The 72,089-nt window shown below is 38.7% G+C and overlaps 1 protein-coding gene across 1 annotated transcript; it reads left to right on the top strand.

Annotated features, from left to right (window-relative positions):
• The first annotated feature begins 50,130 nt into the window (after positions 1-50,130).
• On the top strand, positions 50,131-56,973 carry stc1 (stanniocalcin 1). Its single transcript, XM_088907774.1, has 4 exons — positions 50,131-50,245; positions 55,041-55,183; positions 55,705-55,916; positions 56,685-56,973. The coding sequence occupies exons 1-4, from the start codon at positions 50,131-50,133 to the stop codon at positions 56,971-56,973; spliced, it is 759 nt and encodes a 252-aa protein (XP_088763900.1).
• Positions 56,974-72,089: the final 15,116 nt, after the last annotated feature.

Genomic DNA, 72,089 nt, shown 5'->3' with positions numbered 1-72,089 from the left:
TACCGTCCTTATATGAACAAGTGAAGATTGACCCACCTTTCAAACCATACAAGATTCAATTAAGTCAAGTAAGGGGAAAACCCAGTTTAATGAGATGAGTTAATAAAAGCATTTCAAAGAGCAATAAAATTAGAAGTTAATTAAAACAGCAGTAAGGCTTTCGAGCAAAAACAAAATGTGCGTGTGAACAAAAGATAAAAAAATGCAACAACAAGTTAAAAACACACAGTAATGAAACCAGGAAATGAGGTCAAACAAACAAGAAGTTTTCCATTTTCCTGTTGTACTTTAGTTAATTAGTCCACTAAAGTGTCAAAGCATTTCTGGGGGCAGGTGCTCAAATGTTTAATCTCAGCACAATTACTGTACCATCCGTTGCTAAATTCTAGCTATAATGTGTTTATTTACTGGCAGCAATATACCAAAACTAAAACACCAAAACAGTGTTGTCTTTTTAATTTGGACTTTAATCACAAGCTTTCTTGTAAATGATGCTTAAATGTCTATAAGAACAAAAGTGTTATAAAATATCTTCAGGGATATCGTCATATCTCAACATGAAAATATATAGTTTGCTTGAAGAACACAAGTCTTGAGTTCTACTGACCCTACCCAGTCAGAACATTTGCAGTAATGAACCATATTAAGTATGGTTAATTCCAGGGGAATATTAATGCAACATTTATTTTTATTCAATCAATTAATTTTATTCTAATATAGTACCTTTCAATAAAGATCTTTCTCAAGGCACTTTACATAAATGATACATATGAATAAAATGTACAGTAAGCAGAAAAATGGAATAATGAAATATAAAAAAGATAAATAAATATGAAATTCAAAGAATTGAAAGCCACTGTAAACCAGCAAGTTTTAAGGCGAGAGTTATGGTCGGGAAGAGTGTAACGGAGATAAGGGGCTGCAACTGTCAACGCTCTGTCCCCTAACGTACAGTATGAACATTGAGGAGCCTGGAGCTGAGTGTGGAATGTGTGGGGGTAGTAGGTCTTGAATGTATACAGGGGATGGACTGGGTAGATCCTGGTAACAAGACAATTTTAAAGTCTGTGCTTTGAGAGACGGATAGCAAGTGCAGTTTTTTTTAGGACAAGAGAAATATGTTTGGATTTTTTAGACTTGGTCAGTACTCAAGCAGCACAGTTCTGGACAAACAGTAATTTCTGAAGTCATTTCTTGAATGATCCAGCTGGCAAGGCATCGCAATAGTATAGTCCTGAGGACATGAAAATGTGAGCTCACTCCTGAGTAAGAGAAAGTATTGGTCTTAAATGAGATATGTTTCATAAATGGAAGAACGATCTGCTACAGACTTTTTGGACATTTAATTTGTCACTAAAGACAATGAGGAGTCAAAAATCGCCCCTAAGGTTTAAACAGAATTTGAGGGAACAAATTCTGTAGCACCAAAAGTGCGTTTCAGACAGTCTAACTTTGAGACTTGATAGGGAGAAGCAATTAAAATCTTCTTACTCTTATTCTTGTTTAATTGGAGATATATTTGAGACATCCTCAGCTGTATGTCTTCAAGACATTTGATTAGTGTTGCACAAGGAACTGGGGGATTTGGTGATGTGTGCGGGTAGATCTGGGTATCAGCATAAGAGTGGAAGTCGACTGTATTTTCTCCTAACGTGGCCTAATGGCAACATATGAATATTGAAAAGGCAGGGGCCGAGCACTGAGCCCTGAGGGACTCCAGAGAGGACAGGAGCAGGATCCAATTTAAATCCAAGGCTGACAAATCGCTGTCAGTAGGAAAGGTAAGATGTAAACCACAACAGTACATTGCCACTTTGACCTGTATAAAGCTCCGATTGACTGATCAAAACGTCATGATTTACAGTAGGCTGCTGAAAGGTCTAGTAGTACAAGATAATAGCATCTGAGATAAGATTTTTAACACCTTTACCAAGGTGGTTCTAGTAGTATTTACAGCACTATAATTGGATTGAAAGGTTTCAAACAAGGAGACTGTAAGGGAGTAACCAACTAGGATGGTACCACACTCGTTCCAGTAGTTTTAGTAAAAATGGTAGCTTTGAAATTGGAGTAAATTTGGAAAAATCCTTATTGATTAAGGCAAGAGTTTTTCAAGAGAGGGATAATTACAGCCACTTTCTGCTGCAGGGTAATTCATGAAATAGGTTTATTATTTTAAAAATGAAAATCTGAAAGCACTGACTTATTCCTTTTTAATGATTTGTAGAATTTGTTGTAACGTAAATCACAAATTTAAAATTTTACAAATTATGCTGAGTCACTTTTTGCAGTCATGAGGCTCTGAGAAGAAAAAAAAAGCCAATTCTAATTTTTTGTCAGTTTGTTTTTATCTACAGTGGTCCATCAACGTACCTGGAACAGACGTTTAGTTCTGGCAAATTGGTAACATCAAGTACATTTTGACATTCAAGATCCCTAATGCAACATTTAATTCTACAAGCATAATTGATGGGTTTGTCAGTGATTACTTCCAGCTCCATGTCACCTCATCTGAGAAAATTTTAAAAAATTGATCCTTATTTAAGAATAAAAAGAATAACAAATGTTTATTGGTCATAACATGAAGACAAAAAATAGCCATTTATCGGTGTGATTTCTTTCATCCTTCAACAGACAGACCGAATAAGAAATGGAAAATTGTCCAAAATAATCATTTCATTGAGGACAATGGCATCAATTTGCTCATCATCTGAGGCAATACTCTGGGCATTTCATTCAATACCATAACAATCCTAGAGTATTTGTTGATGCACGCAATGTTTCAGCACCTTTTATGATTTAAGAGAAGACACATGTTTTGTTTGTTGTGACCTTAAAGAACCTTGTAAAGACTCTCAACTGCAGAAAAACATGGTTAACACAGAGCTTTGCTGTGCCTTTCAAGTCATGTCTCAGAGCGGTTTTGTGAAAATCCAAAATGCCTTGTAAAATAACTCAAAAGGCTCTCTGTTCCTATCCAGGGATCATGGTTACAGTAAAACAAAGCCAGAAAAGTGAAGTCTGTTATGGTGGTGAGAGGTTTCCAGCGATGCCTAATTTAACATTGTTAGCACAGCTTAAGTGGTTGGTATCGTTGTGTACAAATGAAAGGAATTCATTACAGGACTGTAAATTTTAAATCATGCAAATCTGATTTAAATCAAGATGATGTTTGCTTGCTTTACTTTCAGTGACCTTGATTAGTCATGGAAAGTTAAAAAAAACATGACGAAAAAGCCTAGTACCTTTCTTGGAGGCGGATTTGAAATATTAGAAGATATTATTTAAGAAAAAGAGAAATATAAAATGGAAAAGAGCCCGTTACCTTGTCATTATAAAAGATTTGGAATTAAGTCAGGGTCAGGTCTCAACGGAAACATGTTGTTGCTCGTTAGTGCTCAGTAAGATTATATGTTACAAGATGCAGTTGATTGTAGTAGATGTACTATAAGGACATTTTACATTATAATAACACCCATCTAAAATTTCTAAAACTGTTGTGATACAGTACCATGATATAAACTGTAAAATTTAAGAAAGCAAAGTGAAATAAGAATGTGCTATAACAAGATGACACATTTCTGCTCCTAAAAGGTTAAAATTTATTATTTAGATATAAATTAAATATAAAAGAATTACAGAGATCTGCAATCTATGCCAACAAAACCAACCAGCAATTCTTCAAAAGAAAAGAGAAAGGAAACAAAAAACTGTCCAAACATATAAACAATGTCTTGTTTATATACATTGTAGATAGATATTAGATTGAACACCCTTCCAGGTTAAGGAAGGAGTTAAGACCATCAGATGAATTATGGGTGGATTATGGGTATGAATATTAATTAGCACACAATGCTAAAGGAGATAGAAGTGTTTTACTAGATCTCATTCCTTAGTTTTGTGTACGCATGTAAAGTCAAAGACAGCCAGCCAGCCTTTGATCAGCTACCTTGTTCTGATACTGGTTTTATTTTCTGTCAACACTGAACCTCCATTGCCTGACAGTGGAACCCTGGCATATGTCTGGTTTACCGTCATTACTGGGAGGTTGAAGCTTGTCCATTAATCGGAAGAAAATTCTTAGAGTGAGCTGGAAATTGGCTCACTTAATCCAGGACACAACGGACCGTGCAATGATCTGGAGCCTTTAGAATCAATAGTACCAGCCAGATCAGTCTAAAAATACAAACGTCTAAAGATGAGACATTTCTCCTGAGTTCCAAGTACTAGCAGTTCTTTCTGGTTTCCGTTCAGTGTCCCATTAAACAGTTTTATTTCATGAATTCAGACACAAGCAAACTTCTGACTATTAACTTGCAAGGTACTTTCCAGTTCAAAATGTAACAGAGCGCCCAAATACACTATGCTTCATTGCAAATGGAAAAAGAATTGGGATAATGTGCCTCCCAGACTTGCTCAGTTAAGAGAACCGTAGAACTCTCAAATATTTCTTATAGTTCAATCACATTAGGCACAGTTAGGGTAATCATTTTTGCTATTGTTTTCAAAAACATTTCCAATAAATGATATAAAGTATAAAGGTGTTATTGCAATAAGTACACAAAATTAATACGTTTTTAGGTTACAAATGTGCATAACCACATTTTATAAACAATTACGTTGTAGGTTTTATTAAACTATTGAAAATTCATTTTTTGTGCTGTGAAGTTATAATATATACATGTTTGAGGTCAGCCACTGAAATCTTGTCCAATGAATTAATTCCAGGTTTTCACACATAATAACCTCTTTTGGGACAATTAGAACCTGGGGAAACCACAAAAGAGGAAAATGGTTAGCCCACCACTGGTGAAGAAACTAAGTGGAATATTTACAAAATTCTGCACTACTAATATACCACTACTACATGCTAATTAATTTATTTTCTCAAACAAAAAAGATTATCCAGCACTTGGGACACATCACCAAAACCTGGAAATTAATCTCCAAAATAACACAAAAATACAGACTCCGGGTGTGAAAGCTCATGAACAAACTGGACTGCTTTTCTAAGCAGGGTTAACAGCAAAGTTGAGCAGCACCACAAAGCAATACAGCTGGTGAAACATGTATTTGGTACAAATAAAAAAAGAAAGTAAGTGAGCCCCAAGTTGAATAAGCACTTTTTTGTGACTCAAACCTCTTGGCATCATAAAACTCATTTGAAGCGATCTTTACAGACCCCCTGTTAATTTCTTGAAATATACTCTATAAAGTGCACAGCGGCTCAGTGACTGAGCATTGAGTCATAGCGATCAAATAGGTTTTTTTTCTCCCCTCTGTCTAGGCAGGCACAGGGACAGGAATAGCAAAGCAGTCATTCGTGGTTTGGGCTGTTTTAAATATGTCTCCACAGATCTCAGTTGATCATAAAAGATTTGTCACTCGCATCCAGTGCAAATCTTTAGTAGCAACAGCAGTTGACTGTAAAAACAGCCAAAAATGTTTGGCCTGACAAATATTTGTCCTACAGCAAAATTTCAAATAACACCTACAAAAACGTATATAAATACATACATAAATATATATGCAGTTATTTACTGCTCTGACTGAATATTACAGATATTACCTAATAGTATGTTGGTCCACCTCCAGTCTTGATTACAGAGGTAATACATCTATTCCATTTGAAATTCTCTACATCTTGTTGCTTGAATTCTTCTGCACATTTGTGTTTTCTGTTTTAGAGAACAATGGCTTGTAAAGGATTGAAACTGTCAGAGTTGACACATTAGCTGGGTTTGCCGTTGCCTACAGTAAAGCACCAAAAGCACACTCACCAACTGTCATGGTTCTTGTGAGTTCAAAAACCATGAGCAAAGTTTTCTTTGCTCCTATGGAACATATTGGACCATTTTTCTAATATTTTGGTAGAACAGTTTGTTTATTTACAGTACATGCGTGTTATATACAGTACCATATATCCTCTCTATTCCCTTCAATCTCTCTATTGTGCATATACTGTATACCACCTGTGTATACCCTCTTCTTAATACCCCTTCTTATATACTGTACCTTAAGAACATTTTTGTCAAATTGCTTTTGGAAATCAAACTAAACAGCTGCAATGCAGGGGCAAAATAGAAATCTTCTGCAAAGTGTCACTGAAAAACAAGACCATAAGAATGTAAATTAAAACAAAAATAGCAGCTTTTCCCATCACAGTGCTGCCTTCATTCTGCTTGAGTGGAAAAGCAGGTGGAAAGCTGACCTTTCCAAGCTAAACCCCTTAATGGAGGTCATTGCGGAAATTGATCTGCTTTTCCTCTTAGGTTATTGCTACTTAAACTTTGGGGCAGCAGATAACACTACTGGTTTTTCCAAATAAACCATGGAATTCTGGGGAGATAGCATAAGTGTGTTCTTGTCGTCCTCTCTAAAACGGAGCGGAAGGAGATCAGGACTTCCATAACAATAATCATTAAAAAATAAAGCAGGTTTAATTTTAGGCTGCTCCCATTCCATCACTGTCGGTCTGGGCTGGTGCCGCAAGTACACATGCCAACAAATTGTTTTTCAGAAGCAAACTTTTCTTCCTGTCATTCATACAATGTGATGCTTGAATCCCCTTTTTTCCATAAACCATGGTTCCGAGCCAGATCAGCTGTTCTGAATTATAGGCTCATTGCTGCAAATTGAAGAGTAAGCTCTAATTGACATAGGCTCCCTCAACTCTCTGTCAGGATGAAGGACAAGAATTCCACTAGCCAAAGGAGGACTTTGAAGAATTTCTGTTTCCACTGGCCCAGCTGTGCAGTGATTGAAAGAGGCTACTGCGCTCTTTTTAGGTTTTAAGAATGTTTGTACAGATAGATTTTCACACGAGTCAAAGGCCAATGGAGTTGATGACTGAAGATAGAAATAATTGCACAGAAACTGTTGTGAAATTGTTCAAGTTATTGTAATCCAGTGTTGAATTCTGTGATAGACTAAGGAATTTCCAAAATTACCTTGAAGTCACAGCAATTGTATCAGTTAAAAACTATGAGGAAGTGATCTGTGTTCTCAGTTTCTTTATTAAATTTGTTCCAGTGATCTCATAGACCTGAATCACTCTTCTAATCCCTGACGAGCTCATCATAATTAGGTAATCAAGTCTGGTACTATTGCAAATCTGAGGCTGTGTAAATATCACATCATTTCTTTAACCAGTTAAATGCAATAATCAGGGATTGCTATGGAAGCTGTAGATCTCAAAGACAGATTTGGAAAGACTGGTTATCACTGATGTAAACTCTAATTTTGCCAAATGATTTAAAAACATTCCGCCCAGACTTCTGTGTAAACCAAACCAAAAGTCCCTTTCTGAAGGATATACATAAGGTCATATATAGGATATATGATAAATCCTTCTGTCAAGAAATGTGTTATCAGAAATAAAGTAATGGAACTGAAAATAAAACACAAGAGAACAAATGTTTACTAATTCTTACTGTTATCGTGGTTTTTCAAATTGACGTGTAACTTAAAGTTTGTTTTCTGTTAGATGCTGTCCCACATCACTTAATCACACAACTCCCAGTGTATTATTAAAGTCAGATGCTTGTATTTTTTCTTTCCATCTTCATAACATGTAAAGCATTGATGTTGGCTTCAAATAAGAGCAAAACAACAAAAAAAAACATCAAATTTGATGACTGTAGTCACATATTGGCCATTTGGGAGAATTTCATTTGCTGGCCTTCTGCGCAGCACATGAATAAGCTAAAGTATCATATTTTTTTAACAAAACATAAGCCCAGTTTAAATTAAACCTTTAAGATATCCATCAATCACAAATCATACAGCAAGCAGATGATGGCAGTATCTCATTTGAGGGATGTGTCTTCCATCTATCCAGTACTTGTACTGGGTTTGTAATTTGTGTTTGGTGAGGTGGTTTAATTTCTGTATATTTTGTGTCTTAGTTAGAGTACACTGTGCTTTCAACCAAAATCATGGTCTCATAAAGCTTCTTAATATCTCCCCACATGAACCTACCAATAATGGTGCCATAGCAATAAACACACCAGAAAACTGTAACATGTAACAAAAAAGAGGTTAAAGGTCTTGAGAGAGGAAGACTGAATCAGAAGACGGTTTTCACCTATCCTGACCCCTTCTGGGCCAGTACAGAGGCAACAGCAGTCAGCCACTCTGATTTGACATCTGTCAAAAATTGGGGTATATAAAATGAAAACAAAATGTGGTGATTTTGCTGTTTTAATTACAGGGTGCCCTTTCAGCCATACATTCTAACCCCAGTCCCTATTCATATGACAGAAAAAAATGCAATAACCAATCCAAACATATCTAAGCAGTAAAACTATTTTCACGGGATCCGAGAATGTCATGATACAAACGAAACTGAAATTGAAAAGAATGTACCTGTGACAGTGAGAAACAATCAGAGCAACAGAAACAATAGTTCCAGTGCAGTTCTTCTCAGCATCTAAAAAATATATTTTTGCAGTGGAACAGGCAAAATGTTGGTTCATGAGGTGGTAACAGCATCTTTCTATGAGTTACTACAAAGAGAAATGTGTTCACAAGAGAGCTGAGCTAATCATCATCATCATTATCACTTTTAATAAGTGCTTATTCAATTGAGGGTTATGGTGGCACAGAAACTATTTTGGAGAGCACTGGGCACAAAACAGGGTACATCATGGACAGGGCACAAATACACAGACATCCTAACTCGCACCAGGGCCAATTTTCCCAGAAGCCAGTTAGCCTACCAGTATGTCTTTGGACTGTGGAAGGAAACTGGGAGAGAACACGGAGAGAACATACAAACTCCACACAGAAAGCACCCCAGGAACTGAACCCAGGGCCCCAGCAGTGCGAGGCAGCAATGCTAACCACTGTGTTTATAAGAATATTGTAGTCTCTTAGGGCTATCTGGAAGGGACGGCACAGGATTGTGATTAGGGTCCTTGCATCCGAACCGAAAGGTCCTGGGTTCAATTCTCCAGTTCAGACTAATATTATATGCTTGAATAAGGTATGTCACTCCACTGTAAAAATATTTTTTAGCATTTAATAGGAATAAACCTGCATTCCACTGAGGGTGAGACTTGCAGTCTCAGAAATCTTAACGCTACAGGAACCAGGAGCTGTCTTCCACTGAAACATGTGCAGGACTTAATCAAACATCTAGAGATCAGGTGTCTTTGATGCTTGCACCACTGTATCATTTTGTTAATTAACTGCCTAGCTAGTAAAAGTCAACTGGCTTCTCCTGATTGATCAAAGATCCTTGTAATGCCTGCAGGACCTTTGTTTTCCAGGAACAGACCCCAGTCCATGGTGAAAATTTTACAAGTCCATTTGCCAAGGTTCCAGACACACCAAGGAACAGTAATAGCATCCTATCTTGATGTGCTGTAATACTTTCAAAAGGAGCCATGTCAGGCTGTCTTGCACTTGCACAGACAAGGCACTGCCTTTGGTCGATGGCACGCCAGTTCTCACCGGCAGTAACTTAGCGTTTTCTTTTGTCCAATGGAAAATCTGACATCACTCCCCAACCACAAATCGCACGCTCATTATTTGGTGATGAAAGATATGGAAAAAATAACATTTCTGATCGTTCACCAAAAACGTTTGTCTTCCCTCATGTCTAGTTTTTTCATGTAATCTTTTTTTGCATGCACCCAGTCTCAACATATAATATCTGGACTAAACAACCCAGGAACAAAGAGAAAGATGCTGTCTTTTTTTCCAGTGAGAAATGTCGCTGTAGTTCTTTCTTTATTTTTTTTTTAAACGTCCTTGATGGATATGTGGAAAGTACTGAAAGCAAACTCTCTTGCTTGTTAGGTTTAAAGCTGTGGCCACCTCTGTAATTGGACGTTGTACAGTAAATGGCCCTGCTGTCAAGTCTGGGGAGAATATACAAAATGGTCTTGTGGAATTCTCCCTTTTGCTGCCTTAAACAATACAGTCATCACTCACACCACTGACAATGGCATGGCATGGCCACTACCATGCTTCCTGTCTTGTGAAGTAACAGCTAGAAAGAAAAATAAGGTAACATACCTGCCTTTTTCATGTCTGATCAAATAAAGCTGGTTTCCATTCTTAATTAGAAACTCAAAAGATTGCCACAAATGATAAGAAAGTAACCTCTTCAGTGTGTGATTACAGTATTACACTCTCAAGCTCAGAGGCCAGGGTAACAAGCTGCAACTTGACATTATAAGCTGAAACTGAAATCAGTATCTTTAAATAAATATATCTGATGAGGTTCTAGGATCATTAATTGCCATTCAAGTGAGAAGGCTTAACACACTCCATCTCCTTTGAAAAGAAACACATTGTGTGTGGAAAATACAGTTTCCCTTGCATTGCATGAAGAAAAAAATAGCTTTTTGGAATAGAAGGCAGTCACCTAATCATGTCACATATTTAGCATGAATTAAGCATGGCTAGTTTTTAGTATGAATAAAAATTTAAATTCATTGTGTAATGTCACCTATTAAACAATCTGTATTTCAGTTTTTCCAGGTTTCAGGTTCTTGTACCAACTAAAGCAGAAAACAAAAATATCTCATATTCATACTTACAGTATGCTTTGTGATTATACAAAAGCTTGCAGTTTCCTAATCTATTTATATATTATACATTAACATTAAGTGATCCATGAAATTAACAAGGCTTTTTGCTACAAAAGTTAACACAAGTTTGTTTCTGAAGAAGAAAAACGAGTTCCCGAAAGTCTAAAATCTAACAATCATGCAAATGAAGGATCTTCAGAATTACATTTCTAATTCTTCCCCAGGTTTTGAAGAGAACAGCAATTACTAATACCCTAATGAAAAATAAACCAAACAGCTCAGTAAATCTGTTCCAGACAGCGTAAAACGTTTAATATTGATGTGATAAACAACAGACATGGGAGTCTGTTTAGTGTAACCTTACAATCTGACAGATTTACAAACTGCATTCCAAAGTCATGCTCATGAAGAACAGTACTTTGTGTCATAAAATAAAATCATAAAATAACAAAAAACAAAACAGCAAACCCAGTGCAGGAAATTTGCAATACTGCCTTAAGCAATAAGAAACTGTTCTGGTTTACACTGCAATCTTCTAAGGTTAAAGCACAGTAAATATGGATGGACAGCTGTTCTGGTGCAGCCTGCAAAGCTGATGACTCAGTGAATGTAACATGGCCTATGAACACAAGAAGACAAGATGCTCTGTATGCCCTTCTGGCTCATACAAAAGTTTATCTTCAAAGCTGGAGATCTAACCATAAGATCACTAATAGCTTTTTCGATGTGGATTTCATCAACATATAACAGGAATTTGTACATAAAAGGCGACATTGTGTAGCATGTTGTAAGGCTTATGAGCACTTTTACGATGTATGGGGCACACAATAGATATCAGAATAGACAAAAACCTCAAAGCTGCAATTACAGTACTTGGACCTTTCGCCGTCATCTGTACAAGAGGATATGAGATGAGTCAGTGTGGAGGCAACGAGAGACAGGGGAGGTTAGAATGGCGTTATTGTACATACATGACCTCCTTCTGAAGAGGCTCTGTTCCCTTACAATGTGTGAGTAACACATAGTATTGTTAGGGCTATATCCTTGGAGCCATGTCGTCTCGGTGAAAGTGCTAATGGGAAACAGCTTTTCTCTTTAAAAGTGAGGATCAAAGACATGATTGCCATGCCACATTTGGGAGAGTAGGTGCAATAATTGTAGGTGCAATATATTGTGTGATAATATAATGCTACAGATGAGCTGCCCTTAGATACAGTATGTAAAGTTCCAAATAAAGAACCTTGCAGTACAGCTGAATGTTTCATTGCACATCAGAAATAAATGAAATCCAGCAGCTCTGAATTTTCTTTAATTGCTTGTAATTTCTGTAATTTAACCACCAAAGGCTTAACTTGAAGGAATACACAATTAGCTGAAAGCTTAACAAACAATTATAAAGCAATTTTCAGTCTGTACAGGGGAGGCACACTAAAGAAAGAGCAATTGAAAAGTATAAGCCTAATAATAATGTCAGTGATTCCACTCTACCAACATGTGATATCTACTAATTCACACCTACTGTATTTATCACAAACAACATAACATTAATCTTATAGCTTTATTTTTTTAAACTCTCCCTGCTCATGAACTTTAGCTTGTATTGTTGTATTCTGTATGCAGCTTGTATGGTGCACAAACACCAGAATGGGCACCCTGATTACTGAAACAATGAGCTTTCCAGAGTACTTTTCTGTTTGATGCCTTTTGTGAATACGAATCCTGAAATGCTATGCAGCTAGAAAAGCAGAGGAGGTTATAAAATAGTAAATAAAATGTCACTGATTATATGCCCCATCATTAAAAATACGCACAACTGTAGTAAAATACTGATTCGCTCTTACCCTGGAAGATAAATCCATTTTCCAAGCAATGTGAAATGGCATGAGCTACAATAATTAATCAAACCCATAATTCACAGAGCCTTTAAAAAGCTTTTTTTTTTAAAAAGCCATAAAATCATGTTTTGATTATGATTATAAGTTATTACTCAACCTAAAAGCAGCAAATCGCATGCTAGTTCTAAAACAGTTTGGAATGAATAAAAAAAGTTTATAGTACAAATGCAGTCATTTATTTTCTACATATAATTGTATAGTCAGGACTGACATGGTATTAACTCCCGCATACCTTAATAGATACTGTTCCTGACCACAATTACTGTTGCTTGAAGATCTTTTCAATTTGAAAACTGCAAATTGTAAGAAGAGGGTGCTAGTTTCTGCACTTCTGCTAAATGTAATCAATAAGTAAACAACTAAAGTAAAGCACCTTCTTATAGGGGAAAATAAGAAAATCAGAAGATTAAAAAATAAGAAATCAAGTAAACTAAATCTACTTAAACTAAACCAAACCTGTGCTATGTCCCTCAGGTGACTGGTTAGAACCACAGTGAAATCGATTATGAGGGGGAATTTGGTAGAAACAGACTTGTACGTACTTCTAAGGCACTACAAATAAATCACATTACCTACAATTAAATTAAATACATTACTTACAGCTGTATCACCGTATTTCTTGATAGATTGCTACCTGATTTGGACAATATTAAACTGTGGAAAAGAATTAATACACAGCGTCATGTTTGGACACTTCCAACCTGTTTCTTTGCTGCAGGCACCATCACTCTGATTCATACTTGTCATGTGGACGGATGAATGAATGAATGAATGAACACACTTCTCATCAGGGCATATCAGGGTGGACGAACCCATTGCGCAAGGATTTTCGGCAGGTCTCACAAACAAGCCCTTTCAAAAAGGCCGAGTTGAAGAATTGCTCTTGACGTGTTCTTAACAGGAACTTCTACTGTGTTAACCCCAGGAAAGGCAACGACCGCCGACATGGGCTGACATTTTAATCCATCTTCCCTTGGATATGTATTGTACTGGCACACTGCATAGTGAAACACCATGCCCGGGGTGAGGGGCGTTGAAGTGCAAAGGACCCCAAGCTCACGTCCTGCAACACACAAGGCAGGGCGCTCGAGAAAGTCAGAGGCCAGCCTTTCACTTAACCTCTTCAGGGACAAGCCAGATTTTATTCTCTCCTCAACAGTGAAAGACACACAGGATTATGACATCCAGGTCTTGGGGGAGCAGAACCAGCAACCAGGTTGCACCCATGTTTATTGATGCAGTCTGGTCTGTGCTCAATGGATAAAAGTTTCATCGAAATGAGCAATTATTATTGCAATTCCTGCAATATTAGCCTATGAATGGGATCGTCTTATAAAGTAGCCACCGTCTTTACTTATGTAGATGAAATGCAAGTGAATGGCAACCAGAAAATGTGAATTAAAGAGGAATCAAGTACAATATTTCAATGGACAGTCAAAAGCCGAGTAGGCATCAGCATGACTACTTTGGACACTACCATGGATGTGGGTAAAGATCTGACTGACCTAACTTTTGGAGATTGGTTTAAGACCAAATCCTGTGTCTCAGTGGAACCATCTCCTGGGCTACAAAAAATCAAACTCGACTGAAGAGAGCCGCTTGGCTTGTCGGCTGCTAGATTTTCTTCCTGCTGCCATCCTCCCATAAGAGTCCATCAGACTGAAGGGAAACTTGTTTTCAGAGCAGTGGCAGAGCTTTGCACACTGCAGCTGATGCAGACTGGCAATGCTACCTCCCTTCAGATTCCACTCAGAACTCATCACCTTGAGCTCAGACCCCTTGCCCTGCCTACAGATCCATACTGAGCATGGCCTCGAGGAGGAGGAATAAGGATAAACTACTGTATATTAGCCTTTCAATGCTTTTTTTAAAAAAAATCACTGGAAACACCAGCAGCACTTTCTTTAGACTTTGTTTAAAGATACCCCAGAGGTGTGAAAGCATCAGTTGCTCTCAGATAAAAAAAAAAGTCACACCCTGGACACTGGATTTAAAATAGATCAAAAGCAACACAGCAAAGAAAAACCCTGCAGCATATACAGGGTTCGTTATTTACAAGGATCTAGTGGCTTGAAATCCAGATTAATCCAGATCCAGGTCTTCTTCAATATATCCTTTTTCCCCCATCAAAATATCAGATTTGAATTATTTTGTTTTTAATATAAATGAAAGATAGCATACAGAAACACAAAAGGTGGCAAACGTCAACACTCCAGTCCACACGATTTCTCATCAGGTTCATGTGCTTGTTGGCAGCAGCCATGATTAGAAGCAGTTCAACATCTCTTCCTCTTCAGTCTCTTGGCTAGCTGTTGCTGTCACTGTGCTCTGAACTAGGCTTCTTCATTGTTATTGTTATATTAAGACTTTGCATTTTTTTTAATGCTTTTCCTTCCCAGATGTTGGAAGCAGATTAATGGGACAAGCGGAATTTTAACATGACAGATGACACTGATTAGAATTTTGCAGCTGTGAAAAAAATTAAAATGAAAGAATTCTTAAGAAATCGGCGTGTGCTTTTAATTTCTGGTGATACATCTTGGAACACTTGGCGATGACTTTGTTTCGCATTCGACCTTTCTGACTTGACACATTAAAACCTAAATTCAGTAATAAAGAGGAGCTGAAATGCAACCTGTATTTCTTTAAAAAGATTTTTTTGAATGAGATGATACAGTACAGTAGTATCTCTATCTCTGTGTTTGCACATTTGGTCTCATCATTCTGGCAAAGTTAATGGAATTTGTTCTTTTTTAACCTAATTCAGGTTTATAAGACAAACCACACATACCATTTAACTTTAATCTTCTCTGCTTGCTTCCATTAGTTCTTGTGCTACCTTGTCTTTTTCTGTCTATTCCACATTTACCAGTTGTATATTCTGCCTTGTAAAGTGTAATTTTAAAAACACATGCACAGTGTTAACTATGTGTTGATTAACAGATTCGTTCAGTGAAGGGGCTTCTGGTTAAAAAATAATGTCATGTGTGAATAGAATAAGGCCCTACAGAGCGCTACAAGCAATACTGAAGTACCACAGCCCCTGAGAACCTCAATCACTCCTTATCCTAGTTGGATCAGTCTAGTTACTAATGATACCTAGAGGCAAACAGATAAGCAGTGCATTTGTTTAATTTTAGAAGGAAATCCTCTAAGAGGAGCCATTGTTTGACTGTGGCTGGTAAGAGAAGTACTGTAAGTAGCTGTAAAGGGAAGAGTGCACTAGGGGAACAATACTAATCTTCAGGGACTAGAGTCAACGAAATCCCAGAGTGTTTTCAGCTCATTCAGATCAACTCATCTGTTTTCAGTTCATGTTGTAAGAACTCATAAGCTCATAAGAAAAGAGCTGTTTTAAAAGAGAAAATCAATGCATTGCAGTTGGTGATGAAGTGTACACTGTATGTCTACCTTCTGTCTTTGGGACCCAGTCACCATGTGTTTCTCGTCTCTGTGCTGAACCTGAAGAACAGGTTGGTGCTGCTAATGTGCTTCTAACTTTAAAGCTGTGTGCATGCGATTGCAAATTCATCAGCTACAGGGAAGCCTGTGAAAGACACGTTAATGCCACATGTTCTGCACTCACGCAAAGAATTCTGCAACCCCTGCAAGAATCAAGGAGATCAGGAGGTAAAGAAGGCACTGTTGCCTGCATGGTGCCATCTGCCTGATCATCGCTGATGCTGGAGAAAACAAGAAGGGTTGGCTTTAACTGACTGCAGAGGCTTTTTGTATAATCCTTAGTTGCTACTGAAAGGGCTTGGATCAACATCAGAAAGAGATTTTTTGTTTTTTTCAAACAGAAAGTTGCTATAGTGTATCTTGTTCGTCTACTGTCCAGCAACAGGTAACTAGTGATCATAGGATCATAAGGATCAAGGATCATAAGCACTATGCTGAGACCCCAGTCTATTCTAGTCAGCATGGAGCCTTAATGCCCTTACTAAGAGACATCACTGTAGGTGAGCAATCTGTAGGTATGTGGCCATGGCTGTCTGCGGCAAGAATTATGAACAGAGAACATGCATGCAGTCCTGTAACCAAATTCTTATGTATATGCTAGTTCCTGATATACTGTAAAAGATGCTGAAACGTGTTTTTTTTAATTCTAGCATTACCTTTTCTGTTCCAGAATGAAAAATGCATGGAGAGATACCCCCCCTGAGAAAACTAAAAAAGAAACCCTCCTGAAATTCTGCCTGTGAGTTAAAAATGTCATCTAGTGCTTGAAGTGGTGCCAAACCCTTTATATAATTTCAGCAAAGAGCAATACTGCAAGTCAGACTCATAGGATATCAGCACACAAGGATGATACTCATGAGCACAGGCCTCAGGCTTGCAGAGTTTCCATTCTACACACAGGGGGATGGTACACACAAGCTACAGTAAGGCCAAGGCAGCTCTCTGGTGGAAATCCAACTGGACAAGACAAAAAACTGCACAGAAATAAACTGTAGAACTACAGGAATGTTGTTTTTAAAATTGTATTATATACTACACAAGTGTGCACCTTTGTAACACCTTTTATAAATATCTACTAGCAGATAAATGGCTGGAATTTCACTGTTTTACTACACATAATGCTGGCATTTGCTTGGCATTTCAAGATTTTTTTAAGTCTGACGATTTTTCCACTCGACCTTCAGTGGTTCAATTGAAAACAGAGATTGAGGACTGCACATGTTTACAGTATAAAAAAATTAAAAAGTATAAATAGTCCCTCCAACTACATCTGCAAAACAGCAAGCAGTCTTGCTTACTATGTTACACCAAGCAATTTGCAAATTAGTTTCAGGTGCAACCCTATCCATTGAACAATGCACTGTTAGTAGCTGTTTGATCTGCTGAAGCACCTGTACTTTAGTAGCTTAGCACTTCATCACATTTATAGTTTGCACACTTGTCTATAAACATTAAACAAAATGCATGCATAGATCACTGCATGCGATCATTATGCTTCAGAAAACTGTGATGTTCTTGGGCTGCATGCATACACCTACTGTTTTGACAAAATGCAACACTGGTGGCACATTAACTGTCTATTGCTGGACTACCATCAACCTTCAAAGCCAATGACTCGAAGCTGGTGTTGGAACAATTATTTTCCACATACAACACCTTTTACTGTGGTCCCAGGGAAACATTTCCACCTTTCACTATCTGTTACTTGAAAACGTGAAGCAGTTTAAGAGATTACAGAACAATCCTGCTTACTGTAAGTGAAGTGCATTTGTAATTAGAAAGAGCATCATATACAGTACTTTGAGCTCTAAAGCACCTTTAAACAATCCCTCAAGAGATCAAGTGTGAGCATCATAGAACAAAGATCCATGTTTTGATACATTACAGTATATCCTGGGTTAAAACAATGTAATAAATCATGCACACTACCATCTGACCTAATATTCATTTTAACTGTCTTGAAAATAAGTTTTATTTACTTCAGGTTTTTTCTATCTTTCTGTTATTTGTATAGTGAAGTGCTGACTTCTTCACTACATATATTTTTTTTCTTTCAAAATAAAACACAAAGGGTGCCATGGAGGTGTCACTTATTTTGAGTGTGTCTTCTGTGGGGTGAGTTTTTAAAGGAAATGACCACTAATCGCATTTAGAATGTGATACTGTGCCATCTAAAAATGCTGAAGAAACTTTTACGTCTAGGAAGAACATTGACTGGGAACTTTACAAAGCAGCCTTTTTGTTAGCAATTTTTACCCTCATGTCTGTGGCACATTTCACCACCAACAGAGGTGACAGTCTCCAGACATACGAAATGATGGAGTGTGAGGCTCTCTTGGCACAAGCGTATGGAAAAATGAGAAATAAAAACGCACAACAGGGAAGACAAAGAATAAACAAAAACACACGATATATGAAGCAAGAGATAATTAAGAAAACACTTTAAAATGAATAGATCAAAAAGAGTGTCTAATGCACAGTTTTCCTTACCTTAAAAGATCCTTTCTTCTCTTAAGTTGATGAATTATTCTCCGCTAGTTCTTTATTGTCTACCAATCTACTTGCCTTTAAAACCATAATAGATAGCTAATTAATCTCTCTAAAAGAGTCACTATCAAACATTAGAGTTACATTACTTTTCTAATAGAGCTGAAACAACATTTTAAGCTTATTATACAGGAATATAAGGATGGCCATAAATTAGACGATTCTAGTTCTTTTTGTGCTGGCTTTCACTTGGGTTACAGATCAAGTGCCTATTCTTTTGTTTTCTGATCATTTTGTTCAAATAAATCTAGTACAGTACAAAACTAAAAAGCATTTCCTCAACCCCACAACACCATCGGTGGTACTGTAGCCCTATCCTAGCTACCCACCCAAAGGTTCCAGAAGTGAAATAATCCATAATTTGTAGCACTGCAGTGTAATAAAGACCAGACTGAATTAGCAGTAACATTCCATGCCTCCACCATTCCAACCCAAATTAATAAAAATCTCTATAGTAGAAATATATAGAAAAAGTCATATTTAATTTTGACAGAGGAGGAGGAACTGTGATGGTTTCCAACAACACTTTAGCCACAGTGAGGCCAGTTAGTCAAATACTTTTCTGCTGCTGTGAAAGACTGGGACTGGAATCGTTCTTCCACCTACTGTAAGTACCCAGTGTAAGCATGGGATATCAATAGATAATGATGGATGAGGAAGAGTCTCTAAATGTTAACCACACCAGGACATTCAAAGAATGTGAAATGTGTCTTGATATGGACAACGTGTACACAACGGAGCACGGACATGCTTCATATGAGATTGTCTAGGAGGGGTCCTGTGCACTCTTTTGGGAACACTTACAGCAAGTACAGAAAGTTTTCACGATTAGTAATTTTGGGTGCGGATGTCTATTCTAAAACAAATCCACGGAAATTATTTTTGTCACAGGCCTAGCTTGACAAAGAAATAAACTAGGATCAGAAAAAATTAATAGAACCACAGAATGATTACACAGATGGTTTCCATAGAGGGGTTTCCAGTGACTGACTGCTATAAAAAGCTGCAAGAATATATATTGTTTCATCAGAACAGAGTGGGAAGAATGGAAAAATGAAACATTTACCTAGTCAGGGAGGAAAACATTCTTTACATGAACTATTTTTCAGGTTGCATTTATTGATCTAGTGCAAAACTATTTTAAATTAAAACAGCAAATACTCCAGTCAGTTATTTTTAACTTCTCCTAGTATACTGAATTAGAATAATTGAATGCTTATTTTGTGCATCTCTGTTGTTTCTCCTGCAGCCTTGTTTTTCTTGGGTGTGAAACTCCCTGGTACAGACAGTTCTGTGTTTTTTGCAGTTTTATCTAATGAATGTTCCAGTTTCTCTCAGCACCAGAATCTTGTTCCGTTAACATAGGGTATCCAGGTCTTCTTGAAGGCTGAACGCCTTAAAGTCACTAAGGAATATGTCTTTTAAAAGTCTTGACTTGTTTAATGATACCGGTCAGTCTTTGCACATTTTCAGAGACTGGCAGATTTCATGAACGAGTTTAGAATGTGACAGAACAATGGCGTTTGCCACTCTAGACCTGTATTACATCATGTGCAGTATGTAAATGAGATATTTACTCTCTCCTGGCTGATAATGTCCCCATTTGCAAAAGGACATGTGAGGTGAAGTGCAGAGGTGAAACTGATGTCAAAACACCAGGTCTGGTCACACACACCTCTGCTGGCCCAGAAGCCACCCTGTGACACTCCAGTGAGCAGAGCAGTGTGAGGTTGTGAGAGTCTGTCAGAATCAATGGACTCAGACAGTTCAGTGTGGCTTAGTGCGAGCCTGCAGCTCTGTTCAGGCAAAGGGAGGGGGAAACTGCATTTTCCACTGAGGACGAATTTGGCCTCCTTGTTCAGATGCACACACATCAAATATCTGGACACCTGACACTGGCTGAGATGTGTGTTTAGACTCTGTGACAAGAGATGAGCTTCAACTTGACAGCACAGGGAGAAATGTTCCAATGGCCCAAACCTTCATCTGTACCCCATCTGTGACCATGGCAACTCATCCTATGCTGGACTGACCCATTGAACCTGCAACAGCACAATGCTGGAAATAATTGGGGCCAAAGCAAACAGGATGACATCAGGATTACTGTCGTCATTGTTAAAGGTATACAGGAAATAAATGAGCCCCACCCAGAGCAGATAGCCCTGAATGCCTTTATAAATATTTTTCACAAATCAATCAATAACCATGTAGTTGGAATAACTCCATCCACATAGTAATGTCCTTGTAGATTTGGACTGTAGATTTTGGAAGACATTTGTAAAAAACCCAGGGTAGTGCATTTCATTGAGCACTAGAAAGGACTATTCAGAACAATAAATCCTCAAAGGAAATTACTGATGGCAGTGCTCATATTATATTAGCATATAAGTATATTAAACATATTATATTAACCTCTCCCGCTCAGTGTATCTTCAATTATTTAATTAAAGCATTAAATGTAATTAATTTAATTAATTAATTTAAATTAATTGCTCTTTAATTTCCTTTGTGTATTCATTAGTCCTTTACAGCTCCCCTCCCCATCACCTAAAGACCCTTGCACAGTTTGGTGAATTACCACACCTTCCCCGACAGATCAGCCATACATGTACAGTATGTCATGACAAGCAGCAGAGGTGGGCAACTTGACACTTATGAACATGAAGATGGGTGCAAACAAGGGGGCCATTTGGCCCTTCTGGCCTGCTTGTAGCTTATTAGTTCCAGGACCTTATCCAGCCATTTCTTGAAGGAAGTCAAACCATCGACTTCAACAGCATGGCAGGGTGGTTTGTTCCATACTCCTCCTGTTCTGTTCTGAGTTTCGAGAGCACTCCATGTAGTCTCAACTTGTGTCTTCTGGGTCGTGTTTCGCATTCTGAAGAACGGGTTGGCTTTGTCGATACATTTGAGGATTTTGATCAGATCTCTTCATCGACTTCTCCGTACTAAACATGTTCTGTTCTTGCATTAACACAGCAGCTTGTACTTGTACACTGAAGTGCAATACCAAACCATTTATTGAAGTGACCTTCACACGTTGGGTGAATAAGTGAAAAACATTAGTGAATACAAAATATCGATTAATAACCTTAGGGAAGTATCAACAAGGGCATACCAAACCTAATTACTTAGGAGAAGATGGAGAAAACACTCTTTTGTCATGTATTCATCATACAACCACGACTCAAATTTGACCTCTCTCAGCTTCTGACCCCAGACAGACTGCCTTCTTCATTGTATAGGATTGGTTAAAAAACATAATGAGGGGAAATGTTCATATACTGGTCTTAGAAACATTTAATGCTCTGCTGTACGGGAATATCAGGACTCATGCTCATGGAATTCCTAATCTATTTACCAGTTAAGATTCACAAATAGAAAGCACGATTTTGTTAGAACTCCATATCCATTTATATTTTCAAAAAAGCACAGAAGTGTGTAGTAATGATGTATCACTCCACCTAAACAAAACCTTTAAAGAAAAACATCTGGCGTTCTTTTAACACCAATCTTATAGAACAGTATAAAAAATAGTGGGTAACCCCCCCTCCTCATCACATAAAATGCTGCAGATTCTCCCCACGGTATCTGCAGGCACTCATTTATGCTCTGTGTTTAAACTACAATCTCAACAAAATAAAAGGGTTTGGCCCCTTAAATCTGAAAACAAAACTATACATAAAACAACCAATGTAATCTTTAGCATATGAGTTATTCTTCTCCCAAATTTAGAGCTCTGTCAGACAGAACAGTCTGTAGAGGCAGGAGATAGCTTCCTGGATTGGCCAAGGAGCCAAAGAGGACACAGGAATGTGTCTTTACTTATATTCTGAGCAATCAGTCAATTAGTGTAGCCCTGTGTGTGAGACCACACACACCTGTGTCAGCAGGTCTCTTGTAAGGCAGGGCAGTACATTGGACTGTTACATTACTTACTAAATTAATGATGAAAAAAGGATGGAAAAAAATTCCCTTGGAAAGAGGAGGGTGTTGTGTTTTGCAGGGAGCGGCCTCCTGGTAAACATTCAACATCTGGGATAAATTCTACTTTAGAGACAAGTTCAAGGTCTGCTGCCACACTGACATTCTTTAACCAACAATGAAGACTTCCTGATGGAGTGTTTGACTGTGTGGGTTATGCAGAGCAGTCTCATGCCATCCGAGCTCTTATGTCCCTAATTGAGCTAATTATTGGCCAATTTATCCAGACCAATTTAACTCTTTTACCTCTTTTTTGATTAGCACTGATACCTCACAGCTACGGGGTTCTTCTGCATTGGATTTCAGCCAGAGGCTGCAGTGTGTGGAGTTTGCATGTTGCTCCCCATGTTCCCATGGGATTTAGCTGGATGCTTTGATTTCTTTCTAATTCCAGAAGTCTTTAGGTATGATTTGAGATTTTCCCTCTTGAGGAAGAGAGCTCGTCTCACATCATTATCTCCAGTCCTGTACAGAGTGGCCTCAGAGACTCTCTCCGTTACACACTGAATATAGGGTAGGTGGCTGGAAAACCCAGTTCTATAGGTGCTGAGGATACCAAAAAGAGACTAAAAGTCCAGATGGATTGCAGCTCTGTAGGCTTTGGAGTTCTCCAGAATTTTGCACATTCCCATGCAATTAACAGAAGTTAAATTCAGTATATGCAGGTCAACTGAGAATGAATTGATCTTAATTGGTTCCTCAATGAATATTCATGAACTTAAAACCTATTTGATCCAATCTCGCCTTTTTTGGGGTTATAGGAAACTCGCACGTAGACAATGTTTAACCAACTTGTTATTTAAAAACAAATAGTACAGTTGACTCTTCTCTTAGTGCTTGGTATTACAGAAAGGTTCTACAAATGTGTTTTCGTATTGTATGGATTATTTTAAACAAGGACATCATGTTATACACGAGTTGGACATTTAGGTCCATATGCATATTCATGTACACATTACTTGATTGATTATGCTTACAGATTGGTGCTTGGAACAGAATGACGTTACTTTGAAGATGAGGATAATTTAGTGGGAATTGTTTAATACTCTGTGTTTTTGCACAGTTTAATAGGTGAATACTTTGATTTACATGAAGTTAGCACTGTTGCATACTGTACAACACATTTGAATAGGACGCCAAAAAAACAACAAAACCTGTCTCCTAAGTGATTTAAATGAGCATATTAATTTGCAAGTTGTCCCTTTTATAATGCTCATTGTCTGGGTTTGAACTGTCATTTGCAAACCACAACTGAAACATGTTTACCAAACAAGTTCTGATCATGGTTTATGAGAAAATAAACACGATCCATGGATATCCATGAAGCATGGCTTGCATATGCCTCCCATGATGGAAAAAGCTTGAAATGGCACATTTACAAAGCGCATGCATTTTTCCCATAATCATGTTAACCTCATACTTAACTTGCAAATGTTAAGCCAAAAATAAATCTACTAGCAAATGTGTCCCTATACTGGAAAGTGCCTGAAATGAGGACGTTTTACAAGCACAGATACAGTGGTTTTATCTTAAAGTAGTGTTCAGTGTTGCAAAAATAGCTCAACTCTCAATCCATAACTCTGATGCAACTCAGTATAATGTACAGTACAGAATGACATCACTAAGTACCATAGACCAAGTGGACCAACAGATATTGACTGCATTCACTGTTTCTCATTTGCAAGCAACAATATAACTTTCAATTATACTTTTATACAGGTTTTGGATTTTTCTTGATTTTCATTAAATGTGTGTTTGTTCTTTTTATAGTGATCTCAATAAAGGCATTTGCAAAGTACTGTTATTATAAAGTGTTGTCATCTCTCTTTACAAGCACACCCTAAATTCCATTTACGTTTTTTAATGAAACCTTTATAGAACCAGATAGATCAATTGGGAAAAATAATTACATTTGCATTAATCAATACAGGGGACTTTACTGGAGCAATTTGAGTAAAGTACCTTTGCTCAACAGTACAATAGCTGTTCAGTCCTAGGATGTTGGATCCACAGCCTTTTAGTTACAAGCCCAGAGGCTCAAGTTAGGTGGGTGACCTCTGACCTCTGTGCAGTTATACTGCATTAATTTGCTCGGAGTACAGGGTGGATATGAAGTCCTGCATTACCCCTTGAGAAAAAACACAATTAAGCAGCAAAAACTGAATGCAAAAAATGTTTAAAAAACATTAACAGAAGAGGATGTGAAAGAGCACATTACTTACTGCCTTTTTTATATTTCCTATGGAATATTCTAATACTAGATTTTCTGTCCTTCCACAGTACATAGCAGGTTTTTACATAGATTTTAAAGTTACAGATCAAATCTGCTCTTGCTGACTCTCTCAGAGCTGACCGCTGTGAAAACCAGAGCATAAGTGATTTTGAGCAGCTCCCTATTTATCTTCTCAACAAGTAAAGAGGTTTGAGAGACCTAGTGAAAAAGAGACGAAACACTCAAACGTTCACTTGAAAGGATTTCAGCAGGCCGTCTTGAATGAAATCACCAGGGTCTAGCAGACCATAACTCATCTCAGCCATTTGTGATGTGATCTGATGCCAATTCAACCACTGAGAGTTTACTGCAGTATGGCCCTGTCTCCATGCAGAGGCCCTATATACTAAACACACTGTAAAGCTTCACTGACAGCACTTGAAACTGCACTGAGACGGGAAATTTACAAACACTTCATATGTATACACAGTGTATATGATAAATTATTGCCACACTTATTATTTTTAAATGAAAAAATAATGTTTTACCTTAAAAAATGCTTAAATTGAGCATACGATTGCTGCAAAATGTTACTGATGAGAGTTCTTTAATGCGTGTACTTAAGACTTATATGAAACTATTTTTGAGCTCTATGTTATGTTTATATCTTTAAAAAACAATGTCCATAACAAGGAAATAACTTTTAAAATGGAGGCTATTTTTCAAAAGCTCCCGGACTTCTTTACCTTGAGGTTATAAGTCCTCTTGTCCCTGTCATCGAAAATCAGGAACTCAATTAGCATGCAAATTGGAAAGATGTGGGCAATGTTTCTTTGGGATTAACCGACTACTTCTGTGTGTGAGTAATATCCCTTATCAACATGCTGACTGATACAGGCAGTTGCCAATGAAGTATAAGCCCACCGGGCCTGATCGGCTTAACTCGTAGTTGTGTTTTCTTGGAACTCACTGGGATGTGGAATATCCTGCCAGATTTCTTCCAATAGATCCAGGTAATAAATGTTATGGCTAGAGAATTGTTTCTTGTTAACATAAAGTTGCTTCCTTGTACAATAAACTAGCTATAGCATGTTTTGGAGATGCAGCGCCTGTTTCTCAGATAAGGGTCAAATGTAGACAATGCCATCTGAACCTGTTTAGTCCTGGTTGCAGTGTTCTGGGCAGACCACTGATAAGGGTATCCTTATACTGTTGGTCCCTGTGACATGTTCATATACATCTTCTCCCTACATTAAAGCTCTCAGAGAGACCTAACAGGCTGTAAAGGCAAGTGATAAGTCCATGCATTGGCTGATTGACTGATTGGCTAAGAAGGCAAACAGGACACAGGAACATCTGGTCTCATACTGGCCAATCAGTCAATCAGTGTCAGACTCTCAAAGTGTCACTGCCAGCTCTTTTCGCAGATGGAACCGAAATTCTGAAGTCACACATTCATTTCAAGCAACAGCTGTTGAACAAGGTACAGATTTTATCTGCTACTGCAAACTTGCCAGAATTTTAACCAATATATCTGAACATAGACCCTGGTCAGAAGTCACTGTTAATATAAAAAGCCAAAGGAGATTGCACAAGAAAAACAAAGCAGATCATTTTCAAGTTACATTCCATAACAATTTCCAGATCCACTGTTTCTTCCACCAAATTTTGTGAAATTACTTCCTGACCTAAAATGAGTACCCCTGGAAATGTGGAAATATGTAATTATTGCTGACATGTAGATACAGAGACAGTAAGAAAAGCAATAGCTTTCATTAGTAATAATTTGTTCCTGTCTACAGCTGAACAATTTCAGTTTTACTCTTGAAAATGTCTCCCTTTAGCTTGCTAACCATGCTCAGGTTGGCCGTCCATTGGACAACATCCTTCCTGGATGGACCTAGCAAGCAACAGCTCAGGGTAGGGTACACCCTGAATGGGATGCCAACCCATTACAGGACAAACACACACTCACACCAGGGCCAGTTTTCCCAAAAGGAACTGAGCCTATCAGAATACTGTTTGGACTGTGGGAGAAACAGGAGCACCCAGAGGAAACACATGAGGAGAAGATACAAACTCCACACAGCTGGCACCCAAGGTTGGGAATTGAACCCAGGGACTGCTGCTCCCTTCCAGTGAGTAGTCCTGCCTCACAAAATAATTGTCCAAGCATTGATTCATTTGTATTCTGAAATCTTTATCAGGTCCATCAACAGAATACTAGAAATTACATTATAATAATAACCTTTATTTTATATACGTAGTGCTTTTAAAGGTGGCTTCTCAACGCCCTTTACAGAATACCAAACAATGAAAACAAATACAACATACAGTATGCACAATGAGAATACACAATGGGAGGAGACAGTAGACAAGGGTAGTGAATACAGTTGGAGCAGATGGGTAAAGAACAGAAGCAGTTAAGTAAAGGCTATTCTAAAGAAAAAGGTATTGAGTCTAGATCTGAAGGAGTTTAGACTTGAAGGTGACTCTCTGATATCCTTGGGAAAAGAGCTCAGGAGCTTTGGGGCATAACAGGAGAAGGCCCTGACACCCATAGAGTGTAGATGGGCTTGGGGGGCAAGTAGGAGACCAGAATTAGAAGAGCAAAGGTTGTGAAGTGGGGAGTATGACAATAGTAGCTCGGATAGGTACTGAGGTACCAAGCCATGCAGAGCCTTATACAGTAGGTGAGCATGAGGATTTTGAAGGCGGCACGAAACTTGAGAGGAAACCAATACAAGGACTCCAGGATAGGAGTAATGTAATCACTTGCACTAGACCTGGTCAGGATTCTGGCTGCCGAATGTTGGACATACTGAAGTTTGTTCAATGTGGATTTAGAAACCTCAGCGAGTAGAGCCTTACAGTAGTCAACTCAGGAGAAGACAAATGTGAATATTAGCTTGTTGTCTCCCACAGCCAAGGAAGGGCTTTCACTGGGTTCTAAGGCTGATGGATATGAAATCTGACCTGCTTGCCATTTTCAAGGGTAAAAATCACACTCCACAAGGCTAATTATCAAACTTACACTTCTGATTCTGGTACATTTTCTCTCACTCATCCTGATATTAATAAACCAGTGCTGGCTATGATTCTTTATAAAGCCACCCGCTCAGCACTGAAATTGATCCTAAACAACTGAGTTTTGAGAAATCGGTCTAGTCTAAGTCCAACAATCAGTCCATAACTATAATAATAGTTGTTCATAAAGTGCTTTTCCAGCCCCAAGGAATGCTGTATATAGTGAAAAGATAAACAAAATGAAACAAGAACATACAGATAAACTGTAGGCCAGCCGGACACGGACCCCAATAAAAAGGTGAGCTTTATACTGCGATTTGAAAAAGAGTTAAATGTCTCAAAAAGTTGGAGGCAGGCCATTCCGTAATAACGGAACAGCAACAGAAAAAGCATGGTCACCAAAAGTCTGGACACAGAATGAGCAAAGTGCTATCTTGAATGCACATCTTTTCTTCATGAAAACACACCTGATTTCCCACTGAATTTAGTCACACCAGTAATAGCATCAGTTTTACTACATTAAAAAGAAGGAAATAGCCAACAGCTACTTGTCACCTCCATTAGAAGGGATGACTACATTTATGTTAATATATGTTAATATTACCATGCCTCCCTCTCTTCAGTCCATGCATTTAAGCTACTATTTAAAGAATGGAAAAAATCAGGCTCGTGTTATCATTAAATCTGACAAAGATGTGCCCTTGTCTAGAGGTAACCTTGGCTTTAATAAGGTTTTTGTGAAAGTTCCTGTTTGCTGTATGTCTTCTCGGCAGACCTTGAACTATTGAGTTTTCCTGTGCTTTTGTGACCTTTGGTGTTTAGTTCCATGACAAAGACATAACATTCAGTTGAAAACCTGCATTAGATACAACTGCACAGAGGAAGAAATAATTAGCTCTGCATTTGTTTCACAAAGGAAGGAAATGTGCACAGCTCCTGTGTTGCAAGAATGAAAATAGCTAATTTACTCTGGACTAAAGAACATTAATGATAGTAACATTGCAAACCCCACCATTATGAACCATGAGACCACAAAACTATTCTTCCATTTGTAAACCTAATATATATTATTAAATATATATAATATATTAAAATAAAACTAATTACCATCTCTGAATGGTGGTTTATATATACATATTCAATCACATTTTTAGAAAATAAACCAACATTCTAAAATAGAGCTGTAAAATGATGAGAAAACCTTTTTCAGTAACCAGAATGCTATTGTGAGCATTCATCTGTAATTAATTACCTCAATAAACACACATACTGTACAACTAAACATACAATACATTCTGCCTGATGAAGACAAGCTCATCAAATTAGTAGGACTGGCATCTAATTTATCATTGGAGTATACTACATGATTTTCACTGTGCTAGCCTTTTCTAACGTCAAATGGGTTAAATATGTTTTTGAATACAGTCTCTTCTGTCTTGTTAGAATTCTGACAACAGCCTTACTGAGTGGCTGCAGTAAGCCACTAGAGGGCCTGACAGTAACCCACTCGTGGCTGACCTGCTCTGGCGCACAGCTAGGGCTTAGTGCTGTGACAGATCTGGTGCTCCATTTTCGGTCAACGCAGATAAAATCCATATTTCATGCAAGAGATTCAGGATATCGGCATGACGCTAATCACGTAGTTGAGTCTGGAAGGGGAATATGAATAGTGTTGATCCCTGAAACCACAGCTCTGGGCTACTGAGTTCTTTGGAGAAATGTGAAGTCGAGTAATTGAAAACACCTGCCTGTGTGAACGGATGTGGGCTTGACTCCAAATGTAATCCTGACATTCCTGCACTGGAGAAAAATCCAGATGGTCCGGATCTGGAACCAGATGGTAAAAGGAAGGGACAAAGCCTCCTGAAAAGAGAAGGTGAAAGCACTGATTCTTTTCTCTTTGAAATCCACGACATTAGTAAAAGTGTTTTCAATGTTAAATGTTGATTTCTCTTTCTCTTTACTGCTTAGGTGAAATACCCAGCCTATCAAAAATTGATTTGATAGGCAATTTTCCTAATCTGCTAAAAGAGAAAAACTAAACACAAAACACTTTATGACATAAGTACCTTAATTGCACCTTAATTACAATTTATTATCATAGGCATGTGTCTTACAAGTAAATTATATTAACACAATATTATTCCATATTGTTCAGGTGAGGTCATCACCGCTCTCTCTAACATTCTCTCGCTAAAATCTTTAGCCTCCCAGTGTCCTTGTCCTAGATCTGTATCTCATCCATCTTCCTCATTATTCCAGGTGGCAGAGCCATCATCTTTCCCAAGGAAGACCCCAACATCATTGGATGACACCACATGCAGTCTTTCTTCTTGAAGGTGCTGTAGGATCCTTCCTGAATCCTTGGATTTTTATCCAGATGTTGGAATGGAAACACATCCATTGTGCTCTCGTCAGAGCCTGTTTTCTCTTGATTAATTTCCAGCCTCAGGGGCATGTCTCAGCCCTTCACGAGAGCAAGCAAGACACAGTCGTGTTCAGTAAGGAAGAGGTGGGAGAGTTTGGGCATGCTCATAACCTGAAGCAGTAGTAGGACTTCAGATTAATATCCATCTGGAATATTTTGCTGGTCAGGCAACTCGCTCTTCAAGCCCTGTCTTCCTGATCTTGACAAGTGTCCCTTCCTAGACTCCTCTTTCGGGGAAATGGGATTTGGGGGAGAGCTATATTTATTGTATCTCAGAAGGTCCCCCGCACGACTCACATCCAGTCATTCAGAGCAGTGGCGTATTTGTAAATTCTCCTGGTGTCCACTTCCAGATCTACCAACACATCTGCAGCACTGGCATTGCCTTGCCTCTTGCCTCACAGTTGGCTTCATCTTGCGTGGGGAAACGCCCCATGAATTGATCCAAGGTCACTCTTTCCATGATACCAGCCATGGACGATACATCTGGATTCAGCCAGATTCTAACCAGGTGGGGAACAATATATATTTTGGGGTTGTTATTCCAAAAATTCCAAGCATAGAAACACTGGGCATGGCCTGTACACTGTGTTTACTCCCAGTCTTGGGAAAAACTCCTTTTTTCATCTCCTGCTAATCACTTGCATCTGCTGCTTCGGTCACAGTATGCCTTTTGAGCGTCGCTGGCCTACAAAAGGAGCTGGAAGGTCTGTACACTTGGCTGCTGGCCATCACTCGGTTTGAGGTCTGTGCTCAGAAATGTGGAGATATGCTTCAACATCATCTCCCTCTTCTGTATAAACGAACCAGTATTACAGGTGCTGGTGATGGAGTTTGACGAGACTCACCTCTTCCCACAGTTTCTGCCAGCTTGTTTCGCCTGAGTTGTACAGCCTCGGGTGCCTTTTGATGGTTTTGGATGACTTGCTTGCACCAGCTGTTCCACAAAGAGGCCATTCCCCTCTTTATACATGCTGCTCAGCGTATGCAAGACCATGATTGCCATGTATAACATGCCAAGCGACACGTGTGTATTTTGGATGTCTTTTATAGGTAGGCCTCACAAGTATGACGCAGAAACAGAGCAGTGAAAGCACAGAGAAAGAACAGTGAAAGAACGGAAAATCTTCATGGGTTTAACGAACTTTATGTCTCAAAAACGAACAATTGAGGAAAAAAAGAAAAAAATCTCATCTAAGTAACTTATCCAGTGCCCAAAATAATTCACTTAATTATGAATTAACCAAAGCATTGGCTTTTGAAGGGAACCAGTCATTCAGCATCCTCCACATGTTATTTTTCTTCTGATTTTTACAACACAGGCCTGTAGGTAGTGCTCCCTTCTTCTTCTGATCTTAATATACTTTGGCCTAACCTGTGTTCATGTGTGGATTTCCTTGCTGTGTACTGAACAGCTGTTGAGGTTAACTACGGTATGTCATTCCCTTCCAGGTCTTCTGATAACTCAATACCTGGTAAGGGATTTAACTGTTAATCTTCATTTATTAATGATTTTTAGCCTTTATTAGGAAAGAATTTAGGATTTGAATGCTAAGGAACAAAAACAGAAGGAATCATAATAATCCATCGCTGCAGGAATTACTCTCTATGGAGGACATGCGAGTTGCCAAATCACAACATCCTAGATGGGTCTGTTCCTTGTTTATGCTTTGCCTTCCAAATTCTTTGTCTTTTATGTCTTATAGATCTTGAGGGGATAAAACATAAATTAACAACAATCAAGCATCCAATTCGGGTTCTTCTAGCACCACAAGTTTGATGAGGGTTCAGAGTGTGATGTGTAGCATCTATTATGGTTACAAGTACATATGGATGTACAGTATGTACATCCGAGTGATAGTGCCAACTCAAACTTGAAACTGGAACTTTACCAGTACTAGTGCAGGCCAATCTTGAGCAGATCTGTGTGTTGTTTACAGCACGATGTCAGCCACAGTACATACTGTAGTTAAGTGTGTGCTTTTTGTTCTCTCCAGACAAAATACATGCTAATGTCTAAAGTATAGTGATATGTATTAGTCATAGAATATAATATCTACTTGTCAAATTTGCAAAAGATGGAAAAAGTTATAACATTTAACCATGTGATTTTCCCAGAAAATGGCAGATGATATATCTGTTTGTTCTAGCTTTAGTATAAAAGATTTTAATATTCTAGTTTAGTATAAAACAGGAGAAGATGTCATAGTGCTTTTCAACAGAAAAGGGACCCTCCAGACAAACAGGGGGCAGAGCTAATACCTCCATGAAATACAGTAGCCATTTGATTGATTTCTGTTTTCATCTAGGCTGTTGTTCAAATTATACTAATGATGAAACAGTAAATAAAATACCACATTTACAGTAGGTTAAATTAAAACTGCATGTCTATGCACATATATGAAAAATAAGCAATCAGATTGGAAACCCAGCATCTATAGTTTGCTTACATACAGTATAAACCTGCAACTCCTAAAACCTGGTATGGGTGAAAATGCTATGGAGTTGGAATCTAAGGCATTTTCCTAACTTTCCTGAGACACCATACAAGCTGACATAGAAAAAAGGGATTACATTACATAAAATGAATAATGCTAAATAAATAGAAGGGTCATTCTTGGGGATTATTGTGTACAGTTTGGGGTGAATTTAACTTTACAAACTGTCAAAAAGTGTACCTCATTTCCAGTGTTCAGTGGTTAAGCGTCTGTGAAGGGAGTTGTTAAGGTTGCTATAAGAAGCGGGAAGGTTAATCAACACAAATGAAACATTCGGTCTTTACTGACACTTCGCTTGATGTACAAACTAAACTGGGAAAGCACTGAAAAATTAAAAAAATACGTTCAAAAATGTAATTCTCGCCTCATGTTTTTTAAAGCAATACACTTAACATCAAAGTACCACGACACACCTCACACAAGAAAGAAGACTTAATTTTTTTATATTTAGAGCCTTGTACACTTTAACAGAAGTTTGAAGATGATTCTAATAATAATAATAAATATATTTCTATTAAATATAACTGCAACTATCATGCAATTATATTAAACATAAAAACTTTCTGCTTGTGGCCATGAAGTTCACACAAAGTTTGATTAATATGAAACGTGACACACACATGTACTGTAGGACATTATGTTTTCTGCTGTTGTATTAACACCCAACAAGAGGTCATTTGTGAAGGTACCCAGGAGACAAGATGGTGTTTTCAAATGACAATTTTGCTTGCATCAGGTGACATTACAGGCGTGGAAGAACAGAATGGAGACTGTCCAATAATAGAAAAGAAAATTGATGTTTCCATTCCACGGAGCAAGCTTCCACTTGTATCCAATCAACCCCTTTTGCAAAGTCCATTCCTTTATGTTTATGCTGGATACGAATGTGCACCAGATCCAATGTTTCTAATCTTTGCTTAATGTTGATTATATTACAGATGCCTCTGTTATGAAAAGACCTACATCCCCTAGATTTTGAGTTTCAAATATTGTTACACTTAGAAATCCAAAAGGTTTGTACTCACTTCCCTCAATCCCCTTAAAATGGTAAGATATTTACCGTAAATGAAGATTGCTGGCAGGCAGGATGATCCAGAAAGACTAAGAAAATACAGGACCTGTAAATATCTTTTTAGTCTCAGGCAAACATCTGGTTTCTTTTTCTTGTAACTGCTCCCTAACTGCTTAACATTTCCACCCCTATGTTAAATGCTGCTGAGATGTCCATAAAAACACATTAATGAAGGTTAGATTATCAGAGCAGTCTTATGAGTTTTGTCATTTATAACCATGTTTTAAAAACCTGGTACTGGCTTAATAAGGAAAAAGATTTACAGAGCATCTGAAAAAGAGTGTACGCTTGCAGTGATTTTGACATCTTGCCAGTATGAAGATTGCTTTTATCCAAGTACAAGCAATTGCATATTTTAAACAAGGACACTGAAAATGATAGGTTGCTGGTTCTAACTGTTAGGATAATTAGACAGGGCTTCTTAACTTCACATTGTAATAATATTTTCTTGGAAATATAGAAGTTGTACATTTTAAAACTTATATTCAAATCGAAGTGTGGTTTTGAGTTAGATATTAGGGTATTCATGTAATTAGTTTGTGTTTGTCATTACTATATATAAATATTTTGCCATGTTACTAGAATTTGCAGCTGAAGTTTAAGACTAGTTGTGTTTTTTTTATGATGATGATTGGCCATATGTGGATTACAATACTGAATTCAATGTATAATTTGAACTACATATTTTTCAGGTGTGAATGATTGTATATTTTCAGAATAAATGTCTAAACGAAATCATTGGCTTAATTTACCTATAAAACCTATCTTTGATTGATAATAGACCTCTAACCATATATGTATAATAGTCCTCTAAAGTTATTTTTATAATAGAACTCCAACAATTTATGTAGAATGGACATATAATCATAGATGCATAATTGACGTATAATATATGTATTTACAATTTCATTCTAGATGTATTACGGACCACATTTATACAGTACGTCTAAGGTATGCGTTTAATAGACGTATATTCTACATCTTTTGCCAACTGGGAAATTGGTACTGATTAAGCCTTTTGCAAAAAAACATTGGCATCAGGGTGTCAAAGAACGTACATAGATTTCATGCATAATGATTAAATACTTCCCCTGCACAGAAACAGGGCAGTACTGCACAGACTGAGACATGAAATGCACTAGAACAACTCTCTCGGCTGGTTCTGTGTCTGTCTCACACTCTCTCTCTCCCCTTCACTACACTCTTACTGGAAGCCAGAGACTGGAGTATGCCACCTTAGCCAAATCACCAACTGCTCTTGCATGGCAATGTTTGGAGCATTACAAGAAAACCGTGTGAAACTTAAATTTTGCCACAAGGTCCATTAAAGCCCTGAGAGAGCAATAAATGCTGAACATACAGAAACACACAGTATGCGAATGGTTAATGTGAACCACATGGAGAAGCCAGCTAAAAGACGTGGATGACATGACAAGATCAACCACTGCCAGCTGTGTGTCTGTCAAACAACCCAAGACAGGCAAACACAGGGACTTGGGGCCAGTGAGCTCATCAGCTCCAGGACCACACAGCACACTGATCAGATGTGGAGACCAGACTGACTTTCATTGCCTTCATGTGTCTTCTATGGTGGCTGATGATGTAATGTGCAAGGGCAGCGCAAACTGATCATTTTGCCTCTCCATCAACCAGTGATGGTTTACTTTTAAAAGTGTCACTGCTGTTTACCCAGCAGCTAACTGGGTCTCTTCCTACCGACTACATCTCCCTCACCCCTGTTGTCTTCTGCCTGAGCCCCACACACAGTGCAGCAGACTGAACCCAGTCCAAAAGTGACAGCATAATTATACTCTTAAACGTTCTGCATGTAAAAATGCTTTCAGCATTTTTGAAGAACATAAAATAAATGGACTCGCTTGGCTCTCTGGTCGTTTGATCGACCTCTGCATGACAAGACATGGAAACTTAAAAAGTGAAAAGGCCAGCTAATAAAGAAATAACTCCAGCTGAGACTGCTTAGGAAGAACTGGCAACAGGCGTCCATCTTTGCAGACAGGTTCTTACTGTAGCTCGGAGTTAAATTTTAAATGGTGGTCTTGATTTGTAATCTCAAAGCTAAAATGTCATGGAAAAGGAAAAAATATACATCTTGATTTTTACTATGATTTTAGCACATTTTTCATCATGACGTGTTTATTTTTTTTAAATAGTGCCAGATCTTTTTAGGGTGTTAGTGTGCCAAGCATCCTGGGATATTGAGCATAAGGCCATACTAAATAATATCTGGAGAAGAGCAAACACAGTAGGGTCTCTTTTCTATGTTTCTTACTTTAAAATGTATATTTATTCTAATTTATTAATCTTTTAAAATGATACTGAAGGGATTACTTGTACTGTACATAGAGTTTATCAATATGTACTTTGCCATGCTTTTATCACAGCTCCCTTTCTCTTACTGACAAATTCCAAAAGAACTTTATGGGCATCTAGATATTAACCTATTATGAAATGATAAATTAGCCAAATTGTAACCTAGAAGCACCTGGCCAGTTACAAGCAGGAGATTGTTTGCCTCATATTAGGTCTTAAAGTTAAGACTTTCTGCTTTTGAATCTCAGAAAGGAGAGACCTGGTCCTGACAGCTCTTGGTATCTCAGAAGCTTCTGAGAAGGACCACCCTCAAGCCAGTCCTTCAGTAAGTCAGGGTGAATAGAAAATGCTAGTTGCAATGTGACAAAAACGAAATTCACAAAGAAGGAAAGTGACTTCCGTCCAGGCAAAGGTATATGAAAGTGCTGGCTTGCAATATTTTTTTTTTGCATAGAACTACTACTGATCAGAAAAGTTTAACTAAGCAGCTGAAAGTTTCTATCCCTCTAGGAAAAAAAGAAATTCACACTAGCCAAGACAGAGCTGAATGGCTATGCTATTATCTTTTGACTCCCCGTATCAGTACTTAAAAGGCTGTTCAATCATTTCAGCATTAATAAAAGTCCTGTGGTGTTTATCTGATTAGACTGGGAGAACAGTGTGCAGGAGCTAGTTCCACACACAGAGTACTCCTAGCACCAGGCTGCCTGCTACTACAGCTCCTTTATCTTCCTCGTGGAAAAAGGTGCCACATTTGCAGAAGCTGGCTGCACGACAGCACATTTAATCATTAAAAGATAAATAATTTTTAAGTAACAGTCGTTCAAGGGTTCAAACGTATGGGAGAGCTATCATCCTCAAATCGAAGCCCTGTGATATGGAACTACTGTATGGGCTTCCTAGCCAGAAGACTGAATACATTCATCTTTCTCTCTCTCTCCAGCTGGAAGCACATTTACTAACACCACGACTGGCTGGAAAACAGATAAGACTCCCATTGCACAGCAGTTTGACCCATTTCATATTTTACAGTCTCTAGGCTCTTCTACAAATTCTACTGCTGACACAGAAAATTAACTACATATTTCGAGTTAACATTGCACTCTCTACAATGCACTTTTAACCCAGATAAGTGAACAGACTTCAAATACTAGATGCCTATACCTTCTGCCAGGGTAGGGTTATTTAGCACCATTTGTTGGGCATTACAAATTGCTTATCGTCATAGGAGTTTGTATGTTTTCCCTGTGTTTGGGTGGTTTTCTTCCAGGTGCTCTGGTTTTCTCCCACAGTCCAAAAACAACCTTGTAATTGGCTTCTGGGAAAGCTGGTGCTGGTGTGAATGTGTGTTTGTCTCTCTGCCTACTTATGGAGTGGTGTTCCGCCCAGGGTGTACCCTGCGTTGTGTCCGTTGTTTGCCAGGATAGACTGTGGCTTCCCCACAACCCTGAATTAGAAGAAGCTGTTAGAAACCAGATGGATGGTTAACATCATATTGGCAGATTGGCAAAGTCAAATGAGCACCCTGCCTTTATGCTTCTTTAATCCAATTTGCTATTGGATTGCTAGTGCTATGCACTGGGAATATTATGAGCTTCCTAATTAGTCAACTGAATTCAATTGCAAACAGATCAGATTCAGTATATTTAGTTTGCACTTCAAACGTGTTAGTTAGACTATGTGATTATTGTGTTGTATCGGCCATTGGTTTGAAAAGTGCTCAAACAGGAAACCGTGGGGTTCTGTATTATGTAAACAGAATGAGAAAAGAATGAATCTACTGTACCTATTGCTGGCTGTGACTTGGGAAGAGTCTGACTTTTTCTCAAGAGCATAAACTGTTACTCTCTTCTCATCATCAGTATAATTTAGCAAAAGACATCATTAGGCATATAGTGCCTTGCTGAGCGTGTTACTTCATAATCCTCTGGGGTGCAAAATGGGTCATTTTTTAAACACATCTTCCATCATGGGTGATGATGTGGAGGGGTATAAATCAAAATGTGTTTAACATACAGGACCTGTAGGGTCTACTATCCCATATTTTAATATTTATACCTAAGCAAATAATTTAGCTCAAATTAAACCTGGATCCTTATGGGCTCAATTACTTGCAAACAGTAGTGTTTATAAAAACTCCTGCTCTATTTTTTAATTAAAATACAACACCTTGCTAATGTGTATCTAGGCTAAATATGCCAGGATTCTGAAAACTGGATGATACTGGGATTTCAGAGCAAAGTGCTGGAAAGTACCCTGGCGGAACCTCAGGAAAGAGCAGGGAGCCTGGCATCCTGGGCTGCTCAGCATCACATCCAGCCTGTGCCCGTGTCTGGTGTCAGAGTGTGCGTCACTCCTCTGGTGTGGTGTCAGGGTATGTTAGAGCAGCTGCTGAGAAAAACTGGACTGGCGGCAGTAAGTGACACCACGCAGCCTCTGATATGACGTTCTTTAAACACGGCCAGGACCTTGAATGAGTCTTTGTTTGCTAAAAATACACACTAACGTACAGTATGTGTTACGTTACCTCCGCTTGTCAGGAGCAATATGTCATATAGCAAGAATCCTTACTTCAGGTCCATGTGGTCTCCTGATTTCTGTTCCATTCTGATGTTTTAATTACCCAACGGAGCTCATTAGCAGACTAAAACACTCCCACTAGGTCAAGATTCCTCTGGCTTTTAGCACAACCTGTACTTTTGCGTTTAATTTAAAACATCAGGTCATGGATGATTTGCTTAAGAGATGAATGTCATTGACTGAAACACATCTTTTCACTGTTCTTACACAAGATGTTTGATATAATAATTTATTGCATTCCATCCCAAATGCCCCAAAGCACTTTACATATACTGGGAGGAGACCCACCACATCACTGTAACAGAGCAGCCTCCACCTGGGTGAGGCACAACAGTGTTAGATCAGGTACAGATGTGAGGAATAACTTCTCAATTACCAGCTGAATTAAAGACATGATTGTGCAGGCTTACAGTGGAATTTATCCAGTAGATATCCACTTACACAAAGAGCTATGGGCTCTTTAATGACCAAGGAGTTAGGACCTTAGTTTAAGGCCTCATCTGAAGAGCAGTGCCTCCTATAGCACAGTGTTCTCTACCACTTTACTGGGGCATTGGTTCTGCTTCAGAGAGATGGTCCACCTCTGGTCCACCAGTACCACTTAAAGCAGCAGCCTGGTTTTCCTCAGAGGTCTTCCATCCCAGTACTGATCAAATCTTTCCTTGGTTAGCTTTTGACTTCTGAGGAGATCAGGTGAAAATAATGCTAATAATTCTGTCTATCAATCCAAAATCCAAAATGTAGTGCTCAGCCTAGTAATTTTACTGTAATTCTCCTAGTATTACTAAAAGAATTACTGTGGCTAGTACTTTAAATAATAATGAAAATAATACAAGTATTAAGAGTTATTACCTGTTTTTTTTTCCCAAAGCAAACACAAAGGACAGAAGAGTGCAAGTGGAACAGCCCTTCCCTGGAAAATGAAAGACAAAGCATGGGTCACCCTCTCCAACAAATAGTAAAAACATCATGGAGATCACAAGAACTGACCTATTGGTGCCCAGTCATTATTACATCAAACCAGCTGTACATCCTGAAGTAGATGTAATAACATCTGGCAACCCACTGAAGCTTAGCAGGTGTGAGCCTGGCCAGGACCTGGATGAGAGACCTCCTGGGAAAAATTAAGGCTGTTGCTGGTAGTGGTGTTAGTGGGGCCAGTAGAGGGTGCTCACCCTGTGGTCTGTATGGGACCTAATGCCACTGTATAGTGATGGAGACACTATACTGTAAAAATGCGCTGTCCTTTGGATGAGACGTAAAACCAAGGTGGTCATTTCTCATAAAGAGCAGGGATGTTACCCATGCGTCCTGGCCAAAGTTCCCCCTGGCCTTTACCAGTCTTGGCCTCCTAATAATCCCCATCTATGAACTAGCTTCATTACTCTGTTCTCCTCCTCACTGACAGCTGTAGCTGATGTATGGTGAGCATACTGGTGCACTATGGCTGCTGTCGCATTATCCAAGTGGGGCTGCACATTGGTGGTGGTGGAGGGGAGTCCCCATCACCTGTAAAGCGCCTTGGGTGGAGTGTCCAGAAAAGCGGTATATACTGTAAGTGTAAGCAATTATTATTATCCTCTATGGGTGGATGTAACACTGCCACTACTATTAATCATACTTAATGGCACTGACCACTTTATAATAAAACTTGGCTTTAACCACAATATTGCCTAGATGTCTTCATGAGAAATAATAACACCAGAGCTCATCATCTCTTCTGTTGTTATCTCAGCTCCATCAGCAGTTCCTTCTAGCACCTGTGATTCATATTGTACTGTACTGTACATCCTTCACAGGACACAGTAGGATGTGTGTCCCTCTAGTGGCCTTATACCAACATTACAACTCACTCCTCTCACCAGTTTTGATCTGATGAGATTCCTCATTTTTGACCAGTGTTTATTACCACCTGTGAGTGTACAAATACTGATTACAAGCTTAACAGCAGCACCCATGTTAAAGGCAGATCTGTAGAATCCTTGCTCTCTTGTGCACATTATGCACCATGAAGTTAACGCCGAGCCAATTTGTGTCCCCTCAAGCAAGAAAGGAGAATATCAACATGCACTGCAAGAATTTTAACAAGGATGAATAAAATGTGAATATACCATTCCTGTATTGCCACACCTCAATAGATGTTCTGATCAATTAAAATCCTACTTATGGCATATAAAGAACCTCTATATGATGCAAAGGAACAGGTAAAAATTTATTCCATGCTAAAAGAAAAGAAACACAATATTTCAGCTGTGTAACCTTCTTGACACAGTTGTGTTTCTTTTCTTCTCTTTTCAGCATGGAATAAACCTTTACTTGTTCCTTTGCAGCCTACGCATGCTGACACAGCTCCTACTTGAACTGCTTCAGCTCTATATGATTGTCAGCTTATCCATCCCTTTTCCCACCGCTTCATCCGATACAGGGTCACAGGGGGAGACGGAGCCTATCCCAGCAAGCAACGGGTGCAAGTCAGGATACACTCTGGACGGAATGCCAAGCACAGGCACAAACGTGCGCGCATGCACGCACAAATGCACACACGGGTCAATGTTCTCAGAAACCACTTAACCTACTAGTATGTCTTTGGACTGTAGGAGGAAATTGGAACACATGGAAACCTATGCAAGCTAGGGAAGAACATGCAAACACTGCACAGCTGTTAACTCGCATGGCTAAAAAACGCATATGATCCCATATGTCCCCAATCTGACAGTCTGCAGCCCTGCTTGGAGTCCTGAAGCAGAAAAAATTCAGTTAACCATGTGCTCATCTAAAAAAACCCTAAACTGTGGCATGATCAGCCACCATGTGCCACCACCAAGAAAGGTGCCTTCTGTTGATGTTTGATACTGTATAACTAAGATAAAATCAAGTCAAAAATGAATTTTGGAAGAGCTGCATAAGTAAACTCTAAAACCTGCACTGAAAAATATGTACTCCTATTATAACAAAACCAACTTTAATATCCTGACTCCAGAAATATTCCTATAATATGCTTTGTTAATCATTTCCAACACATTGTGAGACTCATCTTAATTATACCACATTCAGCAAAATAAAGATTGATTTTTCTACCTGAATGTATCATGTCGGCTGAGACACTATGAGCCCTTCAAATTCAGCATGTAATAATACAGTGTTCAACAGAGCATGTCATACAGTTAACTAGAAATTCTTGCAGTGTGTCCATATTCACATGCAAACACATACAGTATAAGCACAACGGGATTCCATTAGAAATAGGTGTTGTGTTAAAGAAAGTGAGCTTATTCCGATATTTAATTTACACTGCGACTGTGGATGAAAGGAGACACTCGCTGACGGTAACACAATTTTCCAAGTCCCAAAATGAACAAAACTTCATTTTTCTCTGAAATTAGATAATTATGTAGAATAAATTGCTGTATCTCACAGATGAATACTACCGCACTGTGTTCTTTTTTTAATTTAAGTTCAATCTAGAACATTTGACAAGGAGAGCACTTACTAAAAGAAAATTGTTACTGTGGTAGGTTTATACTGGGAATTGTGGTTGCTCCCCATGTGTGTGGAATAACGACAATTCCCATAATGGAACACAGGTTCATTCCTGATGGTGTGTTCGATGCAACTGCCAAGATGGATTCAAATTCATGTCTCAAGATTTGGAGGCAAGATACTGAGTACTTCAATTAATTTACATTGTTCTCACAAACTGGAAGTAGGAAACCTCAATGTCTAGATATAATCTTTTATAGCAGGAAAGTTTATGTCAGCATACCTTTTTTACAAAACAATTTAGTTGCCCAGAACTGTTTTACTGATCTGCTTAGGAGGAATATTTGCAGGAATTGTAACTGACACTGACATGCTGTTCCTAAATGGGATTAGCTGCCAAGTGGAGATTGGAAGGTTTTTTTCCTGATGCATTCAAGGATACAATCTTTAGGCGTTATAGCACCACAACATCTATAAAATAATTTGATATTACTGAGATCCTCCTCCTGGAAGGCTACTATAGATCAAGTAAACATTTGATTCAAATTAAATGATCAAGTTATTAAAGAACCCAGGGTAGAATGACACTGGCAGAGCACCCCTCCCCCCGGACTAGGAGTGACAGGGGCTGCTGTTTCACTGGGAGGTAAGAGAACATATATCGACTAACCCCAGCTCACCCAGACTCAAATACCAGTCACAGTTGTCCAGTGACATAAACCCAACTCAAATCCCAGTTACATTTGGTTAGTGACATGACTTAGACTCAAATACCAGTTACAGTTGGCTAGTGACTGTAACTCAGGTTCCAGTCACAGTTGGTTAGTGACGTGACCCAGACTCAGATTCATGATCCTGGATAACAGATCTTTACCCAAGCTAAAAGCAAATTCTTCTAATGGTTAAGCTAAGGCTTCAAATTAATCTTTGGTTGTATTAAAAGAAACAGACTTTCTAATCTTGCCATAGCAAAGGTGGAATTCCAACACAGACTGACTTTTAAACTCGGAGAAATCAGATGAATCATACTGCTGTTGACACTTTGCTCCATTGCCCTTATATGAAGATAATGTGATTTAAAGTGTGGAAATGGCACAGAAGGTTTGCTGAATGAACTTGACCAATACACTACCTGTTCTCAAGTCTGGAATGTTAGTACAGTACAATTTGATTAGGTATGGGCAAAAAAATGTGCATGCTTGGAAATCTTACATGCATTCCAACATGTGGGTATCACAACCAGTATTATTTAAGTTATATTAGATGAGTACAAAAATCTTACAGTAAAAATAGTTCTATTCATGGTCAGAAAACTTTGCTTAATGTGGGGAGGAGTCAAAATGTTGCACCTTTTTAGAGAATTAGGTAATGCAACTTATTTTAATAAGCACAAATGATTTTGCCCATGCTCATTTCAACAGCGATGCTATATACAGTAGATACCATAATACAATTATAATCACTAATACTACTCATTAATGTTCCATAAAAAAGAATTGCAAACTGTTGCATAACTGAGCAAATCAAATAATTTAAGTAGCCTGTCATGAAAACTCTGATTAGCAATAATAAGAACAACGTTCTGATAAAACATACAATGTTATACCCAAACACAGTGCCTTGCAAAAGTATTCTATCCCTTTAAAAGTTTCCACATTTTATGTTGCTGTCTGAGACTGTAATCATGACATGAATGTATGCAATCAATTCCACACCAATAAACCTAAAAAATTATGTTAGTGGTGATTAAAAAAAAATAAACTTAGCAGTTGCATATGATTTTGACCCTGGGAAAACAGCTAACTGGTTAGGTATATACAGTACACAGCACAACAGTGAGTTTGAAAGATTTGCAAAGTTCTTTGTCTGAAATGGAAGGTTTTTATTCATACATCAACTACATCATGGTCCCTAGCCTAAATGGTTGAGTGGTAAAAAAGACACCTACAGGTACTGGACTCATCTTATGTCTTAAATGCGATGAGTTGCAATCATGAAACACAGGGTTTTAGAGTCATACAAGACTCAAACTTTTTTTGTCAAAACAACTGAAATGTAGATTTTTTTTATTTCATCTGGACAGTGACGTGACGCACAAGGCCTAAGCCACATTGACAAGTGGCCTGTATACAAAACTGTTCATTTTAATCAATACAGTTTTTAAAACAAATGTTCATTTGAAAACAATTATATAGGTCAATTATATATATCATTTCATATATATATATATTTCTGTCAAGGGGGAATACTTCTGCAAGGCTTTGTGTGATATCAGCAATTTATAAAGCTATCTCTGAGGTCATGGAAATCAGATGAACAGGACTAACAAGCAGGTGCCCCATTCCCTACTACCACAGGCACTTCAAACAGAACCAAAATTATGCTTTGCGTCTGCCTCATTTGAAGTGGAGAGATAAGACCATTTCCCCGTTATGAGACAGACAACATCATGCATAGTGAAAGTTCAAATGAAAACCAGGCAGTCCATATAAACAGATAGATCTCACCAATCGGACTGTGCTTTGAGATGGTGATAGATTAGGGCATTTCTTCTGTAGTTCTGATTTTTTGTGGACGTGAAGTCAAACCACGGAAAAAAGCCGAGTTATTTATGGCCTACTTTTAGGGCTTTAGCATTGCACACATGTGCTTATTTTAAGTATTAAGAGGGTTGGGACATATAGCCACAAATTGTAACATATATGGGATCTATCAAGTCTGGTGCTGGTTCTTCTTCACAAGACATATGGAATTCTGGATGAGTGTAAGTACTGCTGCATTTTCATCCTTCATGCTTTCCCATCTGGTCAAAAGCTGCTTGGGCACAATTTGACTTTGTCCAAGGAGATAACGACCCAGAACAGACTTCCAAGAAATGTTGCGGTTTGTTTTTAATATTAGTTTTGTATACAACAAACTTGCAAAGAAACCTAATAAAGATTTTTTATAATAGAGAAATATATGCCATATCTGCATGCAAATCGTCTTAACTACCAGACTTTGAGGGGCTGTAATAAATTTTTCACACTGCAGCGGTTTACACCAGAATGAAACCTCATCAAGATAACAGAGAACTTATGTCGAATACAAAATATAAAACAGCACCATTAGAATGGAAAAATATTCCTGGGTGAGGGAGACAGTGTGTGAATGTGTTTGGGAGGGGGGCATGCCCTAGAAGAATTTTCCACTAAACAGTGGCTAAATAAAAAACAAAGCATAAAAACCAAGCTATTAAGTTGTTTCACTGTTTTGCATTGTTAAACAGAACAAGATGCTGGTGGCATTTGTTTTTACCCTGCTTTTTGCCTGCAGGCAATCAGGTTGTATATCAACTCGAAACAGCCAAAAGCGCTCTCTCATGCCCATGCCTCTTATCACTTCATAAAGATGAAAGAAGTCAAATATTTTAGGATGATGATCTATCCCTTTTCCTCTCTTCCAGTGTTTTTAAGTAACTGAGCTCTGCTTGCAGCTCTTTTTACAGTACCATGCAGGATGTGTCTTGACCTGATCTGTACACTGAACATTTGCACACCAAATTATGTCTCATTGAAGTTTTATCGCATGGCTCTACAATTTGTTTTACGCCATATAAATGAAAAACTCAATGTAATGTCCGGTTTGTGCTCACAATACTTTACATACCTGCCTTTAATGTCAATGTACAGTACCAGTCCAATAACAACTAACATTACTACTTTATCTGCCTGACATATTTATCCAAAATGATTTATATTTACAGCTATAGTATGTACACAGCTGGGTATTTTCCTGGAACAACTTGGGTACCTCATTCAAGAGTACCCCGCTCAAAGCATAAAAGTACAGTATGTTCTGTTCATGGATTTGAACTTACCAGTTAGAAGTCTAGATCCCTAACTACTGCTCCCCAAAAGCATGAAACCAGTAACACAGGTACTGACAAGTAGTACAACTTTGAACCTGAACAGAAAGATACCGATGGATATGCAGTTCCAATGTGACGAGAAGCAAGGAAGGAACAGGCCTTGTGAAATTTATCATGTTAATTATGGAGATGGAGGATATAAATCGCAGCACTACAAGACAAAGCAGTCTTACAATGACAACACAGCAAGTTTTCATTTCTTTATGGTGATAGCATATTTTTTACTGAAAACAGACTGCGCTGTGGTTTCTATTGTTTCCTCTTTAAACTGGAAAGGGCTTTTTTACCTTCTCATTTAAGAAATGATTTGCTAAGTAAATAATTTTCTGAACATACCAGACTCGTGGAGTCTGATGAGTAGGCATCGTGTTACCAACAGAATCAAAACGGGATAAATGGATCACCTCAAACGGTCTTGGTCAGACCACGGTCAACACAGGTTTCATGGTAGACCAAATAAGAACCTTGTTCACAACGTTCAAAAGAGCACTCAATTTCTGCTTCACTAAAGCAGAATATGTACACTACTTTGGGTTGATTCCATAATGAAGTAAGCAAAATATTTAATTAATCTAGTGGGGAGGCCAGGTGGTTGTTAATTGAGTGCTATTATGCAAGGCTGTGTTGCTTCTGAAGTGAGAATATCCAAATCATAGGTGATACACAAACATGGGGATTACATAAAAATTGGTTCGATTTGTGTCTCATGAGCAGCTCTTTCAAGAACAGGACCCCATAAGTAACCCCTGTGCAGAAGGGGCCCACCTTTCCACACTCACTTGGCAGATCTGCCCATATGTGCAATACGGAGGTGTGAAGCATTAACCAGGCCATAAGGATCTTATTTTGTAAAGTGCGCACTGATTGCAGCACATGTTCATAAGAATTTTGCCCCTTCGCTCCTCCTGCCTACCTCACCTCTTCACACTCCCCCATAGCTAAAAGTCAACTGCTGAGGCTACATTAAAGATTGTCAAGGTTAGCTGCCCTGGTGTCTTCCAGGTCTCAGGTTATTGGCATGTCCTGTTGGTCTGCCTCTGGACACTATAAACACAAAGTAAAGGAATATTGTAACTACGGCGAGGAGTAATAGCTGTGGAACAAGCAGTGGTAGCTGCAGTTAACTGTACAGCGTGAAACGCCTCCTGCATTTCCTTACTTTTCGAATCCGTTGTAATCCATCAGCAATGATTCCCGGGGAAGGGGTGAGACACGGTAATGATTTATTGCTGCAGCTGCCCTTAACGATCAATTGCTGCAGGTCGTTCTGTCAGACAAGGCTGATAGGGAAGTTACAGGGTCGATAATATTTAATATTCAGATCTTTCGTATACATCTATGTGTCGATCTGCTTTTTATAGCCGTCCTTTCCGTTGTCACCGTTGTGGGGAAACCTGCGCTCCGGTATTGACCGCTGCACCTACTGCAGTTCGCCTACGCGCTGGTCTTCACAGGTCACCTTATTCATACCAGAGCGCGTCTTGATGAAGCAGCAGCAGCGACGTGCCTACAGACCGCGCAAAGACCCGTGCCGCACGTGTTTTCCTGATGGTGCCTGCGGAATACTGCAAGTGTAATAGCGCGTTCTTGGGGTATAAAATACTTAAAATCTCAACACTGCCTTGAAAAAAAAATGACAGCTTTTTCCAATCCTAATCTGTAAATCGCCTGAAACACAATCAACCAATTTGAGATTAGTTTACATATTGCCTGGTTACAGGGTTAACCACTCTTCGATTAAAAACAGACTCAAACCTAGCGTTAAAACGTAATGATGAAGGTATTACCAAGCCCATTCTTTGACAATAGGTGGTAGTTCTTCAACAGTAACAGTTCTGTTAGCATATCCTGTAGATTTGTAGATCTGCTAGTGCTTTTACATTCCCTTATTATGCCAGTCATTAACGTTTATTTTTCCGCAGACTAATCGAAATACTTTTATACACGTTTAGCTGAATTTGCCTAGACAGAAAGCAGAAACTGTTTTCACTAGATAGGCGGAACTGATACCCGAGTCATTAAACGCAAAAATTAAAACATATTTGCGTGGCCACTTCATGACCGCTCCGCAGAGTGTGCGTATGGTTTGCTCGTATCTTGTTGGCATTAAGAAGAAAAATCAACTATGGGGTTTCCTATACATCATTTAAGTCAATAATCGTCCGGTTTATCTCAGAGTGAAACAAATCATCTCTCGTGACAACAAAAGGTCTCATGAATATTTGTATGTGATGTAAATGCCAAAGAGATAAAACCCAAAAGGAGATTTGAATAATTTGTGTCATTATCCGTCCAAGACATTTTCAAAATAACACAGATCGCTAAATATTTGACTATGAACTCTGTAAGCTTTCACGTTTTAAAAGTTTAACGACTAAAAGTAGACCCTTGTGGAATTTAAACACCACTAATGAGGAAACAGCACACCCGTACCGCCAGCCGAGATCGGTAAAACGAAAGTAAAGTCAACAAACCCGGATTGTTAGCAAACGTTCTCGGTCGCGCAGTGAGGCGGTTTATCGAGCCCAGGCTAACTACTGCTCGGATTTAAGAAGTAGCAGAAAAAATGTCAGTCAGTGGCACTACAGTACATCACACCGCTGCTTGCTAGTTAAATAAAATCAGGTAGAACTTCATCATAGTGTAAGGTGAAATGTGAAATTAATCGTACTCTTTTGGATACATTAGTAAACATAAGCAACTTTAACTCTCCCCCTCCCCGCACATTTTTCCTAATTTCTACTCACCTGAAACTTTAACGAAAGCGGTTGTTTTTAGGAATAGATAATCGATACCCCCCCAAAATTAAATGCTTGAAGGATTCAACTGCAATGCAGATTCAGTCGATATATTATAGTATATTACGATATTATGGTTTCAGTTTAGTAAAAAAAAAAGTTAAAGGAAAATACAATTTATTAGTTCCATATGAGGTAAAACTGGAAAGATTTTTATATCTAATCCCGGTTCACCAACATTATGTTCATCGTGTGTTTCACTCTTTCAGAGGAAAGGACTGCACGTACTGTAACAGCAAAACTTTCAAAGTGGGAAAGTCCAACTGACCTTGGTATAAAAAAAATCGCACTTTTCGTGGTATTTGAGTGTTTAAATATATAACATTTCACAAACAAGAGAACGCAGTCTTTAGGGTGGTAAACAATAATTCAATAATTGATGTAAACCTAAATTGCAATGAAAAATAACTTTTTCACAGTTCAGCCTGCCGCATGCTCTGTTCTCTCATCATGTTATTTTCAATATACTGTAGTTATTTTTATAACTTCTCTCAATGGTAGTTTGTATGGTATTATTTGAGCACCTCAGCCTAGATGCGTAACTGCATGATCTAGAAACGTTTACTGAAAATAATAACAGAGAAAAAATAAAAGACGTGTAACCAGTCATTTTAAAAAAAGCTATCTACTATGTCGCCAACATACCGAGCTACCTTGTAGATATAGGCTGCTTAATCGTAATTCATGTTGGAACTGCGTTATGGATAAAACTATGGATTCACATTCAGGCGCAGTGCAATTAAAACGCATTGTTCAGAAACCTGCACTTTCTCGCGTGTAAATGAAACTATGCAGTATTCCATCAATAAATCCTTTCCTTCATTTTCTGACGACAATAAGAGAGTTGGTGATTTTAAAAAAACGCAAGTTACAGTACAGAGAGTGAAACTAAACATTATTTCTAATATTTTAGAACCCTGCCAATGAAATGCGCACAAGGGACATACTGTACAGTATTCCTAAGAGGATGTTGAATTAACTTGTCAATAGCAAGTTATATTGGATTTCCAAAAGAATGATTTTCTTTACAAAAGATTTTTGTAAGTTCCTCAAAGGCAGCTTAATTTAGTGGAAAATATCGAAGCCAGTAAAAGCCGTCACGGGAGTTTGTGAATGGAGAGGGTTGTGAAATGCTGTGATCTGATTGGACCGACCCGAGGTACTCGTGATGTGCAGTACATTATCATTGAAGGAGAATGCCTATATAAACTGCAGCTTGTGGTTTATTCCAGCACGCAGAAGGAACAAGGTTGCTGTGTGTTAAAGAAAGCGACGGACAGAGCAACCCGACAGAGTTACAAGGAGAAGAAGAAATCTTTAAACAAGACTACTCTTCTAAACATCGTTTCACGCACTTCAGAAACAATGCTTCGCAAGACAGGAATTCTGCTACTTCTTGTGCTCCTTACCTCTGCTTATGAACTGGACCAGAACGAGTCATTCTCACCACGGAGAACGCGGGTTTCCACTCATAGTCCATGTAAGTCGCTGCACTTTCCTGTGTGTTATTTTAAATTTAAATTACATCAAAGTGTTGCCTGCAAAATATGAAAGATCGCTGTGTTGGTGCTAGCGTGCGCCTTTAAAGTGAAAAAGTACTCGCAGAACTGGAGGAGGTCCATAGCCCTAATACAAATATCGTCTGTGAGAAATTAATGCAGAGGGTTTTACTAGGTTAAACCGCGGGCTTTTAAGATTTTTATGTAGTGAGTTACTGAGAGTTTTCAAACTTCCCCGACAGAGCCAGCAGCTGCATTGTTGATTTGGACAGTCGGGTACCACAGTTTCTGCAATATCTACAGTATACACGAAACTGATGCGTCAGCTCGGAATAGCAGAGAAGCTGGAAGACGATTGTGTCAATCGGTTGCCTGCTGATTATAGGATAATTAGAGGATAAGTCTGCACAACCTTAGCTGGCAATCTTGAGACAAGTGGTTTTAAACTCCACCCTACTAATAGATGAAGAGCCAGCAGTAACGTTGATGGACTCCATTAAGCACCTACAGTAGGTGCAGCTGTGCGCATATGAGGGACAACCTGATTCAGGGAGTAAGAGGAGCCGAAGATGGCCTCATTACTTCAATGTACTGTATATTATCCAACAATAGTGGTCTTTGTTCACTGCTATTACAAAAAAATCAGTATATGCCATTAATGTTGCATATATATATATTAAAAGTCGTTTACGGAAAGTTCGAAGTCTGGTTATACAGTTATAACTATCTACCAATTTTTAAGAATGAAGAGTTTACAAAATGTAAATGTTAGAATAAATGATGCAACCTTTGCCGAAGCAGTGATGGGTTAGGACGATTTAAACACTTCTACTTAAGCAATCTTATTGCAAGAAACTTTTTTTTTAAATGCAACTAGATTATCCAACCGCCTGATGATTATCGACCGCATAGTCTGATGAACCGACGAATTGAAGGGGGCGTGTGCCCATCTTGCCTCATTCGTGTGAGTGTAGCAGAACACACTGCGGCTTGCCAGTGTTCTGGTGCTGCCGCCTGGCTCGAGAAGAGCGCGCCCAGAGCCAGCGAGCGTCGACAGAGAGCTGCCAATTCACTAAATATGAAACTGGATGGAAGACCAGCTGCAGACAATAAATTCAAACTGTTTTTGCGGGTACAACCGTTTCTAAACAAGCGCAAGGATTCTGTTTTTATTCATCTAGTACCCAGCAAAATATCGTTTGATTATTAAACGTAACTGATTGGTAAAACTTAAGATACACATTTAAAGATGCCTTTTGACGTGGCTTTTAAATGCGAAGTCCATATGACAATATACAGTACATAGCAGATCGGCGAACAGAGATAACGATATTTTAGCCAATAAGGTAACAGCATTATTGATCGCAGGTTACTAACTGTAGGAGAGCCTATACAACTTTAAGGTTGCTACCGTAGCTTAATGAACCGAAAATCCCGTCAACAGTTGCTCAAAGCAATACGCTCACGCAACGTGACTTGTACTATATCTCAAGCCCATAAATTTAACAAATAAACTTTATAAAAGTGGAAATTCTACCCGCCTTGTATGAGTGTCTGCCTTAGGTCTCATTTTCACTCTGACGCCCTCTTAAAGATTTCATTGAAAAAGCTTGATAACCAAATGAAAGTGTTTCTGCGTTTCAAGCTCAATTCCAAAAGGCGACGATACGCAAAATCTGTGATGCAGCCAGATTGGCGGTGTTTGGCATGTACTGTAGTTTCTTTAACCAGCCGTGAAACCCCACATAGTATTTGCAGAACTTCCTGTCGTACTGTACAGTACGTCGCTGCTGTGGGAACGTGTCCCGGTTCCATGCTTCAGCCTGCCTATCGCAATGGGAAAGCTCCATTCCTGTAAATCCTGGAAACTAGAAAGAATCCAACCCGGCTCACGAACTGCTCTAATCACTTGCAAATGGCAAACCCTACAGCACAATCAATACTGAGACATCAGGAGCCTGCACTAGACGTGCATTTATCACATTTGGATTTCACAATACGGTCGCTCTGCCATGTTTAATACATTTATACGATTTATTTTTTGGCTCTTCAGCTACAGTACAGCTGTGAGAGTAGGTGCTTGAATGCCAGGAACTGCTTGAACTGTTGACAGACCGTTGGTATTGTGGTCTGTTTCGTTCCCATGCATACACTTATGAAGAACAGCACATGGCAATATAAATGATGAAACATGGCAGCAGATTTAAAAGTGAAGGGGACACAACTATAGACACCACTAATAATGCTGAGCATTTTTAAAAGTATGATTTACAGGTGGCAGATGAAATAGTTAACAAGCCTTAAATATGATAATCTAGCTATTTAATCAAACAATACAGTCCTACCATGCTACCATTACACTGAAGTTCTGCTAATATACAAAAGGTCATAAATAGTTTTCATATCTAATTAACAACCTCTCATCTGAACTGTTACCCAACAAAAAGTGAAAGTCGGTATTTTAGAATTACAGACAGGGGTTTTCCACACTCGGGTTTGTAAAGTGGATGTCTCCCATACAGAAAGGCAGGTTTATTCACACCTAGCCCTTGTTTATGCAGTTCGAGTCCTCATTGACCTCAAACTGCATCACAGACACGGGTCTTCAATTAGCAGAGACTATCGGTACGGAAGAGTCCAGATTAAAAATCAAAGTTCCATCCCACCCTCAAGTCCCTATTGTCATATGTGTGTCATTGGCTTTCTGCTCTACTAGGTTCTACTGGTACCTTGATGCACCCATCAAATAAAAAGCTGGCATTCAGCTGTGAGTTTAGCACTTTATGCTTGGTACATTGATTTCAAATAGGCCCAGATCACAAAGGTTGACATGCATGAGTGTAGCAGTGTGTGGATTGGTTTTCTGTTGATTGGCAAGGGGAATGCACAACCAATGCGCCAATGTTTGTCTCACCCTCAATATTAACACAAATGGCACACCAACCGCGTGTTAAGGCCATGTGAACAGATACAATTGACTACTTCTTTTCATCCTTTTACAACCTTAATGCATGTATTTCTAATAGACAAAGTCTCCATATGTATTGCTTGGAATCCATCGGTGCAGATTGGATGTAAATGCATCAAGAGACAGGTGGCCTTAATGCTTCAGTTCAATTCATTTGCTAATATTATTTAATTCATCTTTAGCAGAAGGATCATTATGTGATGGAAGGTCAATTGATGATCAATTCACAATTACCTGTCTTTACTGCACAGTGTTCAATGTTGCTAAGGCAACGTAAACATAATTGGTGTGAAAACACTGGAGCTCTGGAGGGTCTTAAATGGGTTAGATAGGAGGAAATCCCTCTTCCTTGTTCATAACATTTCCTGCCTTTCCTTTCCTATTAGAATGATCAACATCAAAATGTGTAGGATAAATGAACGACATGCACAGTAGCCTAAAACCAAGACCATAAATGCTGATGGCATGAATTGCACTGCACAGCCATTTCAATGGCTGCTAACCAACAGTGAAACAATAAGCGTCATTGTCTATTGATTCCACTGGAAGCTTATGTCTGTCCTGAACCCAAACCTGCTGGGCTAGTCAGCACACATCAAGTCATTAGCATCCATTATTGGGGTTAGTCAGCCAGGTTTTATTTATGTTTCATTGAGCATAATGTGTCTTTATACCACAGACGTGCTTTCCAGTGTCGCACAATAGAGGTCTATACCTTGAACAACCTTCTCTTTCAAGACCCTGCCAAGGATTGTGTTTTTTAATCCGAGAAAGACTTGTACTATTGTAAAACAAGGCTTTATTTTCATGCCTTTTTAAACTATAATGATAATGCAGCAAGGGTAGGTGAAGGGGGAGCCAGTATTAAATCTCTGATGATGTCATTGAGCTACATTAGACAGCTGATAGAGCAGCCAGCATATCAACCTGCGCCAGAATACTGCACAAGGACCTCAGCTAGGTGGATTAAACTTGGTGTACTTGCTAATGGATACCTTCAGTAGAATACACTACACAAGAATGAACAGGCTGTTTTGCAGGCTTATAGACCACTGATAAAGGACCAAGATTAAGTTAAGCACATAACCACTGTGGTTCGTTTAATTCATCAGAGAATGTCCTGAAATTGACTGCACTCTTACATTCTGACTTGTGGCGAAATCTCTGTACTCACTACTACTGCATGTCTTAAGGGACCAGACCTGCAGTTGAATGGGAGACTTCCATAACCACACTGATACTTGGGCATTATACTCGAGACATTCAGGTTCCTAATTTGCTCTTTGCTGTGATTGTGCTCTACTTATGATACGTTCCTGTTGTAACAATGTTTGTGGAAAATTGCTTAATAAAGTATGCATACTAAGCAAAAGATAGCTAAAACACCTCAGTCTGCCAAGAAATAACAGTGATAGGACTATGACATCCAACGGTGCCATTTACTAACTGTAATAATGAATTCTGAAAACTGCCTGGCAAGTAGTAGGTTATTGTCTTGTCACACGTGAATGTAATAGAAACAACAATTCTTGGCCAAAACTAAATGCCAGCAGTAAAATGATCCTGCAGGGTCTTTTCTCCCGCTAAGGACTGTGCGAGCATATCTGTAAGGAACACAATCTTCAGTTTTACATAAAATCTAGATGAGTTCCAATTTTAGGATTTATTTTTACCATGGGAAAGCAATACGAGATGCAAAGGTCCAAGTCTCAGAATTGTATGAATGTTTCAGTACAGTCTCGCAGATGTTGTCGTATCATAGAGCTCTTTCATCCTTGTGACATGTCCCTGTGTCTCTGTCTGTGCAGCGGACGTGGCCCGGTGTCTGAACAGCGCCCTGCAGGTGGGCTGTGGGGCCTTTGCCTGCCTGGAGAACTCCACCTGCGATACAGATGGCATGCATGACATCTGCAAGTCCTTTCTATACAGTGCTGCTAAATTTGACACTCAGGTAAAGATGCACTAAAACTCTTCCACAGCTTTACACTAACCAGCTAAACTGGCAGCTTTTCTGCTCAATCTACAGTAGCTGAACCTCTGCAAGAATAAATTGTACTTATCCCGTTTCCAATCAAAAAAAACAATAGACAAATCGGCCATTGTGGGATAAAGCAGCTTTCAAGTCTCTTTTTCATGAGGATTTGAGTAGATGCAGAACGAGCTCAAATTTCCAGACTTTGTTTCCAATCCGAGCCACTTTTGAACTACAAGATCTGAATTACTTAAGATCTGCATGATGCATGGTATAAAACTGGGGAATATTTTTACATGCGGCTAAAACACTAGACATGTGCTTGTGTGTGAAGTACTAGTGGTCAGTTTGTGCTGAACTGTTAAACCGGGCAGCCGATTTGCTTGCTAACAGATGATTGAATGCGCCTTCATCAGTGAGAGGTTGGGCGATGGGAATGGTGGTAATTGGGTGAACTGGGCCAAGTAGCTTTGCTGTAACCGAGGTCTGCTGTCCGACAGGGCAAGGTCTTCGTGAAGGAGAGCCTGAAGTGCATTGCCAATGGCATCACCTCCAAGGTCTTCCTCACCATCCGGCGCTGCTCCACCTTCCAGAGAATGATCTCCGAGGTGCAGGAGGAGTGCTACAGCAAGCTGGACATTTGTGGGGTGGCCAAGCTGAACCCCGAGGCCATCAGTGAGGTGGCCCAACTGCCCAGCCACTTTCCCAACAGGTACATCTGGCTTCCTGATTGTAGTTTAAGTGCATCATTGCAAAATTACCAGAACCAGACTAGACTGAGCTTATGTGATGGTGCCTTGGTGTATTGTTTACTTTTCAGTGCCTTGATCCTCTAGTATGTTGTGGAGACCTTAGTTCGACCTTAGACATTGTCTGAGGCATGCTAGGAGAGCAGTGCATTAGGAAGTGAGCTCTGAACATGAAAACATAAGAAAGATTACGAACGAGAGGAGGCCATTCCACTCATCTAGTGCATTAGGTAGTATTTAACTGAACCCATGATCTCATCCAGCTGTTTCTTGAATGATGCCAAAGCAACAGCTCCAATATGGATGGGTAGCTTGTTCCATACTCCCATAACCCTTTTTTAAATAGAACTGTTCATTTTGAAGAGGTCTTCTGGATTGACTTTATCACTGCCTTTGAGGATTTTTGAATACTTGCATCTGGTCCCCTTCACATTGTCTCCCATCAAGACAAAAACAGGTTCAGATTCTTCATCCTCTGTCTTGATAGTGCAGGGAATGTATCTGGTTGCTCTTTTCAGAACTGATTCTGGAGCAGCGTTCTCATTTCTATAATATGGTGACCACAGTTGTCCACAATATTCTAAACAAGGCATTACTATTCTGTTCCCTGAAACTGCTTCTGTTGTATCGATTCACATGCAACACTCTCGCAGGAAGGACTCTAGCCTGAGGTCCTGCCTGTTGATCTGTAGCTTTCTCGGTTCTAACAATCCCAACACCTGTCCCGGCAGATACTACAGCAAGCTCCTGCAGAGCCTGATGGAGTGTGACGATGAAACGGTCAGCCTGGTCAGGAGCAGCCTGGTTTCGAGGCTAGGTCCTGAGATGGCCATGCTGTTTCAGCTGCTGCAGAGCAAGCCCTGCCCCTCTTCCTCCTCCTTGTCCTCTCCTGCTGGAGCCGAAGGCCGCAGCAACTGGCGCTGGCCCATTGGGCCCCATGTGTTCAAGATGCAGCCCAACCTGCGCAGGGAGCCCTCCACTCTCTTTTCTAAGAAGCGTTCTGCAGATGACAGCTCGTAATGGTCACACATGCACTGCAACACCTGCTCTTCCATGGGGTGTGTAAGATTCTGAACTTTTACCAAAGTAAAAAAGGATATCCGATCTCACTTAAGCAAAAATCACATGCAGTCATCATAAAGTTCATATCAGATGTTATCAGTATGAAAATTTGCTAACTCATAGTAAAGGCTTACATGCATATGGAGTGCATGCTTTACAGGGTAATGATGCCAATTTATGATGCTTAAAAAAAATGAAATTATTAATTTACAGAATTTCCCATATCAGATCCAAAGCATTATTTTTATCTCTGAAGCCCAGCAATCTATAACCTTGGGAAAACCATTCTGTTGAGTTGCTTTCTGTTTGAATTATTACTCAAAGTAAAAGAAAACAAATTTTAAGAAACGTGAAATTGGACTGCATGTGATTTTGACTAAAGGACCAGCAGAGATCCTATTTGATAAATTATGATTAAATTTAAAAAGTGAGCTAGATTTCACAAGAGTACTTGGTAACACTTTGTTTAAACAGAGAAATATCAGGGACATCTCATTTGCATACCACAGTTCTCCTAAGTCACTGATCAATCAGTCATTGTAGTTGCTCCCTGTTTGTTCAAATTTACTTCAATGAAATACTCTCTCCTCCAGCCTTGGTTAATGCAGTTTCCTGTCTCTTGCCCTCCTGTGTCACAGTAAATACAGTAGCATCCCACTGGAGCCCGAAGCAACAATCTTTGGTGTCATGGGTTCACTATATCCCACGCACATAATATTAAAATAAAAATTAAAAAAAGTTGTTCCCTTGGCATGAAGAAATATTCCAAACGCATATCTGGAGGTATTTATGTTTTAATAACACACAAGCTGAATGTTTGGTACTATAGTTCCTGTAAAGTATTCTATATTGAAGTTTGACACAGGAAACTGTATTACTTTGAATTACATCAATATAACTACAAACGATGTCACCAGATTTTGCCAGAAAGAACCCATATTAACTTAAGTGTGCAATGTGTAATTGTAGAGTACCCAATGGACCAAATGATTTCCAAGGACAGATATTAATAGCTTCTCTGTACTCATAATAAAGAGCAGAGGTGAATTCCTATGTAACTGGGCATCTGTGTAGATTGTAAGGAATATGAAATGACTATTTAAAAGCAGTTTGTTATATTATTGATATTTATTTTCCTACTTGCTAATTCTATTTTATTTAATATATTCATGTTATTTGATGAAATTGCAGTTGATATTACTTTTGTATGCTAGAATTAGGTTAGAACTTTAAATATTAAAATATGGTTCTGTTTTCGCTCCCATTAAAATGGGACATGCTGAATCTAAATGAGATGACATTCTCCAAGGTGTCTTTTAATTGGCTGAATAGGATACATGTTATGACTCTGTGCTGGCCATAGACGAACATGTATACCATTCTAGTCAGAATCTTCGTAGGTAGTGTGATAAGGGACCATATCTGAAACGACACTACTTTTAAGCTTGTAACTCCTGTCTTATCAGAATCTATAAGATTAGATACATTGCAGGACCTTTGAAATTGTTGTTGCATTTATTAAAATCCCAAAGGAACTAAATTAGGGCAGAATTAACTAAGTAGATTTAAAGAAGGTGTGCTGTTGAGATTTCTTTGTAATAAAATTTATAAGACTCGGTTACACACTATGTAAGAAATTGCAAGGTGTCACTTTTCCAGTTTTGTTACACTATGCAGTATATTGGTAAAAAGGTTTAATCACTCCTCTGTAAAGATTACAAGAAAATAAAACACAGCAGCAAAACAAAATTTGAATTTGAAACAAATTCTTGCAATAGGGGAATAAGCTGCAAAGAGCTTAACTTTTGTTTGCTAGGGATTTCTCAACTGGTATTTTCCTTACAAAAAGCTTATGTGCTGAAAAGCACAAGGTCTGAAGCATCACAGTACACAGTCATGCTTCAGGTGAGAAGACATAGTGTTGCCATAGCAGCACAGGCCAAAAAACATTTCCAGGCCTCTCTTGTTCATATATGAACCCGATGCCTGGCAATGTGAATGTACTGGTTCCCATCTTTGTGGGAAGAGTCAAAAAGAACTCCCATCTCCACACTTGTGATCTGTGGATCAGAAAAGCTAAATAAATTCTGCATAAATTCCAATTTTTGTTTCTTCAAAAGAACATTTTGATATTTTCTGTTTTAGTTGCTTTATGGGGTACAGATCCTTATTTAGTTAGCTGAGCAATGAATATATTAGATATAAAGAAAAAATTAAGAAGTAGAAAAACCAACACAGAAAGTGTACATGCAACACATGCAGTGTGTATCCAGAAACGGTTTCCCTTTAACATGCACTTTGTTCTCTCTTATGACCACTATACAAGGGCATTTAAGCATTCAGCACTTGCCATTACTCAGTCATTTTTCTAAAGATTATGCTTAAGGTAAAACATCAGTACATTTAATAGGCTTGTGCTTCTAGACACAGTCCTATGGGTTTAAATGTTTCCTGTATTTCTGAAACACCAGTACCATCACACAGCACTATATGTGCTGCTATACAAGGACAATTTCTCAGCTGTGTGATATGGAGTAACTCCTGTTTACTTTGCACAGTAAATCTAACAAAATCTAATTTGGTTCCTAAGCTCCTTGCAAGTTTATGCAGAGGTCAAATTATAAAAATGTTCACCTTTTTCAGAGCTATAAATTCCAGTGTAAGCTTGGGAAAGAAAAGAATTAGCTTTCCTGTGTGAATATTCTGATTTCTACACAGAATTTTTAATTTGATTAAGGAGTAAATTACTTTGATTTTGTTAAGGATTTCTGTCTGTATTTATGTGGCATAAGAATAGCTCTTAAGGGGCAAGAGTTTCACCCTTTTTGCTTGATTGTTGTTGGGATACCTGCTTAACACACATTGCCATCTGCTGGAGAAATACTGAAACTGATACTTTGAATAGGAGTTTCTAATGCTCTTCTTCCTCTGTGTAGGACTCAAAGAGCTGAAAGGCTTAGTAAACCTTAGAGAATGTACATCAGGTCTGTGTCAGTCAAATGTTGGAGAGTGGGTGCCTAAGTTTCTTAAAAGTTGATAAATTCACAAAATGTCAAATGTAGACTAGTTTACCTAGTCCGTAAAGGTATAATGTTAACAACTACGAAACGTAGATCTCCAACCCTACATGCAGTGGTAAGAATCTCTGGTGGAAGAGGGGTTTTGGAGAGTTGTTAACACTTGCTTTAAAGACTAATACTTTTCAACTATCCGAATCAATGAGAGGAGAAGATATGAGAAATATGCAGAGAAGCTATATTTAACAGGGCCAGACTGAATTGAAAATAAAACACACCTCTCAATATTCTCTGATGCCAAGTATAGGCCCCACCCATGAAGACTCTCCAGTGGAGCAGACTGCTCTATCGGTTAGTCATTCCATCACCTCTAGTTCAGTCAGTGGAAACAAAGTTCTGACCACACTGTCGGGGTTTTGCCATGGCAGAAGCAGTTTGCACTTGGAGGTGGAAAATATGGCATTTATTTCAGTAGGAAGCTAACTTGGAAATGTTTCTCTTGTCCAGAGTTCTGAGAACTCAAAGGGCCAACAGGTGCCTTAGCTGAGGTTTGGGCACTCCTATGTAAGAATAATGAAATTACGGTACTCCTTTCTTTCCTATCAAGACTTGAAATGAATCACATTTTCCACTTAGGGGCTATATTATGCCAGTTGACACTTTAGTCATATTCTTTCCACATGCTTTGTAATCCAAACACTTATATTTGCCAATCAGTTGAATCAGACAATCAACGGGTGATCAGTTTCTGGAGATTTTTGTTGAAGTACACTATGTACGCATGATTGAACATTGTGATTTATTTGCACTTTAAAATGTTTTTTTTTATTTCTTCTTTGTGCCATTCATTTGCAGCTATGTATTTAAAACTGAGAAAGACAAATACATCGACTATGTTTTGTTTGGCTGATTAAAGGAATAAAGAATGATCTTATCTGGCATATGTCATTAAATTCAGTTGGTGTTGTCTGGTTCTTCTAGTGACTTAGGTTAAATCTCATTCTGTGATAACAGCTGGGGCAGTGATAAACACAAAGCTGTTATTCTGCCAATGAAAACCAAAGGTTTGTAAAGGGTGAGAAACACACTTACCCAGCAACTTATCAAGCCACTGTTATTATATAGTGCGCAGTGTTATTATATAGTGCTATTATATAGTTATTACATAGGGGCAGTGATAAACACAAAGCTGTTGTTCTGCCAATGGAAACCAAAGGTTTGTAAAGGGTGATAAACACACTTACCTAGCAACTGTTATTATATAAAATACTCTTACTGCTGAGCACAATCTTGGAATACTTCACAAAACTGTTACACCAGGGTGATAGTGACAGTATGGCTGATGATTTAACATAGAACAAAAAAATAAGGCCAGCAACAAGAGTACAAATTCTGAAACTTGCAAAGCATAAATACTTATTACTTATTATTAGCATAAATACTTACTATAAAGAAGATGCTACTCTGCTTACTATCATCTTAATAACATCACCCCAGACTACTTGCAGTTTGTTTATAACTGCCTTTTACAAAACCAGCCTTAATTGGTTCCAATTTTAATGCCATCTAAAACTATGTGGTGCACAGGCAGAATTTCTGTTGCCAGCGCCTCCAAAAACCTTGTCCTTGTTCATTTACAAGAAACTGAGTACTCCCAAAAAAAGATGATGATTCTAAAAACACATCAAAGAAAACCTGTCACGTCTGATTAGACAATTAACAGGATATACAGTATCATGTCTACACTATAGCTGCTGCATGACGTAGAAGTGTTCTGGAAAAAGCTCAAAACAAATATGTTATCCCCATAACATGATCTAAAAATGAAGAAGTTTGGAGTTTTTAAATCCAGACACTGTCTCACAATGTTTTACAGCTAAGAAAATACCACCACAAACAAGACCTGTGTTAAAACCGAACTCCTGCCCTGTGAAATACATTTTCAGTACTGTGCCAAACCCCTTGTTTTCATGACGGATTCTACTGCCAAAGCAATGTCATTCACAGCCCTGTCTAACCATTGATGCTGTGATGTTACTTATTTACAGAACACTAGTGATACCCCTGTGCACTTCTATCTTTCAAATATCCGAATGTCTACACTAGTGCAGCCATCCCAGACTGCAATTATACCTCATTTTCCTTCCCTGATCATACTGAAGGTAGGCAATCCCTTTTTTAACAAATGCCACTAATCAATTTAGTTTGTTTTCTGTTAATTATCTTTTAATTGTCTAGGATGTAAATATTTTCACTTGAAGAAAGTTGCTGCTGTCACAGGAAGAGCTTAAGATGGCTGTATTAGACTTCTGTTCATTATCAACAAGTTACGTTTTCAAGTTGTTTTTAGAATTTAATTGGTGCTTGTACCTAAAATACGTCCACGAATAAATCAGGAAAGAAAGCTGAAATCCACCGACTTGCGCACAGACAGGCAATTATTTTACAAACTCAGCTTGTTTTTAAGAAATGTTCAACTAAAAAAAAAAGTTGATATTTCTTGACTCGGTACTCTGCCAGATTCAAGCTGAAACCGCATGATGAACTAAAAAACCCATCTGCATCTACCAGTTTTGAAAAGATAACCATCATGAAACGCCTTTAAAAAAATTGTGTGTTTTATTGTGTGTAGCTAAGAATTCTTGTATTCACTATTCTGAATTATTTGCATCTGTGACATTTTAAAGTCATCAATAAACCGGGACAATAAAATGGACATGCACTTACTGAGTGTCTCAATAACTAAGACAAAGCAATAACACAATATTCCAAAAACCTAAAACAGTTTAACCTTGCAGAAAACCCTGCTGTCCAACGAGAAAAGCAGTGTTGTTGGTGTTACTAAAGAAAATTAATCCATTTTCATGCAAGTGAACATATTTCATCTGCTTTTCTGCAGCCTTAATAGTCCGACTGCAGTTTACAAGTCTAAAGCTGTCTGATTCAAGAGGTAGCAGGCTACTCTCTGGGGACTTGCCAATCAGTGGTAATTTAACTTTTAAAACTACAGGCTGTGTGTGACTGATTTCCTAAGACAAGTTAACTATTAACAAGGAAGGAAAGAGTACATCCATATGTGGAATGAACTTTATTAAACTTCAAGTGCAAACGAGCTGAAATTGCAAAGTGAGTATTTCATTTCTCAGCCCTGGGGTAAAAGTCAACACAAAAGGCAGAGCTTCTGCTATCTCTGTAAAAGAGATATATAATTTCATGCCAATTTTGAAGAGTGCTGTGGGCCTTTCTGATCTGATACATTGAGTCATAAGGGCTAGGTGATACAGCTGGTTAATACTTATTTCCCACTGTTTTCTTTTAAAGAGACAGTTACGCTTAATTCTCCAATCATACCTTGGCACAATATGTATGTTGATTAAATACTAGAGGTATTTAACTTAAAAAAACACATTCAAAAAAACATAAGATAGCAAACACAAAAATACAAAATGTCTAGGAGCAAACCACTCCTCTGAGAACTAATTGGGTTTTTTTTCCAGATTGTTAAGAATGTCAAATGCGATGAAGCAAATCATACATGGAATACATTAATTTCGTTGGCTGAAAAAGTGGGAAGGATGACGAAAAGGTCACAAAATGGTGTTTTCCTATTTTTTTTATTTCTGCTTTTGACTCGATAATCTGCATTTCATTGAAAAAAAAACAGAAATGCAATTACAAATATTAGTGCTTTTTGTTCACACCCATCCATTTCTTTAAAAAATTTTATCCTCTCAAATATTATTCTGAGAGTCAGAAGTTAAGTTTGTGGCACTCCTTGCCAAAGTATTTCTTTAATGTGTGACTACAATTACACACAGTGACTGCAGTGAGGTGTGTCCAGCACTCAGCCTTTTTTCATTATCCTTGCATTAGTCACTTTTCAAATTGTTAAAATATTGTTTGCATGCAGTTTTCGACATTGTGCTTGTAACATCATTGTGATGTATTAACATCATCATCGTTGATCTATGTAACTATTTGGCTATTGTCTTTTTTCCTGGTTACAACTGAGAAGTAGAATACAGTAAACAGAAAAGAAAATAGTTTTGCTAATATGTTCCTGGAGACAAAAAAGGGTCTAAGGATGACTGCTGACTACTGCTGTACTGCTGTTACTGCAATACTTAGAATGGTCCCAGGTTATGTGTGTCACTATCATTTTGCTCATCTGTTTCCAGTAGAAACCATCAAATCGGAGAGATCCACACCATCCGCTGTCGCAATTAAGCCCAATCCATCATTCAGGATCCCAACCATCCTGGCCATAAACTGCTCTCCCCCCTGCGGTCTGGCAAGCAGTACCGCACTATTAAATTGAGGATCACTAGACTCAAGAACAGCTTCTATCCCACTGCAGTACACATCCTCAAGTGCTGACTGCAGTGCCTAAATACACATCGGCATTACACACTTTTTGCATATATTTATTGTTCCTGCTGTCTACATTGTGTGGATGTTGTCTGTTGTACTGTGTATGTCCCGAGAGATCGGCACGATTAAGAATTTCAATGTATGTGTACATATTGCAATAAACTACGCTACTCCACTCTACAAGAAATGCATACATACAAACAGTTACAGTCAAGAGAACACCATTCAGCCCATCTAGCCTGTTAAGTAGTTAGGAGCTAATTGAACCCAGGATCACATCCAGCCCTGTGTTGAAAGAAGCCAGGATATCGGCTTTAATGACATGGCAGGATAGCTTGTTTCATGCCCCAACTATCCTCTGGGAGCCCTTTCTCACAAGTACCTCCAATTTACCATTTTAAATGCACTTCATCGGTAGTTTCCACTTGTGTCATGTGGTTCGTGTTTCACTCTGCATTCTGAAAAAGCCCCCCTGTATTGACATTGTCATTGCCTTGGAGAATTGTGTATTAAGCCCCTTCAGAATCTTCTCTGTTCAAAACTAATAAAGTTCAGTTCTTTCAGCTTGTCAGCATTGGACATTCCCTTAAGCTCCAGAATGTGTCCGATGGCTGTTTTCTGGACTGACTACAGAGCAGCGATATCTTTTCTGCAATGAGGTGACCAAACTTGTTTGCAAATTGTACACAACTACGTTTTTCTGAATTACACAGCAGTCTCCCCTTACAAGGCAGCTGTGAACTGAAAACTGCAGCAAAAGCAGAACCTATAAATTGTAGAAGAACAATCGATATAGGTCCTCAGCATCCACTTCATCCACTGTCCTCCTGTTAATGACTTGGGATTTTTTTAGCACTTCAAATACAGAGTCAGATTACACCACTGCATAAATTAATTGAAGTACTTTTTTACTTTTTGTTAGGATTTCACCACATTAAAAGAGTGCTCAGCCAATACAATGACTAACCCAGTTTGTGCTGCATCCTGTTCTTTACTTTGGACAGTGAGAGAAAATTACTTTTTTTTTTGGAAACATGCAAATCCAAATGGCAGGAACTGAACTCATAACTCTTCTGATCCTTCATTTGATTCATACTTATTTTTGTTGGTTTAGAGCATGACAGTGCCCATTAGAAATAGAAACCAAAGAGACCAAATGAAAACACAAGATCCATGAGGCAGTGATTTGTTGTTTTGTAAAATAATAATTCCTTGATGTCAAATTACCTCTTTTTTTTTTCACTTGGTTATGCACCCTGGAAATATTCTCCATATGATACGGTCTCGCTGCAATGATGTCTTTCCTCTACATAAAAACATCTGCTGTGCAGATTAGTGTCTGTATTTTAAGGAAGTAATATACAAAACTTCGCATTGGACTGCATCGTATTGAAAAAGTCGCTTGGTTTTACATGCAATGTCTTTAATCAGCCACTAGAGTCTTCATACATAACGTGCATCCTGCGTTCATAACATCTTAGCTTAGATTCCCAAAGCTCTGTCCTGTACAGACCCTATCCAGCAGGTTTGATAGTTAAAAAATAGAAGCATGAAGTCGTTTATGGGCTTACAATCAATATTCTTACTAAGAATCAAGTATTTGGATTAAATCGTCAATTCCTAAAGGTACAAAAGAATTTCACTGCGATGAAGAAAGTGATTGTTTTTACTTTACAGCTTTTGTGAACCATACATCTTGAACAGAGTACTTTCTAAATGATTAATGCTTAGTGGACCAATAACGTAAGCGTTTCTAATCTTTAAAAAACAGTGTAATTCAGGGTGACCTATAAGACAAACTGGATCGGGGCTCTCCAAAAGCAGGGTTGAGGACCCCTTCCTTATCTAGGCACTAGAACCCATATTATTGCCTATGGGGATTTAAGCACCTACATGTATCGAATTTAAGGCCGCTGGTTAAGGGAAAGTCAGGGTCCATATCAACACATTGCATTGGTGTGAACTTCAATGACCACCTGTCCCTCCCGGACTATTATACATCTATCAATTAAAGAAAAAAGAAAAGACTCGGGATCTAGATACAGGAATCATTTATCTTGGGTTTTTTATACACCTCTCCTGAACAATTATTGAGCATGCACATGTAAAAGCTAAAATACAGTTGGACACAGGAAAGATTCAGGCAGAAGCGATGATATCAGCCACAAATCTGATTGTCTGTCATGGATGATATCACTAAGTAGTGTCTTTTGCGGAAAGCTGCTGTCTAGAAGATTCTGTCATGTGCAACTTGAAACCAAAGTTTCAAAATCTCTAAACTTTGTGTTTTTCAACGCAACTCTCACATTTTTAAATGGATCATATAGACTTTCCGGCCAATGTAGTATACTGTAGGAGCAATTTTGTCTGATTAAAAATTAGTTTATTTTACTGTTTCACCAGACGTTTTTCATAGAAATTTGTTCTCTCTACGTGTTAGTGCTCTTACAATAGCAGTGCTACACCTGAATATAAAATGAATATAACACTCTCCTGAGACACGTCACTCTTTTGTGTCTTTAAAGCAATTAAAAATAAGACAAAATAATAATATTACTTTCTGTGATTGCCACTAGAGGGAGTAATATTATTAATTTTGGGGAAAAAACTGAACCGTTACATTACTGTTGGTTTTCTTGCTATAACGTTACGCAGCATAATTATGAGTACTGTAGATCGCAATTCCCAGAATCTTGGATTTTTTTTCCGTCTCTTTAAATCTTCACGAGCTTAAGGCTGTGGAGAACGGATAAAACTGAACTGTCTCAAATTTACAATGCTGTTTGTAACCCAAGGAGACAGAAAATCTGTTCGATTTCTCAGTCTGTGGAACAGGGAATAATAGATACTGGGGAAAAACAGCTACGTCTTCGATTTAATACCGGCATTTGAAACTTTGATCCGAGTTTGACTTTAGAATGTATTTAAATTGAATTACATATTGTAATTACAATACATAATTTCCTATGGAGTTATTGTGATATTCACTTTATCAATATATTCAAACAGTTCATATGACTTATGTTACATTATTTGATGTGTAATTCAGTTTTGTTGTTTTACCTGCTAATTGAAGTAAACTGAAGATTTATCATTTCCATGTCGGTTTATGCATAATACAATGTGAATTTGTGCTTATACAGAAATTGCTTTTTTTGGAACGGTACAATAGCTTGAAATTGAAAGCGACTAAATGTATTTAAGCCGATTAAAACGGGCTGAAACTTGGACGATATTGAATCTCTATCCTAAACTCAGGAAGATGCACTCTGCCCCCATTTTAAACTCAGTGTGAAATTATTGAAACATTAATGGAAAATCTAGTCTTCTTTTTAGAGAGGGAACCGTAGTTTAGGCTAATATGCGCAGAAGATCACAGCCAAGTGGGGAAACATTAATTGAAACAAGAAAGTCAGTGAGGTGACAGTGACACCTAGTGGAAATAAAAATATATATTTTTATTTTATCATATTACCCCTTGAGCTAAGCTTTTGTTGGACTTTGACGTAGCTTTCTCCCAGTAAAAACCTGATAGTGATCAGCACAAATGATCTGAAAGAAAATCTTAAGGTACTACCTTAAGTTGAATTAGGTTCAACTAAGTGTGGAATAATTGAACAGAGAAAGAGTAGTCATGTTGCTAATCCACACAATAAAATAAAAAAAAGACAATACCTCATGAGAAACAGACAGTGGGAGGACAGCTCTTCAAGGGAGATACTAATTTTCAGTGCTCACAATCTTCTTTAAGGATTAAGGATTGCTGCCTCGGTTCCTTGGGATCAGTTCCAGACCTGTATTACTATCTGTGTGGAGTTTGTATGTTCTCCCTGTGTTCATGTGGGTTTCCTCCAAGTGCTCCAGTTCCTCGTACAGCCCACAAACATGCCGGGATGTTCGTTGGCTTCTGGGAAAACTGACCTTAGGCGTGAGTGTGAGCAGGTCTATGCAGCGGACTGGCAGGGCATATCCTGCCTTGTGCACATTGTTTGCTGGGGGAGGAAACCCACACTAACACTGCTCCACTGTACCATCCAGACCAAGCTCCAATAAATAGCACTGTTCCCCATTTCTATTTTATAGATGATCCCTAACGTCAAGACAAGACCTATCTCCCCTGGTCTCTTGCGTGCACTGAGCTATAGAACAGTGATGTATACTAAGAGCATACAAAAAACATTTCACACATGCAGCTGAATGAAAGGAGATAAATGATCGTAATTAATCCATCAAAAGTACTTAACCAGACAATCCTCAGCCATGATGCATTGTAGTGAGGCAGTAACTGGCAGATATTACGCAGAAGGGATGAGAGAGAAGTGTTTACTTTATGGCGGGGGTTTTATGAGGGAAGAGGAGCCTGGGTTACTGACAGCTCTGGATTGGGAGCTGACTCTCTTGCGCTTAAATGTTTGGTCACAGAGCAGCGTGTCAGCATCGCCAATGAAGAGCTGTTTCCGTGACGAAATGCAGAACTGTCAGCCTCCTCCAGTCAAGGCCTCTACCAGAACACAGGGCACTGCTACCCTGACCCTCACAGGACATACGGTATGGGAGTTACTGTGAAAAACAATCCACCCCTTTTGCTCTATTGCTCTTTCCAGTTCCAGAATCCTCAAAATACACTCAGCGTCCACATGCGTGCTGCTTCTATCTTGAACTGTTTTTTGTCCTCTGTTATTACTTGTTAAACCTTCACTGCAGTGTTATCACTGCTGACGGTGTCGATGGTCAGGCTTCTCTAGAGAGAATAACAGAAAATAAAGGGGAACTACAACGCTTTTTTATATTTCGGGGTTCAAAACAATCAGCATTGATGAGCAATTCAAACCACAATAAGACTAAAATGCACACAGTAGCTTGTAAAACCTCCAATTGACATCACAAAATAGATTAAATCTCACGTGCAGCACCACATCCCGGGATTCAGAACAAGGCAACAAGACGTCCGGTAATGTCATGCAGCCTTATTACATTGTAAACGAGCAGGCTTGTGAATATATTTCTTTTAATTCAACAGGAACATTCTGACACGATTTTGCCGGCAAATACTACTTACTTGTTAACTCTGCATGCAGATTATGTTGGAACATTTTCGAGGTGAAATGTCTGCTGAACAACCTGTACTTATTCACTTGTAGATCACATTACATTAGTCATGGCAGTGACTAGTGAGCAGGAAGGGCCGGACCGTGTCACAATTCTTGGTAACTCTCTCTCTCTCACCGGTGGCAAGACCAGATGTTTGCGACTTTCACAAAGTTAACGATTTTGTGCTTTTGTAACATTTTTCTATAACATCAACAAATGTATTTTGTTATCAAGATTTAATAAACCGTCTGAAAAATTGGGACTGCAATACCTTTAAGGTGGTGAAGTGTACCTTGGACTGTGGGCTGACTCTCCTGTGCTCAGCTTTGCTTAAATGGCTAAAAGTTAGCCTAGGTATTGATTTTTCGGACAGATAATTTAATTTTGACAATGCAAATTCATTTTGTTCCCAAAATGTATGACAACTAGATGAGCCAGAAGGTTCCCTCTTGTCACAAGAAATTACTTTTTATTAAAATAAATGCCATAGATAGAAGCCAGGGTTGAATTCCAGTTTATTTTGAAATTAATATTTACACAGGTAAGATGTTGATCTCCATTTTCATGCTTTTCTTGGTCACATGTTAAAAGCATCCTACACATGTGAAAGAATGCTTGAGAACACTTTATATACAACATCTAGATACAGTATATTCTGCTTAGGAATCACTGCACTGTGAGGTTTAACTGATGGGGGAAAAACACAATACTACAAGGATTTGTTTTACTTCTCGTGTCAAATCTATTGAACTTTGAAAGACAGCAGGACAGTGATCTGCAGTCTGAACCTTCAAGGAGCACAGGGTCTTCAGGTTTTCATTTTGCCTTGGATTCCACTTCCATAAGGGATTTAATTATTTGAGCCAAGGATGTGCGTTTCTGGTTCTGTCCTAGCACTAACACTCCATGCCCTTGCTGGATTCCACTCCATCTAGTAGCTGTCTCATTTCTTTGACCAAGGTGCTGTGTATCACTTTAATACCTAAGGATAAGTTGGAAAATAAGGACATGCAGCGGGATGTCTGACTGGAGGAGCCAAAGTGGCCTCCTTCTACGCCATTCTCTAAATCTCCCTTCTGGCCGACTCTCCAGACCTTGGCACCGTCACTCCTAGCTGATTCTACTGCATTGTCTTCTCCCAGGGATAGCGCTATAAGCTGTGCGACTCCTGTCCTCTCTGTCCTCCTTAATGGCTTCCTGTTTCCGCAGACCTCAGCAGACCAGGAAGTGATTACTGTCAGTCCGGGAAGAGACGAGAGAGAACCTAGGCAGGAATTCTACACCCAATTCCACTTGGGAACACTCACTGTAACAGCACAATCCTCCAGTCTGAAAGTCCAGCTTACAGCCCATTGAGGTGTACCATCACAATTAGATTTCAGAAACTTGTGTTTACATTTTTAACTACATAAAATGTCATTGTAGTTTCAGGTTCAGGTTTCAGCCGAGATTTGTGATCTCCCATGAATAAAGCTCAGAAAGGCATCTATTTTGTATAGAAGAAAAGCAAATTACAACAAAATAAATTCAGAAAACATGCACATTTTAAAACATCAAGTTGTTTTTTTTTCCCAAGCCTGAAAAAGAACATCCCAGTTAGATTAGGAAAACCTTGACTGAGGGCATTTACTCCCCTGATTCCATTTTTGTGAAGGCTCAGGACACCCCTAGGTAATTGGGAATCAGCAGTGCAACAGATAATACTGTGATCCTAAAAATGAATTGTTTCTCGTACTCAAAACGGCATGAAATTTCCACAATGTGCAATGTACTGAAAGCTGTCTTTATTACATTATTCCCAGTGCATCCAGACTGATTCAATTAGAATAGTTGCTCCAACATTAATTGAACTGCCACAGAGGGAGGAAGGGTAGACAAGGCCAAAGCAAATGTTACAGTGATAAGAGTAAGTGCCATTCATAAGCAGGCACTTGTCTCCGAGTTAATCTGCTTGCACTGAGCTTTCTAAACCCGTTTGCAAACTTCCCGGATTAGTGACTTTCCTGTTCCTATTCATTTGTCATGAGATGAATGAGTAGTTCAGTGACAGTGAAAAGAGTTGCATTTATAGTGGTTTAAACCTCACACTTTCCCCCAGGCAGCTCCTGCAAAAGTCCCCATGGCTCCTCTGGACATGACTCCATTCAAAACTCGCACTGCTAAGGCCGGCCCTTGTGTCGTACCACACAACCGAGCTTCGGTCATCACACAAAGGAAAAGCTCCTTTTGGTGGTGCCACTGCCTCCTTTAACAGTGTTTATATTCAGTCTGAAGAAACACAACAGCATTCCACCTGGGCTGGACAGCGGAAACAATTATGCATCAGCACAGCCCCCACTTCACAGGGGATCAAGAAGAGAGGTGAGAACCTACATCAGATGAATTGAGAGAAGCCATCTTGTGGCAACCCAAAATGACATTCGGTCTGCGCAATGGGGTTAACACCCTTACATTTCCAAACATTGTCATGGGATCGTTATTGACCGAGTGGTCAGCACTGCAGTTGGCACAGCAGAAAGCACAGACAAGGTCTTCCTGCAGTACACTATCCCTGTTCACCATACTGAGGAACTGGTTTGGAAATTGTGGCCCAGA

This window comes from Atractosteus spatula, chromosome 2 (assembly GCF_055471065.1).
Source record: "Atractosteus spatula isolate fAtrSpa1 chromosome 2, fAtrSpa1.hap1, whole genome shotgun sequence".
In the NCBI taxonomy this organism is placed as follows: Eukaryota; Metazoa; Chordata; class Actinopteri; order Semionotiformes; family Lepisosteidae; genus Atractosteus; species Atractosteus spatula.
Note: the sequence above shows the minus strand (reverse complement) of the source record. Positions and strands in the feature narration are given on the sequence as shown.

What these genes read in the sequence shown, in the direction of transcription:
- stc1 (XM_088907774.1), top strand. Translation starts at nt 50,131, where the DNA reads ATGCTTCGCAAGACAGGAATTCTGCTACTTCTTGTGCTCCTTACCTCT. An exon ending in CTGCTAAATTTGACACTCAG is followed by an intron (nt 55,184 to 55,704) that starts GTAAAGATGCAC and finishes GCTGTCCGACAG; the next exon opens with GGCAAGGTCTTCGTGAAGGA. An exon ending in CCCAGCCACTTTCCCAACAG is followed by an intron (nt 55,917 to 56,684) that starts GTACATCTGGCT and finishes CTGTCCCGGCAG; the next exon opens with ATACTACAGCAAGCTCCTGC.